Source organism: Nicotiana tabacum, chromosome 19, assembly GCF_000715075.1.
Source record: "Nicotiana tabacum cultivar K326 chromosome 19, ASM71507v2, whole genome shotgun sequence".
Lineage (NCBI taxonomy): Eukaryota > Viridiplantae > Streptophyta > Magnoliopsida > Solanales > Solanaceae > Nicotiana > Nicotiana tabacum.
Window position 1 is genome coordinate 235,187 of NC_134098.1, and position 72,089 is coordinate 307,275.

General features: G+C 38.7%; 1 long non-coding RNA gene and 3 other non-coding genes across 4 annotated transcripts; all 4 read right to left on the reverse strand.

Annotated features, from left to right (window-relative positions):
* Window positions 1-37,770: 37,770 nt before the first annotated feature.
* LOC107780854 (uncharacterized) lies at window positions 37,771-39,518 on the reverse strand. The gene is made up of 2 exons (XR_001646907.2): window positions 39,371-39,518; window positions 37,771-38,013 (listed from the first exon to the last, which is right to left on the reverse strand). It is a non-coding gene; the product is annotated as an uncharacterized LOC107780854 (long non-coding RNA).
* Window positions 38,643-38,777, reverse strand: LOC142174042 (small nucleolar RNA snoR136). Its single transcript, XR_012703400.1, has one exon. It is a non-coding gene; the product is annotated as a small nucleolar RNA snoR136 (small nucleolar RNA).
* LOC142174063 (small nucleolar RNA SNORD25) lies at window positions 38,859-38,950 on the reverse strand. The gene has a single exon (XR_012703414.1). It is a non-coding gene; the product is annotated as a small nucleolar RNA SNORD25 (small nucleolar RNA).
* LOC142174062 (small nucleolar RNA SNORD25) lies at window positions 39,042-39,133 on the reverse strand. The gene has a single exon (XR_012703413.1). It is a non-coding gene; the product is annotated as a small nucleolar RNA SNORD25 (small nucleolar RNA).
* Window positions 39,519-72,089: the final 32,571 nt, after the last annotated feature.

Below are 72,089 nucleotides of genomic sequence, written 5' to 3' on the forward strand. Positions count from 1 at the left end.
ACCTGATTCCCATATTTTCTAGTGTTATAGCCCACGCCTTCCGCATGGGCCCGGGCCACCGGACCCGAATCACCTAAATATTTTTTGGAACATCAACAACGATCCAAGGAACCATAGTCACCGCCTCCATATGGTCGTTCCTTATTTTTGGGCATTTTGCGGCCACAAAATTGGAATTCCGTCATATTCCCATATTTTTGTATGCTATAGCCCACGCCTTCCGCATGGGCCCCTACCCCCGGACCCGGATCCCGTAAAATTTTTACGGGCCATCAAAAATGACCTAAGGAACCATAGTCACTACCCCTCCTTGACCTTTACTCATGTTTTGGCATTTTACGGCCATAAAACTGGAATTCCACTCGCTTCCCATATTTTCGTGTGTTATAGCCCACGACTTCTGCATAGGCCTTCGGCCCAGGACCCGGATCACCTAATATTTTTCAGGACCATCAAAAATGACCAAATTAACCTTAGTCACTGCCCCGCCAAGACCATTCCTCGTTTCTGGGCGTTTTACAGCCATAACATTGGAATTCTACTTAATTCCCATATTTTCGCATGTTATAGCCCACGCCTTCCACATGGGCCCGGGCCCCCAGACCCGGATCACCTAAAATTATTTCGTCCTATAGAAAACGAACTAAGGAATCATAGTTACTGCCCCGCCATGACCTTTACTCATTTTTTGTTATTTTACGGCCATAAAACTGGAACTCCGCATGATTCCCATATTTTCGTGTGCTATAGGTCAAGCCTTTCGCATGGGCATGGCCCCCGGACCCGGATCCTGTAAAAATTTTACAGGCCATCAAAAACGACATAAGGATCCATAGTCACTACCCCGCCATGACTGTTCCTCGTTTTTTGATGTTTTATGGCCATAAAACTCGAATTTCACCTGATTCCCAGATTTTTGTGTGCTATAGACCACGCCTTCCGCATGGGACCGAGCCCTTGGACCCGGATCGCCTAAAATTTTTGCGGGCTATCAAAAATGACCTAAGCAATCATAGTCACCACCCGCCATGACCGTTTCTCGTGTTTTGGAATTTTACGGCCATAAAACTGGAATTCTACCTGATTCCCATATTTTCTTGTGCTATAGCCCACACCTTACACATGGACCAGGGCCCGCGGACCCGGATCGCCTAAAAAAAACGACCTAAGAACCATAGTCACCACCCCACCATGACCGTTCCTCATTTTTTGGCATTTTAAGACCATAAAACTGGAATTCTGCCCGATTCTCATATTTTCTAGTGCTATAGCCCATGCCTTCCGCATGGGCCCTGCCCTCCGGACCCGAATCACCTAAAAATATTTCAGACCATAAAAACGACTCACGAAACCATAGTCACCGCCTCCCTATGGCCGTTCCTTATTTTTGGGCATTTTACGGCCATAAAATTGGAATTCTATCCTATTCTCATACTTTCGTATGCTATAGCCCATGCTTTTTGCATGGGCATGGTCCCCCCGGACCCGGATCCCGTAAAATTTTTACAGGCCATCAAAAATGACCTAAGGAACCATAGTCACAGCCCTGCCATGACCTTTACTCATGTTTTGGCATTTTACGGCCATAAAACTAGAATTCCACTATATTCTCATATTTTCGTGTGCTATAGCCCACGTCGTTTGCATGGGCCTTCGGCTCTGGTCCCGGATTGCCTAATATTTTTTTGGGCCATCAAAAATAACCAAAGGAACCATAGTCACTACCCCGCCAAGACTATTCCTCATTTTTGGGCGTTTTACAGCCATAACATTTGAATTCTACTTGATTCCCATATTTTCGCATGTTATAGCCCACGCCTTCCGCATGGGCCTGAGCCCCCAGACCCGGATCACCTAAAATTATTTCTTCCTATAAAGAACGACCTAAGGAATCATAGTTACTGCCTCGCCATGACTTTACTCATTTTTTGGCATTTTATGACCATAAAACTGGAACTCCGCCTAATTCCCAGATTTTCGTGTGCTATAAGTCAAGCCTTTAAAATAGACATCGCCCCTCGGATCCGGATCCCGTAAAATTTTTACAGGCCATCATAAATGACATAAGGATCCATAGTCACTACCCCGCCATGATCATTCCTTATTTTTTGGCGTTTTACGGCCATAAAACTTGAATTTCACTTGATTCCCAGATTTTCGTGTGCTAAAGACCATGCCTTCCGCATGGGCCCGGGCCCCTGGACCCGGATCGCCTAAATATTTTGCGGGCTATCAAAAATGACCTAAGAAACCATAGTCACCGCCCGCCATGACCGTTCCTCATTTTTGGCATTTTCCGACCATAAAACTGGAATTCCACTCGATTGCCATATTTTCGTGTGCTATAGCCCACACTTTTCGCATGGGCCCGAGTCCCCGGATCCAGATCGACTAAAATTTTCCCAGGTCATAAAAAACGACCTAGGGAACCATTGTCACCACCCCTCCTTGACCGTTCCTCATTGTTTGGCGATTTACCATTATAAAACTGGAATTCCGCCCGATTCTCATATTTTTGTGGGCTTTATTCCACGCCTTCTGCATGGTCCCGGTCCCCCTGACCCGGATCACCTAAAGCTATTCCAGGCCATCAAAATGACCTAACGAACCGTAGTCACTACCCGCCATGACTATTCCTCATTTTCTAACATTTTACGACCATAAAATTGGAATTCCAGCTGATTCCCATATTTTTGTGTGCTATAGCCCACGCCTTCCGCATGGGCCCGTGCCCCCGCATCCGGATCCCCTAAATTTTTTTCAGGCCATCAAAAATGATCTAAGAAACCATAGTCACCGCCCGTCATTGTCGTTCCTAATTTTTGGCATTTTACGACCATACTTTTGTTCCTGTGTCGTTTTGGCACATTTATTGTGAATAAAAACGTTTTTTGCTCAAGTATTGCATAAGTTTTTTTGCGTTCTTTTGTTTGAACATTTATGCAAGTTTTAATATTTTTGTTCTTTCTTTCTTAAGTGTTTTTGCGCAAGTTTTACTATTTGTGTCTGATTATGCAAGGCTTTGGGTGTATTTTCCCCCGAAAGTATTTGGATTTCGGGCACAAGTTCTTCCAAAATCAACCCTTTATCGTGAGGGTTTTTATAAGAGAGAGCCCTCTTATGTTTACGGTGCTCTTAAAGAGGACATCTTTTGTTTATTACGGCACAAGAGTTTGAAGTACTTCTTTAACTTTCAAATGACAAAATCAATTCATCGTTCAGACAAGAAACAATATAGAAATAAAAGGACTTTAGTTTATTCCTTCCATTTTCAAAAAGTACATAAGTATTCGTCATGCGAAAAAGAAATTGCCATTTCTTGTTGCTAACTTCTACAACTTGTTTCTACGGGAATGGCTGCCTAGTCCCCGGTCCCGATGATACAACTATGTTTCTGATTTTCGTATTCTGGTGGACGTGGTAGTCATTGTTGCCGTATCCTTATATCATTCCCCCCCCCAGTGTTCGAATGCGAAGAATGCGAATTGGAACATTGGAAGTTTTGCACCTTCGAGGATTTCACTAATGACTTGCTAGATAGTATTCAGTTCGGTAACAAACTTCACTTCCCCTTAGGAATTTATGCTATCGAGCCAAAGACTATCTAACAATCCCCTAGTGGTTTGCAATTGTGAACGGTCGGATAACCTTTGCTTGATAACAAACTTAATTTCCCGGTGGGAATTTTGCTATCGAGCCAAAGATTATCTAATCGCTCTAGAGTGGTTCTCCGCTTGTGTGCCTTGCTACTAAAAGGTCTTATTGATGTTGTTGAAACCTTCTTTGTAGTATGCTTTCTGTTGCTGCCTTGTTAAAAACCTTAACAGAAAAACCCAATTTGGACAAAAAATGGATGAAGGGAAAAAGAGTGCAGCACATACTTTCAGTACAGGTGATGTTCATTAGCAATAATATCTCTTGAGTTTTGCCACATTCTAGTTGTTTGGCAACTTTTCTCCATCCTGATTCTCCAACTCGTATGAACCTTTTTCGGTGACAGCTGAAACCTAGTAGGGGCCTTCCCAAGTTGGACCTAGCTTCCTTGCGTTGAGTTCCCGGGTATTTTGAGTTACTTTCCTTAAAACCAAGTCTCCCACTTTAAGATAACAGAGGTTGGATCTTCGATTATAACATCTTTCCATTCTCTGCTTTTGGACTGCCATTCTTATATGCGCCAAGTTCCTGCGCCAAGTCCGATCGATTGTCATATTTTCGTGTGCTATAGCCCACGCCTTTCGCATGGGCTCGGGCCCCCGGAGCAGATCTCCTAAAAAGTTTTCAGGCCATCAAAAATGACCTAAGGAACCATATTCACCACCCCACCATGACTGTTCCTCATTTTTTGGCGATTTACGGCCGTAAAACTGGAACTCCTCCTGATTCTTAGATTTTCGTGTGCTATAGCCCACGCCTTCCGCATTGGCCCGGGCGCTCAGACCTGGATCGCCTAAAAACATTTCGGGCCATCAAAAACAACCAAAGGAAGCATAGTCACCACCCTGCCATGACTATTCCTCATGTTTTGGCATTTTACGGCAATAAAACTTGAATTCCGCCCGATTCCCATATTTTTGTGTGCTATAGTCACCGCCCTGCCATGACCGTTCCTCATTTGTGGCATTTTGCGGGAATAAAACTGGAATTCTACACAATTCTCATATTTTCATGTACTATATCTCACGCCTTCCACATGCGCACTGGCTACCAAACTCGGATTGCCTAAAATAATTTCAAGCCATCAAAAATGTCCTAAGGAACCATAGTCACCAGCCCTCCAAGACCGTTCCTCGTGTTTTAGCATTTTACGGCCATAAAACTGGAATTCAACCCGATTCTCCGATTTTCGTGTGATATTGCCCATGCCTTTCGCATGGGCATGGGCCCCCAGACTCGGATCGCCTAAAATTTTTCCGTACAATAAAACAATGACCTACGGAACCATAGTCACCGCCCCACCATGATCGTTCCTCGTTATTTTGTGTTTTACGGTCATAACACTGGAATTTCGCCCGATTTCCAGATTTTCGTATGTTATAGACCACAACTTCCGCATGGGCCTGATCCCTCGCACCCGGATCGTCTAAAACATTTCCGGGCCATAAAAGTGATCTGAGGAACCATAGTCACCGTCCCGCCATGACCGTTCCTCATTTTTGTCATTTTACGACCATAAAACTGGAATTCTGCCCGATTCCCGTATTTTCTTGTGCTATATCCCATGCCTTTCACATGGGCCCGGACCCTCGGACTTGGATAGCCTAAAAGTTTTTTGGGACATCAAAAATGACCGATGGAACCATAGTCACCGCCCGCCACGATCAATCCTCATTTTTTGGCGTTTTACGTCCATAAAACAGGAATTCCGTCTGATTTCCAGATTTTTGTGTGTTATATCCCATGCCTTCTGCATAAGCCCGAGCCTCCAGACCAGGATTGCCTAAACATTTTGCGGGCCATCACAAACGACCTAAGAAACCATAGTCAACAGCACGCCATGATCGTTGTTGATACCTAATTTTGCCCTCATATTTTTTCAAATTGTATATATACCTTCAAAATATTATTTTTGCATCATTACTTAATTTACAAGAGTTATACAAGTATTTTCTATAATGTTCCATTATATTTAGAGCATTAAATTGATTTCCTTGCATTTTTGTTACTTGATTACTTATTAATTATCCTTTCAAATTATTTTGGGATGACTTAATCATCTAAACTTATTGTTTGTATCCACATATAGGTTTCATAGAATTTTTACCTTATTTTATATTTTTATATTTGTATTTTAGGGCTATTCACAAAATTTTGCAATAATAGCCTATGTGTTATACATAATTATATTGTTTCACATTATTTGTTCCAAATAGCATTTTTTATATTTTTGTAATGTTAAGTTATAATTTTCAATAACTTTCTTGCACAAGTGATATTTTATTATCTATTAAATATATTTTATAAATTATTTTATTAACCATTTTCGTGTATTTAATTTATAGCCCAATTCTAGGCTAATTTAGGACCAAAGTTAATGGCCCAAAGTCCCCCACCAGATCCCCTCTAATCCTATAACCCGGTCGGGACCCCTTCTCCTAACCAGCCCCAACTCCCTTTGATCATGGCCGTTGATCTCAGATGATCAACGGCCCATAATAAAAACTCACTTCCCCTTATATCCCACAACCCAAACCCTAGACCCCATTTCCTATCTCTGCCTCCCTCAAACACTCCCAATTCTTCTTCCCCCTAAGAAACCCTAGCCGCCTCATCTCTAATCATTCTCCCATTCCGGCTAGACAATGGAATCTCCTTGTGATTCACCTTCCTTATTTGTGTTACCGCATTAGTATCTACACAATAATGGTGTTACTTAGTACTTGCCTAAACTTGGCAAGTACTAGCTCTCAGAATCGGGCACATTCAAGTCAATCTTGGAGATTTGGACAAAATATCGTCCATATACACGAAGAAAAGCTTGATTCTTCATACCAGTTGGCTAATTTGAGTTTTAAACCCTAACTAGGGTTTGGAGTTTGATTTCTTTCCTTTCCGGTTACTTTATTGACTTGCAAGAGAGATTTTACTTTTTTGTTCATGTTTACTTGATTTCTTTCCTTGTATATCTGCCTGATTTTACCACTATACAAACCCCTCCCCTAATTCCCTTTGAACAGGCCTTAGTCTCTGAAATTAACTACTGTTACTCTCTTATTCTCTCATTCTATATACTATTCTGAAATTTGAGACCTTGGTCAGTTGAAAGTCAAGGTCACCAAAATTCAATTATTGCTCCTTTCTCAGTGTGAGCACTGCCCGGGGTTCACTTGAAACCCTTGGGGAACTCTGACACACTGAGATTTTGGGGTTTTGCTGATCTTTTGCTATTGACAATTAAAGTACTGCTGGAAATTGTTCTTCTTACTTGTCCATTAATTTATAACTGGTAAGTGCCTTTGGGCCTTGCAGTTTCATTCTCTATTCGTTTGTGTTCATGCTATGTATATCTACGTCACTGAAACCTTTGTGAATCAACATGCTACTATGTCTTCTCTATTTGCTCTGAAGTTATTCTCGTGACTCTATGTTTCTTCTAGCATCTCAATTGGCATAAATTCTAGCCCTGACTCTGCTTTCTTAAGCATGTCTAGCCTAGTGTGTTTATGTGTGTCTGAATGCTTATATTTGTTGCTTATCCTGAGTTTATCTTCTTCCTGGTTCTGGATTCTTGTGATAAACCAATTCACAAGTAGCATGTATTCTAATTCCTGTTGAATCATTCATGCATAACTTCATGCTTTCCTAGAGTTAATTCTTGATCATGGTGTTAGCCAAACATGCTTCCATGTTACTTAATGTGTGCTCCCTAACTTGTTCAATTTTGTGCTACTTAATATGGCTTAAGACTTCTAGGATAAGGTTTAATATCTAGCATCTTCTCCTATATGTGGTTCAGACCTAGTGCCTACATATCCTGTTAATATGGAGTCGATATATTTTCATTTATTATGAGTTCTGGTATTGTTTTGAACCTTTGTACTACGATTGATACTCAATATGTTAAGTCTCATGTTCAACTAAGTGACATGATTGCCAATTGTTCTTAACAATGCCCACTAGCCTGTTGCTATGTTGTTGGTGACTACATTCTCATTTGGCTCTCATGTTATAAACCTTCATGTGAAAACTGCCTCTCACTTGTTCCCGTCTATGAATTTGCTAGATTCTCATGTTAATTGTCTGAAGTCTTATAGGCTAATATTAGACTATGCTTTGCTTTGAAATTCTATTTGAAGTAGTTTGCTAACTTATGATGTTCAATCCTGATACTTTAAAACCTAGCATGATCCCATTTTATGTATGCCTTCTGTAATTTGCAAAGTTTTATGTGATCCTGCTTATATGTCTTGGTTAGAACTATTATTACTTACAACTTTCAGAATTAAGTGTGAAAAGGTGTTTAATAAATTCCCTGAGTAGTTGTCACCTGCATGGTTAAGTCTGGCATCAGTGAGTAAGTCATGCATCTTGGGCCTGGTATTGGACTATAAATGTTGTTGGACCTGGGTGCCGAATTCAGGCATCCTCTATTATTCTGCTAAGCCTGGGATTTGGGCCTGCTGGTCGAGTGAAGAGTGAGGTTGTTGAAGGCCCAGCCAGTGCTGGGTTACTTTGTTTGGGCCTGTTTCTTGACCTGCAGTTATTCTTTATGTAATGTTTGTAATTGTATTCATTATCTAGTTCTGTAATAATTTGTAAACTAAACAATTGGGGAATTAGTGAATTGGGGAATCGGGGTACTCTAATACTTGCATGAACGGGTAGAAAACATACTTATAGGGTCTATGTGGTCTACTTGCTATTTTGTTCAACATGTCCCATATGCTATTTAGTTTCATGTGTCGTACATCAAAAGAAATCATACCTATAAGGATCGCACACACTTCACTTAATTTGTCTAGAACTGGTACTTTATTCAAAGCATGTTAGTTTAAGTAATTGCTTGCACTTATTTCCGTATCTACTACTGAATGTTTTAGATAGCATGCTTGTAGTAATCACACATTTTGCTTAATAGACAGCATACCTATAGGACACAATAATTCACGCCTTTGGTATACTCATCTAGAAACCATGACTATAGGGTCAACTAATTAATCAGTTGTTTCTATTATTTTCCTTTATACTGCCTCATCTAGATGATATGCCTATAAGGATAAAGTGTTACAAAACCAAGTCTAATTGTCAATTATTAAAAATCATGCTTATAGGATACTATCACTCGCCTAGATACATAGTTCTATTAAATAATCCTATAGTCACGATTCTGCAACTACTTCACTATAGATAATGTCTAAAGAATGCTACTACTCACCTAGAAAGCATGACTACATGATTATTTAATAGAACTATGTATCAAATAATAGCTACTGCGTCAAAATCGGTTGCTTAGGAATCCCGCCTGTAGGGCTAAGTGTTAACTGCTGAATTGCTTAAACTATGCCTATAGGTCTTGAATATTTTAACATGCCTTAACTCCAAGTATGCCTGTCTATAGCTATCTATTCAAATAATCTTAACATAGCTAGCCTAAGCTATAACTGTCTGCCTAATTGACGGCGTGCATTCGTGTCTATATGAGGAGGTAAACTTGGGCCTTTGGTGTTGATTATATGTAGTCCTATTTTTGTTTTAGTGCATGCCTAGTTTTCTCATTTTGAGAATCCTAAGGAAGGTCTAGAACTACCAAAGTAGTAGGTCCAAAGCCTCTTGGACCATAGGCATGGGACGGGTAAAGCACGCATAGGGTATGATTTAGAATTGAACTAGAGCGCTCTAGGTAAACAACTTTAACATAGTAATTGGGTAGCAGGAGATGATAGTCTGTGCCTGCTGAATAATATGAGCAACCCCTACCTTAAGGGGGTTGTGGTATTATTTATGTTTCACGTGGTGATCCTTTAGGCTAAAAAACTTAGGACCCCCCCCCCCCCTTTTTTCTTTATGTACTTATTATTTACACTTAGTCATTTAACTTAGGCCAATGAAGTTGTATCCCAGTAGTCATTAAGATTTGTACCAATCTTCACATATTTTAATAAGACTCTTCGACTTCTAAATTTTCCTTTATTTATTTGATCACCTATCTTAACGATATAATCCACACAGTCAAAAGTTTGGCTGTGACCCACAGTTGTGGACCTCAAAGAGTGCCTAACACCTTCTCTTTGAGGTAATTTAAGCCTTACCCGATCTTTGGTGACATGGCTAGTCAAATAGAGTCATTTGCAAATAGGTGCCCTAACGCACCTCAAAATTGTTAGGTGGCGACCCTTCTCTTTTAATACCTCCTTTAAAAGAGTCGTCACATGTCAAAATCTGCTTTCGCGAGAAACCGGGGCGCAACAGTATGGCGACTCTGCTGGGGATACTAAGGCTTTTACCATAATGAACTTGACTTATGTGGATTACTTTATTTTTCTTTATTTGTTTTAAAACTACTATTACATGCACATCACTTCCCTTATTCACCTTTATTTGTTTAAATTTGCTATGACATCCTTTCCCTTATTCTCTTTTGTTTGTTGTGACCGCTCTCCATCTTTTTTCATCTTGTCTAAGACTGCTATTCATGACTGTTCCATCGCTACTTCCTTACCTGCTTCATTACGTTCTCGCACATTTTTCATGAACTAAACTGACTTCTTTCTTTTGTCTTTCTTCTCTGTTCTTTTCATGTTTACTTTTTATATTTTATTTACTGCTTTTACGTATTTTATCATGCAAATACTTAGCAACGTGTTATTATTTCAGCATAAAGCATGCTCCACATCATACTCCACTCATTCCAATTATCAACATAGCGGCACATGATGAGTGTCCATGCTTTCCTAAAAATTACCCTTTTAAATTGGAAAGGCTTGATTGCGGTAGACTGATCGATCAGCGATGCAATTGACGGTCCCGTGCCTTTCCCTCTCAAGTTGTCCACTTGGGAGTACAAGTCTAGACCCTTCTAGAAAACCCTACTCAAATTTAAAATGTACATGCATCATGCTAAACCTAGTATGGGCTGAAGCGTTATTAACGTAACAACCTGCTAAGATGAACCTCGTCCAAAGTCCAACGGGATTTCCACAATCCCAATGGACACTATCATATTATGTACATTACTTGGAGAAAATGTGCGAACGTGTTGATCATTATTGTGTAAGTAGTCAAATCTGGAGTGGGAAAGGGCTAACTTTTGTTGTTTGTAGAAAATGAAGCACAAAATCCCCAGGTTAGGTATGGTCCAAAACATCCTACCTTTGTAACTTGACAGGTGGAAAGACCTTGCACCTTGTGACAAAAATCATGTGAGGAGAGTTCTTGGTGACCTGCCATCCTTGCTAAACATTCGACAAAATGGAGAATTGATTAACGCCGCTACCATATTCTGGGATGAGAAAAGAGTTGTTTTCCGATTTGGAAATATACAAATGACTCCTCTCTTAAAAGAAATAGGAGGCTTTTCCAAGTTTCCATGGGATAGTCCGGGATTACTGGTACCAGAGAATCGCACTCCCCGCGGTTTTCTAAAAATGTTGGGTTTTACGAAGAATGACGAACTGCTTTATCTAAAGAAATCATACATCCCTTTTTAATTTCTTTATGAGCGTTATGGGCATAGCAAGTCGTATAGTCTTCTCCATGATGAACTCGCCATTACTTCCTTGGGTTGGGTACACCGCCGGTTTTATGTGTTCGTTGTCTGCTTCTTGGGGTTGTTGATATTTCCAATTAAAGGAGGAAGGATTCATACTCGCTTAGCCATGGTCGTCAGGATCTTGATGGATGGCATCAAGGGAAAAACATATACCATTATCCCTATGATTTTAGCTGAGATGTACCGCGCTCTAGATCGGTGCAAGCAGGGATTTGGACATTTTGAGGGTTGTAATCTATTGCTACAAGTCTGGCTGCTAGAACACTTTCAGAGAGGAGAATACCATCAAGAGCTTTTGCGAAGGCCATTAAATGACTATATAGCTAACCATCACCCAAAGAAAATGACTTTTATCCTAGACAGGTTTGCACAGCCTGGAAATACTATAAGTTGGGTACGTTTCTTCAGCAATATGACAGACGAGCAGGTACATTGGATGTTTGAATGGTTTCCTAGTAGTGAGTTCATCATCAGGTCAAGGGGGACTACTCATTTGGTACTAATCGAGTTGCAAGGAATTTATCCTTACGCTCCTATAAGGGTAATGAGACAAGCTGGGAGGAAACAAGTCATACCTCAAGTTTCCAACATGGTCCAGTACAAAGCAGAATTTAAGGGAGATGTCATTCCATTCAAGTTCGAGGCGCAACATATATGGAACCAAAAGATCATTGTGGAAGGAGAAACTATCGAGCCAGACAGGTATCACGTTGGTCATATGTACTACTATCTATCATTGTTGGAAGACAACGTAGCAGGGGATGTCAAGCCAGGAGTCAATATAAAGGACAGGATCATAGATGAAGTGGCTGAGGCACAAGTTAAGTACAAAAGGCTACGCAAAAGGGTGTTCGAGTCTGAAGCTAAACATCTGGAGCAGCACAAAATAAACATGGAGGCGATAAGGGAAGGGAAGGAGATTGCCACTAAGTCAATAGAAAGATTGGAATACTTGGAACAAGGACTGATGGAGCTAGAGGGGAAGATTAGAAAGAGACTCTCGGATTGTCAAGGCATGAACGACGATGAAGGAGGGAACCTGGAAAAAGCTTACTTACTATTGGATATACGCGATTTGGGAAACCTGATTGATGGGATCAAAAGAGCCAAGCATGGAGAAGGTCCTTCAGGGACCCAGTAGACAAGGAGATAATATTCTTTACTGCTTTCTAGCTTAGATTAGATTTCGATGTAATAAGGCTTGATTTCATTAGTAACTTAATTATTATTGTCGATTTAGTGAAAGTTTATTTTGGCCTATTTTCGCATTAATGAAATGAAGCAAAGTTGGCATCAATTTTCTCTAAGTCTATGTGTCGCTTAGCCCTACCTCAGGCACAATGAGGTCCCCAAAATTAGGATGGGAATTATTGCATGACTTTGTGAAACATGTTTAAATACTGCAAATACTCTTTTATTTTTTACCTTACTAACTTGGTTACCTTTGCTTTTTCTTTTCTTTTTGATTATTCCCATTCCTAAGGGTTGGTTCGTGCTTACTGGCATCATCAGCATACCATACTAGATCCAGAGGTCCTCCACCTCCTCCTCCACCTAGCGACCCAAAAAGGAAAAAAAAAAGGGAAAAGGAAAGATAGATGATTTGAGCATCAGGAAAGACAATGCTACTATGGCAGAAAATGTGAAAACTTCAGATGGCAGAAGTACTCCAGGGCAGAACGAACTGGTCTCGCATTTAGAGTAGAAAATCCTAGAACTACAGAGCGAGCTCGAGCAGGTCCAAAATCTTGCAAACCTCTCCCTCACTCTCAATGTTCCCGGTATCAACCAACAAATCCCAACTACCTAGAACCAAACGCCACCACAAAACCCACAAAACCAAAATCCGCCACCAAATCCTCCTACACCACACTAATATCACAATCCCGCACTTCCCTGGAACCTTAACCCACCATCAGTACTAACCCCTCAACAACACCACTATCATCCAACTTAATATCCACAAACCATTACTTATCACACCCCATAACATGCACCACAATCCGCTCCTGATCCCCAAAACTCGACAAATGACCACCCATATACCCAAGTTCCGGGAACTCATCAAAGTAACCCGATATATGTTGAAATATTACCCCATACCCAAACTCTATACACACGTGAATCAACTGAGAAAGACCTGCTCATTTAAAACATGGTGGAGGAACTCAAGAAGCTCACAGGTAGAGTCCAGAGTGTTGAAGGTGGCAAAGGCATTGAAGGTCTAAACTATGAGGACCTATGTATTCAGCCGGATGTGGAACTGCCGGAGGGTTACAAACCTCCTAAGTTCGAAATGTTCGATGGTACCAGTGATCCAAAGGTGCATCTCAGAATATACTGTGATAAGCTTGTAGGAGTGGGCAACAATAAACAAATTCGCATGAAACTTTTCATGTGAATCCTTATAGGAGACGTTTTGTCTTGGTATATCTATAAAATCCCAAAGAAGTGGCTTAGTTGGGTGAGTATGGCATCAAATTTCATGGATAGATTCAGGTTCAACACGGAATACGCGCCAAATGTTTTCTACATTCAAAACCTCAAGAAGAAACCGACAGAAAACTTCCACGAGTATGCTACTCGTTTGAGATCAGAGGTGGCAAAGGTAAGACCAGCACTTGAAGAAGAACAAATGAACAAGTTCTTTGTTAGAGCTCAAGATCCACAATATTACGAAAGGTTAATGGTCATTGAAAATTACAAGTTCTCCGACATCATCAAGCTAGGAGAAAGAATAGAATAAGGAATCAAGAATGGGATGGTAACCAATTTTGAGGCACTGCAGGCCACGAATAAAGCATTGCAATTAGGAGGCATTTCAAAGAAGAAAGAAGTGGGTGTCGTGATGGTAGCCCAGGTCCCTAAGTCTCCCCTTACATACCAAACACCTCCACCCACATATCAACCCTCACCCCCAAAATACCAATACCCTACCACCTACCATACCTACAACACTCAACCTACATATTACCATTCACCTCCACCCGCCCGCCAAACTACCCGAAGCCACGTCCAAATTTTGACCGGAGAACTCCTAGACAATATACCCCAATTGCTGAACCCATAGACCAACTGTATGAGAGACTGAAGGCCGCTGGTTATGTTACCCATATTCCTGCTGTTGTTGTGGAAAATCCCTCCCAGTGGATCAACCCCAACAAAATATATGCTTATCATTCAGGCATGAAAGGTCATATCGTTGAGGAATGTCGCACGTTGAAAGACACGATTCAGACGCTGATCGACACTAAGGTTATACAGGCAAAGGAAGCTGCACCAAATGTTCGCAACAACCCTCACCCATATCACAGAGGTGAGGGAGTGAATGTGATAGAAACTGATGAGGAATGGGATCAGGAAGGGTCCATTGGACTCATTCGAAAGGGAGACGCTCCTAAAACATCTCCAGTCACCCTCACGAATGTTGTAGTACGAACCCAGGCGCCATTTGAAGTTGAGGTAGATACACCCTTCAATGTGATGGTAGCTCCCACACCATCTTACAAGTCTGATACCATTCCATGGGATTATGTTGCGGAAGCAAGGAGAAAGGTAAAAGCCAAAATGGAAGAAACAAGTGTTGCGCAAGGAATAACTAGAACATGCAACGTTTACACACCTGAGAATTTGGGAGGAATGAGCAAGGAAGCTGCACCTAAGCCGCCCGTTGCTAAGATTGGCACCAACGATCTTCGGAGAAAGGTACAAGCGAGGGAGTACTCTGTTGTTGACCACTTGAACAAAACTTCCGCTTTGATATCCATCTTATCATTGCTGCAAAACTCAGACGCGCATAGGAATTCTTTGATGAAGGTGTTAAGTGAAGCTTATGTACCCGCCGGCATCACTATTGTAGAAATGGATAACATGATCGGACAGGTATTGGAGAGCCACAAAATCACTTTTTATGAAGATGAATTACCACCAGAAGGATTGAGTCAAAACAGGGCGTTGCACATCACGGTGAAATTTGAAGATAAGTTCATCGCCAGGGTCTTGATAGATGGAGGTTCAAGTCTCAACATATGTCCATTGACCCCTCTAAAGACACTAGGTAAAGTCCTACACGAGATACGAATCTGAAGCACGAATATGAAGGCATTCGATGGATCTCAGAGAGCCATCATTGGAGAAATCAACCTCAATTTACAGATGGATCCGACTTGGTTTGATGTCGAGTCCCAAGTGCTAGATATATCTGCTACTTACAATCTATTGTTGGGACGGCCATGGATACATGCAGCCGGGGCAGTGGCTTCAACTCTGCACTAGGCCGTGAAGTTTGAGTGGAATCATTAGTAGGTGATCATCCATGGAGATAGAAGCAACCCCATCTACACTAACCAGATCGTTCTGATCATCGAAAATAGAAGGAAGCTGGATGGAGAAACATACCATTGCATTGAACGGGATAACGCAATTGAAAAGGACCAATGGTGGAGCAATAATATAGAAAGCATATTGTTGTGGATGGGTATGAACCAGGCAAGGGTCTCGGCAAAAAGCTTCAGGGGATCACCAAACACGTGCAACCACAGTACCATGGCACGACTTTTGGACTCGGATATGAATACACATGACAAGAATATCTGGATTAGACACCACCATGGCATGCTCTTTATTATCCACTGGAACAACCCGTACCACCTCTACACCAGACATTCCATCAGACTAACATGATGTGGGAATCTGAGGAAGATAAGGTTTTGGCTGGCATGAGGAAGATATTTCTAGATGAAGAAGATATGGACTGCAGTATAATTCATGAGGAGGAGGAGGAGGAGGAAGACCTTACCATTCAGATCGTGGAAGGAGTTGTTCTCAAGAACTGGACCGCTGCACTATCCCGGGCTCGCCGAGTTCCTAGGTAGCCTGACATATTAGCATGAATTATTTTCAAATAGCTTTGAGCATTTAAGACATTTTCCAGGATTTTGTTTTGAAATAATTACTCGAGCCATCGAGTCGTACTTTTTGACATTTTTAAAGTTTTATTAATGCATTATTGCTTTTCATATTTATTATTATCTTTCTACATTCTTTTCAGCATAATTGTTACATATCCTGCTGAACCCACGACTGTGACATGTAATGAGACAATGCAACATAAGGACGGTGATTCAGAGGATCTGGAAGATGATATAATACCTGAGGAAATTGTCAAAGAAGTAGAGAACTTTGAAAACAAACCGAAGTCTAATTTGGAGGAAACTGAGGCCGATAACTTAAGGGATTCAGAAACGGTTAAGGAAACGCGCATAAGCATTCATCTATCACTATCAGAGAAGGAAGAGTATATCAGTTTCCTAAAGGAATATAAAGACATTTTTGCATGGTCCTACGATGATATGACTGGTTTAAGCACATCCATAGTAGCTCACAAACTACCCACCAATCCTATGTGTCCACCAGTAAAGCAGAAGCTTAGAAAGTTCAAGCCGGATATCAGTTTGAAGATAAAAGAGAAGGTCACCAAGCAAATCAAAGCCAAGGTTCTCCGAGTGGCCGAATACCCGACTTGGTTGGCCAACATTATGCCAGTTCCAAAGAAAGATGGGAATGTTAGAGTATATGTCGATTACCGGGACCTGAACAGAGCAAGTCCTAAGGATGATTTCCCGCTGCCCAACATACACATATTAATTGACAATTGTTCCAAGCATGAGCTACAATTTTTTATGGATTGCTTCGCAGGATACCATCAGATCTGGATGGATGAAAAGGATGCCGAAAAAACAGCCTTTATCACACGATGGGGAATATACTGTTACTAAATTCTGTCGTTTGGTTTGAAGAATGCTGGGGACACCAACATGAGGGCCATGACAACTATCTTCCATGGCATGATACACAAGGAAATAGAGGTGTACGTGGATGACGTTATCATCAAATCTAAAAGAAGTCCGGATCACATAGCAGACCTAAAGAAATTCTTCGATCGGCTTCAAAAATAAAATTTGAAGTTAATCCTGCAAAATGTTCCTTCGGAGTCTCTGCTGGAAATTTGTTAGGATTCATCGTCAGTCGCGGAGGTATTGAGTTAGACCCATCAAAAGTCAAAGCTATCCAAGACTTGCCGCCTCCAAAGAATAAGAAAGATGTGATGAATTTTCTAGGGCGCCTCAATTACATCAGCCACTTCATAGCACAATCAACCGTGATATATGAGCCAATCTTCAGAATGCTAAGGAAAGATGCTGCAACTAGTTAGACTAAAGAATGCCAAAAGGCCTTTGATAAAATCAAGGAGTATTTATCTAAATCGCATGTTCTAGACCCACCAGAACCAGGAAGACCTCTACTGCTTTATTTTTCCGTGTTAGATTGGGCCTTTGGTTGCGTTCTGGGACAACATGATGAAACTGGAAGGAAGGAGCATACGATATATTATCTGAGCAAGAAATTCACACCTTATGAAGTCTGGTACTCTTTGTTGGAATGCACCTGCTGTGCTTTGACATGGTTAGCTCAGAAGTTGAGACATTATTTTTGTGCATACACCACATATCTCATATAAAAGATGGATCTGATAAAATACATCTTTCAGAAACTCATGCGTACGGGTAAGTTAGCAAAGTGGCAAATATTGCTGAGTGAGTTCGACATTGTCTACGTAACTCAGAAGGCAGTCAAAGGGCAAGCATTGGCAGGTCATTTGGGAAAAAAACCCGTAGACGGAGAATACGAACCATTGAAAACATATTTTCCCGACGATGAGGTATCATTCGTAGGAGAAGATATAACCGAGACGTACGATGGTTGGAGGATGTTCTTCGATACAGCAACAAACTTCAAAGGAGTAGGTATTAGAGCTGTCTTAGTATCAGAAACCGGTCAACAATATGTGGTATCTGAAACAATCATGTTTCCATGCACCAACAATATGGCGTATTATGAGGCCTGCATCCTGGGACTCAGATTGGCCATTGACATGAACGTTCAGGAACTGCTGGTAATCGAAGATTCAGATCTTTTGGTGCAACAGGTTCTAGGGGAATAGGCTACGAAGAACACCAAAATATTTCCATATTTGCACTGTGTACAAGAGCTGATCAAGAGGTTCACAAATATAGAATTCAAACATGTTCCAAGGATTAAGAATGAGTTTGCAGATGCACTAGCCACTTTGTCTTCAATGATACTGTCACGCCCCAAAACCGAGGAGCGCGACCGGCGCTCAGCCGAGTGAACCCGGCCGAGCAAGCCTATGAGATTCTTTCTACCCAATTCACCCATGATCAAGAAAAAATATGATTTCATAAATTATACAGCGGGAAGTTCATACATATGATGCCAAATCATTTGATTATCCATTGCGCCTTTAAGTCTCAAAATACATAATTCTTATAGTTCGAATGGAACAAGTGATCAAACACAACATAACTGGTTTAACATTCCCAACACCCATATACAACCCACATAATGTCTACGGAGCCTCTAAAGATACAAAAGAGAGTAAAGATGGTGTCGTCAACAAGGCCCCGGCTATACCTCAAAAGTGACCACAATATAAACAAAAGGTACAATACATGACCCCGAAATGAAATGGGGCTCACCGAGTCCGCTGGGAAGATGATGATGTACCACTAACTGTGATCAATATTGTCTGCTATGTAACCACCTGCATCCATTTAAAGATGCAGTGCCCCCGGCAAAAGGGACATTAGTACCGTCGAATAGTACTAGTATGTAAAGCTAAAACACCATCTCAATAGAATGGACACTAATACAAGGGGAAAACAGTCATGAGTTAGATAAGAGCTTCAAACAATACTAAAACATCAAGTAAGGATCACATAAGTTCTCAAGTCAATTTCCATCTTATTAGGTTGGGTAATCTTTGGTGCCATATGCCACAATCCATAATACCACCGTGTTCTTACACGGAGTCCGATCTCGACCCGATCGGCTAGGTCATCTCATTTGAGACATCAACTATATCCACAATTTCAATTATCATTTCCAGCACAGTGCCACAACCCACAATACCACCGTGTTCTTACGTCTAGGTCATCTCATTTGAGACATCAACCATAATCACAATTTCAATTATCTCACAACATAATTCTTTCATATTCTTTCGATTCATAGGCACTGGTGATCACGATTCCAAAATCATTCTTGGCACTTGGCCGTATTTCATAATTCCAGTACCCATTTTCCACATTCAAATATCATTATCATAATCATTATCAACAACAATAAGGCTTCCCGTTCAAGACATTAAGTTCACATAACACAACAATTTGGGAATCTTAGGCACATAGAGGCTTTTCATACAATTTGGCATAACAACCTTTACTTCACTTTTGACATGAAGTCTTAACATTTCTAACGCATATTCCACATTTTGAACATATTCTTAAATTACAAGATGACATGATGAATCATTTAGAATAAATATTGAACATATATCCTTCGACACAACCACATTAGGAAAAGCCAATTCAATAATGATCAAGGTCTTACTTCAATTACATGAACACCATGGGATTCGATTCTAGGAAGAAGGGGGTTTAGCCATACATACCTCAATTGAGCTTCCTTAATCTCTAAAATATTCCAGAATTCTTAGCAACTTCGATCTATTTTAGAAATATAACAAATTGAATCAAAATTAGGAAGATGATTATGGTTCTAGCTCATTTAAGCATTTTATCAAACACTGGGTGTGCATTAAGGTTTCAAGGTCCTTCTATAGAGGATTTCATCAACCCACAGCCCATCCTTAACCATTTTTGGCTCAACAATGTTCCTATACCTGTTGATAACACATGCAAGCAAGATAACAACTACAATACCCATGAACTTTCTTGATAATTGCCCATCTTTTAGTTAGAATTCAAAATTAAGGGTTAGGGTGTAGAATTTTACCTCAAGGATGAAGATCTAGTGTATTTTCCTTGTTAATCTTCAAAGATTTGTGTAAGAATTGAAGGATGATTTGGTTAAGATCACTTTCTAACTCTAGGTCTCCTTCTCTCACTCTAAAGCGTCAGCTTTCTGCTAAAAAATGACCCATTACGTGTATTTAATGAAGTTGGGTCGGGTTATAGTGATAAAAGAATGGATACTCTGAAGTTCCGGACCGGGCTACAGACCTGGCCTCGCCAGGCTAAAGCCTGGTCTTAGTGTGCTATAGGTATGGCCTCCCCAGGCTAAAGCCTGGTCTTAGCGTGCTACAGGCCTGGCCTCGCCAGGTCGAAAAGTTTCAACTACCCAATGCACTGTTCAACCCAAAAACTCTGAAAATACAATATATTAGCCTACGTTGACACCACAAAACCTTAAATTACTTAGTGAAATTTTCTGGGGCCTTACATTCTCCCCCGCTTAGGATCATTTGTCCTCGAATGAGAAGTAAAGTGCACCCCAAACGCTTAACAAAACTTATCTCTTTTCTTACACACCTCAAACTCCCAAATTTTGACTAACTCCCAAACTTTTCAGATATTTCAGCAGAGTTTCCTTTGTAATTCGGCCTATCCACCTGCTAGAGAATCATCAAAAACCAATCCTAACAACATATACATAATCCAATGAAGCAACATAATATGAAACAACACCAACCGTGGCCTTATAAGCAATACATTACCGGAAAGGAACACCCTCAGCATAAATTGTATAGGTAACACACAAATCATTAAGAACAATCTCATAGAAACGATTACATAGTTCAAACAAATGAGGGTACTTCTTCTTCATTTCTTCTTCGGCCTCCCAAGTGGCCTCTTCAACCTGTCGGTTTCGCCATAACACTTTCACAGAGGCAATATCTTTATTACTTAGTTTTTGTACTTGCCTATCAAGAATAGAAACTAGAATTTCTTCATAAGTCAATTCCTCATTAATCTCAATAGTTTCAACCGGAACGATGAGTGTGGAATCTCTAACTACTTTCTTCAACATAGACACATAGAACATCGGGTGTACTAATGACATCTCAGATGGTAGCTCGAGCTTGTACACCACCTCACCGATCCTCTGAATGATTTTGTACGGTCCGACATACCTCGGACTAAATTTCCCTTTCTTACCAAATCGCATTACGTCCTTCATGGGGGAAACTTTCAAGAATACCCAATCATCTTCTTTGAACTCCAAATCCCTACGACAAACATCCGAATAGGATTTCTGACGACTCTGAGCAGTCTTCAACCGCTCCTTAATGATTTTAACGTTTTCCATAGCCTGATGCACGAGGTCTGGCCCTATCAACTCTGCTTCCCCAATTTTAACCACCCAATGGGAGATCTACATCTCTTATCATATAAAGCCTCGAACGGTGCCATCTGAATACTAGCATGATAGCTATTGTTGTATGCAAATTCTATGAGTGGTAAATGATCAACACAGCTACCTTTGAAGTCTAGAACACAAGCGTGCAACATATCCTTAAGCGTTTGAATAGTCCGCTCTGCCTTCCCATCAATCTGCGGGTGAAAGGATGTACTAAGATTCACCTGAGTACCCAAACCTTGCTGAAATTTCTTCCAAATATTAGCAGTGAATTGTGCTCCCCGAGCAGAAATGATGGAAACTGGGGTGCCATGCAACCTGACTATTTCTTTGATATACAAGTGAGCATACTGCTCCGCTGTGTCGGTAGACTTAACCGGCAAAAAGTGTGATGACTTTCGTGAGCCGATCCATAATCACCCAAATTGAGTCAAACTTGCGTGGAGTGCGTGATAATCCTACCACAAAATCCATATTAATCATTTTCCACTTCCACATTGGAATTTCTATGTTCTGTGCCAACCCACTGGGCCATTGGTGTTCGGCCTTCACTTGCTGATAATTTGGATACTTCGCCACAAACTCCGCTACATTCCTCTTCATATCGTTCCACCAATAGACTTCCTTAAGATCATGATACATTTTCGTAGAACCTGGGTGCACGGAATACCTACAAGTGTGAGTTTCAGTCATAATTCTTTCCCGGAGATCATTCACATTTGGAACACATAGTCTCCCTTGGTACCTTAGTGTGCCATCATCCATGCCAAGAGAAAAGACCATGGTCTTATGTTTATGAATCCCCTCTTTTAGTTATGCCAACAATGGATCGTTGTATTGCTTCTCCTTGACTTCCCCAACAAGTGATGATTCAACCCTATTTTGTACAATCACTTCTCCTTCACTAAGGTCCTTAATACGAACTCCCAAACTAGCCAATCGATGAACTTCCTTGGCCAATGGCCTTTGATATGCCTCCAAGTGTGCTAACCTACCCATAGATTTTCGGCTAAGAGCATCCGCCATAACATTGGCTTTCCTCGGATGGTATAAAACATCAATGTCGTAATCCTTGAGTAATTCAAGCCATATTCTCTGCCTCAGATTTAGCTCCTTTTGTTTGAAAATATATTGAAGACTCTTGTGGTCCGTGAATACATCGACATGGACCCCATACAAATAATGATGCCAAATCTTTAATGCAAAAACCACCGCCGCAAGTTCTAAGTCAAGTGTTGGATAATTCTTTTCATGATTCTTGAGTTACCTATAGGCACAAATGATCATATTTTCACATTGCATTGTTAGTGGAACATCTATATCATATTTCTCTTTCATATGACCTCCTAGGAATTGTGTTCTACAAAAATTTCCTTGATACGGTTACAATCTTATTAGTACTTGCAACTTCTTTTTCCAAATTTCTCAACAAAAGACATTACTAGGTCAGTTTTCTTATGGGACCATCTGTTTCAAATGTATAACACCTACTAGCTTACGCACACACCCTGATAACATCAACCTGCATGGTATAGCCTCAATATGTGAAGTGACATCGTGCTCATATCTTTCTTAGCCATCCTCTTTACTCATTATAAGTCTTACAGGATTTTAAGAAACCACTCTACTTCCCTTGTGAACATTCTCACGATTCCTCTTTACTGCTAAACACTTCCCAAAACACATATCGACACCCTTCATGTATATACAATCAAAAAAGAAATTATTGGCCCGAACAGGGTCTTTTCTGAAACTTGAGATCCTCCTAAATTCTTCAACGACGACTTCTTGTTTTCCTTAAAAGTGTAGGATTTATTCCACCTGATTCCATCCTCGATGAGTAGCTTACCTTATTCCCAGTATAATAGTCACCAATAGTGTTTCTTGGTATTGCAGCCTAAGAGCTATCATGTTAAACATGTTTGGTTCGTAACAAGTGTACATCCTCTCTCTATCTGTTTCAAACATTTCCCTTTTAGTCTAGACAATATGTTGGTACTATATTTCCTTTGTGAGTGGATCATTCACTCCCATCCTATTTTGCCCTTAATTTATAGTTGACAACCTTATTATGCCACACACTTGTCTGCCTCCCATGAACTCGTAGTATCATTGTGCCTGGTTTGTTAATTTTATCACACCACCACTTCATCACCAGTAGTCTTACTTTCCAATGTAATATGTAGACATGAACTCCCTCTAAATATTTTAGTTGATATTCAGTGTCACTCAAGTCGGCTACATTAAAGTTGATCCTTTATATCTTCTATTAACCCTTGTGCTCTAGGCGAGTCCACCATTCTGATATGAACTATTTTGCGATAACCATGACCATCTCAATTTATAGATTTTTTTCTAGTTCTTCTCGCCTCATTCTTCCTAGTTAGTGAATATCTATGCACTCTTCCATACGCTACGTGGTCTTTTCCCTTAGTTGGGAATTCATCCTGCTCGCCTCTCGACACTTAAAGGGATATCCGTGGGAAAATGTGTTCATCCGTGTATCACTTAACACTTCCTTGCTTGTAAGATTCTTAATAGACTCTCCATCAAGTCCATATGCACTCTTGGGTTATCATCACATCACATTTATCTCTCTCACTCATTCCGTATTTCTTAAAGCCTTGAAACTTTAGCTAAATCGCAAATCCGTGATTAACTCATTCTAAGAACTCGCAAGCCTTTCCCATTTGATCTGTAGTACTTCCTTGGGTTCCATTGTCCCTGACTTTCTAACAAATATAAAACCCTTTTGCAAACCTTACTCTTAGTTTCTAGTATCGTTGACCCTGTCATGTATATTACCACGTACAAAGAATTTGCATTTCTTAACCTTCCACGTTATTTTTGTACTAGTGGTTTATCATTTGCATTTTCTTTCAGAGAATCACATTATCCCTTACCACTTTTGTAGACTACACATGTCTTCAACAAAATATCCAAACATCATAGCTACATGGCCTTACTCTCGTTTTATTGCACTTAAGTAGCTTCACCATGGTCCTTCCCTCCCCACTTGGGGTGAATGTTTCACATTTCGACACAAGTCTTGAATTTAGCAATTTGAGGGACACATGTTTCACATCTCTAGTCCTATTGTATATGATTGACTATTAGGGAAATTTAAGTCCCCATGGTATTAACCTCATAAGTTCTCTACTATTATTCAGCCACATAGGCTAGGGATCCAAATCCCTCGTGTCAATATCCTTTTTGGAGTGTAACACCACTTCGCACATTCCTGGGATTTTCATAACATTCATAGTGCTAGGGTCTCCTCATTGCGGGTTCACTTAACTCTCTTTTCATAACTTCTTGTCTCTCGTGAGAGACCTACACATTTATCATTACTCTTCAGGCCATGCCTTTAATATATCACGTCCCTATGTAACACATTTACATCTTTGAATCATACACATGGTTCCCACACTATCCATATGTACTAGTTAAGCTTATGTCTCATTTATCAGGTAAATGCCTCTTTGGAGGTGGGTAATCACTTCTAGCACTCTTCCCATATAAAGTATGCTCATGGTACTATATACTTGTCTCATATGGCCATACCATTCATTCAACATGATACATGTGCCATCTGTTTAATATTCATGCCTTTACCCATTCGTCATGTCACATGACAACATTACTTGGAATAAACTAAAAGAGTATTTAAACTTACCTTGAACCTCAACGCACGAGTTGGTGGAAGAACAATTTCACAATCAGTTTCATCGCACGATTCAGAATATCAAAGAAGGGTATTATTCCTAAATGTCCAAGTAGCCTCCAACTTATAGATGTGGTCGACAATACACCAATAAGAAGGACACTACTAGACACGGCTCCGAGATATCCTAGGACACTTTAAAACCTTAGGCTCTGATACCAAGTTTGTCACGCCCCAAAACTGAGGAGCGCGACCGGCGCTCAGCCGAGTGAACCTGGCCGAGCAAGCCTATGAGATTCTTTCTACCCAATTCACCCATGTTCTAGAAAAAATATGATTTCATAAATTATACAACGGGAAGTTCATACATACGATGCCAAATCGTTTGATTAGCCATTGCGCCTTTAAGTCTCAAAATACATAATTCTTATAGTTCGAATGGAACAAGTAATCAAACACAACATAACTGGTTTAACATTCCCAACACCCATATACAACCCACATAGTGTCTACGGAGCCTCTCATTGATCATATCCCAATAGGAATTCGTAAGCAACCAGCTTATTGTGCTCATGTTGAAGAAGCGATTGATGGAAATCCGTGGTTTCATGATATCAAGGAGTATTTGGAAAAGGGGGAATACCCAGAGAGTGCTACCCATACTCAAAAATGCACGCTTCGTAGATTATCCAACCACTTCTTTCAAAGTGGAGGAATTATGTATAGAAGGACTCCTGATTTGGGATTACTGCAATGTGTCGATGCCAAGGAGGCATCTAGATTGCTCGAGTAAATACACTCCGGAACCTGCGGATCCCACATGAATGGTTTCGTTTTGGCCAAGAAGATACTAAGAGCAAGGTATTTCTGGATGACTATGGAAACAGACTGCATCAAATATGTTCAAAAGTGTCACCAATACCAGATACAAGCTGACATGATACGAGTACCACCCAATAATCTTAATGCAACAAGTTCGCCTTGGCCCTTCTCCGCTTGGGGCATGGACGTCATTGGACCAATCGAACATGTTGCTTCAAATGGACATAGGTTCACTGTAGTGGCTATAGACTACTTCACAAAATGGGTTGAAGTCGCATCTTATAAAGATGTAACTAAGAAGGTTGTAGCGAATTTTGTTCGGGACCGAATCGTTTGTCGATTTGGAGTACCAGAAGCGATCATTACTGACAATGCAGCCAATCTCAATAGAGACTTAATGAAAGCCACGTGTGAAATACTCAATATCAAGCATCAAAACTCTGCAGTATACAGGCATAAATGAACGGAGCCATAAAAGCCGCCAACAAGAACATCAGGAAGATATTAAGGAAAATGGTAGACAATTACAAACAATGGCACAAGAAGCTACTGTTTGCTTTGCTCAGGTATCGCACCACAGTTCGTACATCAATTGGTGAAACTCCCTATCTACTAGTTTATGGTACTGAAGTTGTTACTCTTGCCGAAGTGGAAATCCCTTCTTTACGAATCATACAAGAAGCTGAGCTCAGCGATGCAGAATGGGTACAAAGCCGGTATGAACAACTAGCTCTCATTGATGGAAAAATAATGAATGCGGTATTTCACGGTTAACTCTACTAGAATAGAATGGCAAGAGCTTTCAACAAAAAGGTCAGGTCGAGGCAATTCACGTCGGGGAAATTGGTACTAAAGTGAATCTTCCCACATCAGGATGAAGCAAAGGGGAAATTCTCACCCAACTGGAAAGGGCCTTACATGGTTCACCGGGTATTGACAGGAGGAGCATTTATACTTGCAGAAATGGATGGAGAGATTTGGCCAAAACCCATCAATTCGGACGCAGTCAAGAGATACTATGTTAAAGATTATGTTTGCACTTTCTATTTGATGTAACTGAACTACGCTTGACCTGATTCTCATTTAAGAGGTGATACATAGGTAGCCATGTGGGTTCGGTCACATCATAATAAAATCTTTGTTTCCCCTATGGTCAGAAATTAGGGTAAGGTCGCAAGTTTGCCCGATCTTGTCATGTTCGAAATTGCCAAATAACGTATTGCCAGAAGCATGCATTTAAACTGGGGTAGAATTTTGAGGACGATCCTCAAAATGCTGAATCAAGGAGGTTGCGATGTCTCAAAATGCGTCACAGTCATCAGTTCATCAAAATTATTTGATCTCGTGCATTATCACATATTTCAAACAACTACATTTTTACAAATAATTTGTCAATTGCATGCATGTTTTTCGAATAAATTTGTTTCTATGGTAGCCAGACATTACCCACGGTGACTTAAGGAGGGCCTCAAGGCAAGAATAAAGGCGAAGCAAGGAATCGAGAACATGAACCAACATTTCCCCCGCAGAACTAGTGATTTTTCTTTAGATGCAGGCACAATGAACATAATAGGAACATCCGCAAATACAAACTCACAACAAGATCACTATCTTCATAATAATAAAAGTCGCCAAATGCAAACACATCAAGCTAAGAAATGCTTTATCCTCTCACGTTTAGTCATTGCTTTTCTTGCATAGGGCTAAGCACTGCCCTCATCATTGTATAAGGATAAGCATTACATTTCTTTGCATGAGACTAAATATTGTCTCTAATCCTTGCATAGGGAGACATTGCCCTCACCTTGCATGAGGCTAAGCACTGCCTCCATTATTGCATAAAGCTACGCACTGCCTTTCTTTGCATGAGACTAAGCATTGTCTCCATTCCTTGCATGAAGCTAAGGATTGCCTCCATTATTGCATACGACTAAACACGGACTTCCTTTGCATGAGAATAAACATTGTCTCTACTCCTTGCATAGGGATAAACATTGCCCTCACCGAGGCTAAACACTGCCTTCATTATTGCATAAGACTAAACACTACCTTCCTTGCATAAGACTAAATATTGTCTCCATTACATTGCATAGGACTAAGCATTGCCCTCATCATTGCATAAGGCTAAACGTTGCCTTTCTCTACATGAGACTAAACATTGTCTCAATTACATTGAATGAGGCTAAACATTGCCTCCATTATTTCATAAGGCTAAATGCTGCCTTTCTTTGCATGAGACTAAACATTGTCTCCATAACATTGCATGAGGCTAAGCAATGCCTCCATTATTGCATAAGGCTAAATGTTGCCTTCTTTTGCATGAGACTAAGCATTATCTCCATTAAATTGCATAAGGCTAAGCACTACCTCCATAATTGCATAAGACTAAACGTTGTCTTCCTTTGCATGAGACTAAGTGTCACGACCCAATATTTAACTGTCGTGATGGCGCCTATCATGGAACTAGGCAAGCCACAACTCAACATCTCAACACAGAAAAATCTTTGAACATAAAGACGGAAGCAATTTAATAATTTAGGAAATCCTTTTTGAAAACAGAAATATCCAAAATACGATACAATCCATCCCAAAATCGGGGTGTCACAGTAAAGTGAAGCAGATCCGAACAGTGTAAAGAATATAACTATGCTATCTCTACATGCCAATGCACATGTTGTATGTGATGCACCATGTTGTCAGCCTCATGTGCTCACACTCTCGAATGCTCAACCATTTGGTACTGTATATGGCCCATACGGCCCAGGGAAGATCCATCCCGGAACATATACATCACTGACTATAAGTCACCCAGTACCGAGGAAGGCCAATCCAGCCCTGTGGAGAAGATCCATCTCCAGGTATCAAGTACTTCGGACAAGATCCATGTCCAAGGAAGATCCATCACTCAATAATATCAACTTCGCTCACTGGGGGTGTACAGACTCCAGAGGGGCTCCTAAAGCCTAAGCGCTATCATAAAATCAGTATAACCGATGCGGTGTGTAGCCCGGTCCCACAACTGTCACTCATAATCAGGCTCTCGGCCTCACTCAGTCATCAATCCCTCTAGTCTCACTCACGGGCTCACAATATCATGAAAACTAGCTCGAAACAATGATATGATGTATTAATAAATAACAACTGAGACGGAGATATGACATGAAATGCATGAACATGACGGAGTACATAATATCAATGAAATCAGTGAGATGACAGCAAGAAACGACCAATAGGGTCCCAACAGTATCGGCATAAAGCCTAAACATGATATCTAGCATGATTGACAGCTCAATTACTTTATCACAAGATGAAAACACAGATATCAACAAAATATAGTCACTATACATTGCCATGGAATCAACCAGGCCACAATTCTCACGGTGCACGCTCGTATGCCCATCACTTTGCATGTGCGTCACCTCAATACCAATCGTATAGCACATAGTTCGGGGTTTCGAACCCTCATAAACAAGTTTGAAAGCGTTACTTACCTCAAACCAAGCAAATCCTACTCCGAAATGCCTTTGCCCCTCGAATCGGTCTCCAAACGCCCCGAATCTAGCCACAAGCAGTACGGTATAATTAATATAGGCTAAAGGAATCAATTTCACAAGAAAAACACGAAATTATAAGCCAAAATCTGAAATAGGCTCGACCCGGCCCCCGGTCCCACGCCTTGAAATTCGACAAAAGTCACAAAACCCGAAAGCCCATTCACTCACAATTCTAACCATACCAAATTTATCAAAATCCGACACCATTTGGTCATCCAAATCCCCAAAATCCACTCTCCAATTCTCAAGCCCTAAACCCACAAATTTCACTTCAAAATCTCACTAATTAGGTGGGGAAATCAGTGGGGAAACAGATTTTATGATCCAAAATGAGTACAAGAAGCTTACCTCAATAATCACCTCGAAAATCTTCTCCAAAATTGCCTAAGTCCAAGTCCAAATGTTGAAATAAGACTAAAATCGCGAACCCTTGCTTTTAAACCTTCTGCCAAGACTTTTCGCATCTGCGGACCTATTGTCGCACCTGCGACACCGCATCTACGGTGAAAATGCCGCTTATGCGGAAGTCACTTACACATCCAGGGCCCGCACCTACGCTCCAGGTTTCACACTTGCGAACGCGCATCTGCGGCACTGGCCTCGCTTCTGCGGAGTCACTCTATCCTAGCTGCCCCTCACCTGCGTCCACTTGTCCGTATATGCGCTACCGCAGGTGCGAGAAATATTTTGCACCCGCGACCCCTGTCCTTTATGGCCTTGCCCGCATCTGCGATTCATGCCACGCTTTTGCGTGCTCGCACCTGCGATGCCCACTCCGCAGGTGCGGTTACACCAGTAGCAGCAGCTACTTCATCAACTCAAAAATCAAGTCTGTTAACCACCCGAAATCTACCTGAGGCCCTCGGGACCTAAACCAAACATGCCAACAAGTCATATAACCCAATACGAACTTAGTCGAACCTTCAAATCACTCAAAACAACACCAAAAGACCGATTACACCCGGATTCAAGCCTATAGAACTTCTAAATTTTCGAATTCTACAAACGATGCCGAATCATATCAAACCACTCCCTATTGACCTCAAATTTTGCACACAAGTCATGTTCAACATTACGGACCTACTCCAACTTCCGGAATCGGAATCCAACCCCGATATCAAAAAGTCAACCCCCCGGTCAAACTTCCGAAAATTTGACTTTCGCCATATCAAGCCTAAATCAGCTACAGACCTCAAATTCACAGTACGGACACGCTCCTAAGTCCAAAATCATCGAACGGAGCTAACGGAACTCCATTCCGGAGTCGTCTTCACACCATTCCGACTATGATCAAAATCCTAAGACTTAAGCTTTCATTTTAAGGACTAAGTGTCCCAAAACACTTCGAAACCAAAACAAGACCTCTCGTCAAGTCACATAAGCAAAAATAGATATCGGGAATGCAGTAAATAGGGGATTAGGGCTAATACGCTCAAAACGACCGGTCGTGTTGTTACACTAAGCATTGTCTCCATTACATTGCATGAGGCTAAGCACTGCCTCCATAATTTCATAATGCTAAACGATGCCTTCCATTGCATGAGACTAAGCACTGTCTCTATTACATTGCATGAGGCTAAGCATTGCCTCCATTATTGCATAAGGCTAAATGTTGCCTTCCATTGCATGAGACTAAGCATTGTCTCCATTACATTGCATGAGGCTAAGCACTGCCTCCATTATTGCATAAGACTAATCGATGCCTTCCTTTGCATGAGACTAAGCACTATCTCTATTACATTTCATGAGGCTAAGCACTGCCTCCATTATTGCATAAGGCTAAGCATTGCCTTCCCCTGCACAGGGCTAAGCACTGCCCCCATTACATTGCATGAGACTGCATTGTCTACATCATTTTCATAAGGCCAAGCATTGCCTTGTCTCGTTCTCGCATACGACTAAGCATCGCTTGTTCTCTGTCAAACAATCAATATCAATGCATTTGCACATTTCATGGGCTGAAACATCGCCACATTGTCCGAAGGTGTCATAGTCCGAAGGCACCATCCTCATGGCCTAAAGACACCATTCCATGGCCGGAGGATCTCTCGAAACTGCATATCATTATTCAAAGGCGTCAAAGTACAAAGGCACCATCCTCATAGCCCGAGGACACTATTCCATGGCCTGTGAATCCCTTACCATACACTTCATGGCCCAGGACGACATGGTCTAAGGATATCATCCTCATCTAAGACAATCTTCATGGTCCGAAGGGAATTTGCATCACGTTTAAATTTTCGCTATAACCTATATATATTCGTGTGCATCGTGTTTTAAGTTTTGCAGGTAACTTGGGAGGTAACTGTTCTACAAACAGGAGCAATTTTCGCTCCGGTTTCCATTCACAACGTTCACATCCTTGAATATCCCAAACGTAACCGACGAACAGTAATTAATTACCTTTTGTCCCATAACCGTTCAACCACTTGCTTTATATATCCGTAACGTTGAAAATCGCATTCGTAGCTCCACCTGAAATCATTCGTTACTCGTGACAATATCGCATCCAGAAGATCCTTTTTGAAACATACGTCCACTCTTATAACAACTCCATTAGTTTTGTTCTCCGTTGGATCAAAAACTACACACGGCCTGATTCCTGTAACACCAGGGATATGTAGGCAACTCAAGAACCAGGGTTCGGCCCCCATTTTTCAAAAGTACGTCATTCCTCACTCACTTCAGACAAAATTGGTCATCATTTTCTTTACTTGATAACTCTTTCATCCTTCCTGGGTAAAGAGGGGCAGCTGTTGATGCCCAATTTTGCCCTCATATTTTTTTAAATAGTATATATATCCTCAAAATATCATTTTTGCATTATTACTTAATTTACACGAGTTATACAAGTATTTTCTATAATGTTCCATAATTTGTTGAGCTTTAAATTAATTTCCTTGCATTTTAATTACTTGATTATTTATTAATTATCCTTTCAAATTATTTCGGGATGACTTAATCATCTAAACTTATTGTTTGTATCCACATATAGGTTTCATAGTATTTTTACCTTATTTTATATAGTTATATTTGTATTTTAATGTTATTTACATAATTTTACAATAATAGCCTATGTGTTATACATAATTACATTTTTTCACATTATTTGTGCCAAATAGCATTTTTTATATTTTGTAATGTTAAGTTATTATTTTCAATCACTTTATTGCACAAGTGATATTTTCTTATCTATTAAATATTTTTTATAAATTATTTTATTAACCATTTTCGTGTATTTAATTTATAGCCCAATTCAAGTCTAATTTAGGACCAAAGTTAATGGCCCAAACATCCCAAACCTTAGCCCAATCCACCCTGGCCCAAACCAGATCCCCTCTAATCCTATAACCCGGTCGGGACTCGTTCTCCTAACCCGCCCCATCTCCATTTGATCATAGTCGTTGATCTCAGATGATCAACAGCCTATAATAAAAAAAAACCAACTTCCCATTATATCCCATAACCCAAACCCTAGACCTCATTTCCTATCTTTCCCACCATCAAACACTCCCAATCCTTATTCCCCCTAAGAAACCCTAGCTGCCTCATCTCTAATCATTCTTTCACTCCGGCTAGATAATGGAATCTCCTTGTGATTCACCTTCCTTATTTGTGTTACCCCATCAGTATCTACGCAACAATGGTGTTACTTAGTACTTGCCTAAACTTGGCAAGTACTATCCCTCAGAATCGGGCCCGTTCAGCTCAATCTTGGAGATTTGGACAAAATCTCGTCCATATACACAAAGAAAAGCTTAATTCTTCATACCAGTTAGCCGATTTTGCGTTTTAAACTCTAACTAGGGTTTAGAGTTTGATTTCATTCCTTTCCGGTTACTTTACTGACTTGCATGCGAGATTTTACTTGTTTGATCATGTTTACTTGATTCTTTCCTTGTTTATTTGCCTGGTTTTACCACTATATAAACCCCTCCCCTAATTCCCTTTGAACAGACCTTAGTCACTAAAATTAACTATTGTTACTCTATTATTCTCTCATTCTATATACTATTCTGAAATTTGAGACCTTGGCCGGCTGAAAGCCAAGGCCACCATAATTCAATTGTTGCTCATTTATCAGTGTGAGCACTGCCTGGGGTTCGCTTGAAACCCTTGGGAACTCTGACGCACTGGGATTTTGGGTGTTGTTCTTTTCTTTTGCTATTGACGATTAAAGTACTGCTGGAAATTGTTCTTCTCACTTACTTGTCCGTTAATTTATAACTGGTAAGTGTCTTTGGCCCTTGCAGTTTCATTCTCTATTCGTTTGTGTTCATGCTATGTATATCTATGTCACTAAAACCTTTGTGAATCAACATGCTACTATGTTATCTCTGTTTGCAGCTCTATTTTCTCTTAAGTTATTCTCGTGTCTCTATGTTTCTTCTAGCATCTCAACTGGCCTAAATTCTAGCCCTGACTCCGGCTTTCTTAAGCATGTCTAGCCTAGTGTGTTTGTGTGTGTATGAATGCTTATATATGTTGCTTATCCTGAGTTTATCTTCTACATTGTTCTGGATTCTTGGGATAAACCAATTCACAAGCAGAATGTGTTCTAATTCCTATCGAATGTTGATGTATAACTTCATGCTTTCCTAGAGTTAATTCTTGATCATGGTGTTAGCCAAACATGATTTCCTGTTACTTAATGTGTGCTCCCTAACCTTTTCAATTTTTTGCTCTTTCATATGGCTTAAGACTTCTAGGATGGGGTTTAAAATCTAGCCTTTTCTCCGATATATGGTTCAGACCTAGTGCCTGCATATCCTGTTAATCTGGAATCGATATATTTTCACTTATTATGAGTTCTGGTATTGTTTTGAACCTTTATACTATGATTGATACTCAATATGTTAAGTCTCATGTTCAATTAAGTGACATGATTGCCAATAGTTCTTAATTAAACCTACTAGCATGTTGCTATGTTGTTGGTGACCACATTCTCATTAGGCTCTCATGTTAAAAAGCTTCATGTGAAAATTGCCTCTCACTTGTTCCCGTCTATGAATTTGCTAGATTCTCATATTAATTGTCTGAAGTCTTTTAGGCTAATTCTAGACTATGTTTTGTTTTGAAATTCTATTTAAAGTAGTTTGCTAGCTTATGATGTTCAATCATGTCAGTTTAAAACCTAGCATGAGTCCATTTTATGTATGCTTCTGTAATTTCCAAAGTTTCATGTGATCGTGCTTATATGTCTTGGTTAGAATTGATGTTACTTACATATTTCAGAATTAAGTGTGAAAAGGTGTTTAATTAATTCCCTGAGTAGTTGTCACTTGCATGGTTAAGTCTGGCATTAGTGGGTAAGTCATGCATCTTGGGCCTGGTATTGGACCGTACATGTTGTTGGACCTGGGCGCCGAATTCAGGCACCCTCTATTGTTCTGCTAAGCCTGGGATTTGGGCCTGCTGGTCGTGTGAAGAGTGAGGTACTTGAAGGCTCAGCCAGTGTTGGGTTACTTTGTCTGCGCATGTTTCTAGGCCTGTAGTTATTCTTTATGTAATGTTTGTAATTGTATTCATTATCCTGTTCTGTAATAATTTGTAAACAAAACAATTGCGGAATTAGTGAATTGGGAAATCTGGGTACTCTAATACTTGCATGAACGGGTAGAAAACATGCCTATATGGTCTACGTGGTCTACTTACTATTTTTTTCAACATGTCCTATATGCTATTTAGTTTAATGTGTCGTACATTCATGAAAATCATGCCTTCCGCATGGTCGGGCCCATGGTGGGGTGGTGACTATGGTTCCTCACGTCATTTTTGATGGCCTAAAAAAATTATAGGCTTTCTTCTGATTTCCAGATTTTCGTGTGCGCCCATGCCTTCCGCATGGGCCCGACCCCCCCGGACCTGGATCGCCAAAAATATTTCCGGTCCATCACATACAGAACCATAGTCACCGCCCCGCCATAACCTTTCCTCGAAATTTGGCGTTTTACGGCCATAAAATTGAAATTCTGCCCCGGTATTCATATTTTCGTGTGTTATAGCCACGCCTTCCGCATGAGCACGCGCCCCCGGACTCGGATCGTCTAAAAGACCTGCTATGACTGTTCCTCTTTTTTGGTGTTTTACGGCCATCAAACTAGAATTCCTCTCAATTCCTTTATTTTTGTGTGTTATAGCCAACGGCTTCCGCATGGGCCTGTCCCACGAACCCGAATAGCCGAAAATTTTTTGCTTTGAAATTCTATTTAAAGTAGTTTGCTAGCTTATGATGTTCAATCATGTCAGTTTAAAACCTAGCATGAGTCCATTTTATGTATGCTTCTGTAATTTCCAATGTTTCATGTGATCGTGCTTATATATCTTGGTTAGAATTGATGTTACTTACATATTTCAGAATTAAGTGTGAAAAGGTGTTTAATTAATTCCCTGAGTAGTTGTCACTTGCATGGTTAAGTCTGGCATTAGTGGGTAAGTCATGCATCTTGGGCCTGGTATTGGACCGTACATGTTGTTGGACCTGGGCGCCGAATTCAGGCACCCTCTATTGTTCTGCTAAGCCTGGGATTTGGGCCTGCTGGTCGTGTGAAGAGTGAGGTACTTGAAGGCTCAGCCAGTGTTGGGTTACTTTGTCTGCGCATGTTTCTAGGCCTGTAGTTATTCTTTATGTAATGTTTGTAATTGTATTCATTATCCTATTCTGTAATAATTTGTAAACAAAACAATTGCGGAATTAGTGAATTGGGAAATCTGGGTACTCTAATACTTGCATGAACGGGTAGAAAACATGCCTATATGGTCTACGTGGTCTACTTACTATTTTTTTCAGCATGTCCTATATGCTATTTAGTTTAATGTTTCGTACATTCATGGAAATCATGCCTTCCGCATGGTCGGGCCCATGGTGGGGTGGTGAGTATGGTTCCTCACATCATTTTTGATGGCCTAAAAAAATTATAGGCTTTCTTCTGATTTCCAGATTTTCGTGTGCGCCCATGCCTTCCGCATGGGCCCGACCCCCCCGGACCTGGATCGACAAAAATATTTCTGATCCATCACATACAGAACCATAGTCACCGCCCCGCCATAACCTTTCCTCGAAATTTGGCATTTTACGGCAATAAAATTAAAATTCTGCCCCGGTATTCATATTTTCATGTGTTATAGCCACACCTTCCGCCTGAGCACGCGCCCCCGAACCCGGATCGTCTAAAAGACCTGCTATGACTGTTCCTTTTTTTTGGTGTTTTACAGCCATCAAACTAGAATTCCTCTCAATTCTTTTATTTTTATGTGTTATAGCCAACGACTTCCGCATGGGCCTGGTCCCACGAACCCGAATAGCCGAAAATTTTTGGGGGCCATCAAAAACGTCATTAGGAACCTTAATCAACATCCTCATATGACTGTTACTCATTTTGTAAGGTTTTATAGCCATAAAACGAGAATTTCATTGATTCTCATATTTTCATGTGGTATAGTCGCGCAATCTGCTTGTGTCAAGACCCCAGACCTGGAACGCATAAAAATTTTTCGTGCCATCAAAAACGACCTAAGATACTATTGTCACCGCCACGACATGAGCGTTCCTCATTTGTTGACATTTTACGACCATAAAACTTGCATTCCGCATAATTCTCAGATTACCGTTTGCTATAGCCCACGCCTTCCGCATGGGCCTGGGCCCCCGAACCCGAATGGACTAAAAATTTTCCGAGCGATCAAAAATAAGCTAAGGAACCGTAACCACCACCCCACCCAAGATCACCCCTTGTATTTGGGCATCTTACGATCTTAAAACTAGAAATCTGTCTGATTTCTATATTTTCAATCCCCGAACAATTTCGATTACCTAAAGAACCTTTGTCACCGCCCCACCATTACCGCTACTCATTTTTGAACATTTTACGGCAATGAAATTAAAATTCCACCTGTTTTTCGTACAGTATCATGTGCTATAACCTACACCTTCTACATGAGCCCGTGCCTTAGGGACCCGAATCGTTTGTGTATCCTCCCGTTTCCTCATTTTTGGCATTTTACGACCATAAATTTTGAATTCTGCCTAATTCTTATGTTTTTGTATGCTACAACCTATCCCTTCCATATGGGTCTAGCCACCAGACCCGGATTATCACGCCCAAAAACGGAGTAGCACGACCTGCGATAATACAATACCCAAACTCATCCACAAAAGCCATTATGTGGCAAAGCTGACTATTGCTCATTAGTGCATTTCTATAGGCTTAGAAAATTTTAAACAGTTCATCTCTAATTTATTTACGCTCTAAATCTATCTTATCGATTCTAACACCAAGCGATTGAAAGACAATGCAACGTTATTAATTAGTGACATAAAATCTACAGTTTAACTGAAAATGACCACAATCTAATCTCACATCTAATTCTAAGAGATGAACATACTAATATAGCTCCCACAACGTCCAACTCAGTTAAGAAAGGCATCATAAGAATTCGGGACAGAGACTAACTGGACAACGTACAATACAAAGATACATTAGCATCTCCCTTCCACAGAGCAAAATTAATCAGACATTACCTACCTGCAGGGGCAGAGTATCACAGCAAAATTAGTCATTAACAAATTATTACATGTATGTAAGGAAGGGCGGAACCAAAAATCCCTTAGCCAGAATTATGTTAAGCTGACTATATATTATTTTGATACATGTGATCCTAAAAGCTTAAAAGGCAAAAGCCTTAAGTGCAATAATACTGTGTGGCCCAAAATACTTTTCAATAAGTTAAAGCATGTAAAATTAAAAACTGTATTATTCCAGAATGAAGTAATAATAAAAAACTTCTATAAATAAATTAAAATAATAACATGTAGATGCGCCGGTATTCTCCAAACACAAATAGAAATGAGTATACGAACAGAGATATTAATACAGAGCATCACGATCACTTTTGCTTCAAGGGAACGAGTCGGTCAAAAATAATTGAATTTTGCCAACCAGATAGCGAAGCATCGGAGCCAAAAAAATACTACAACACAATATTCCGTAATATAATAGGCACAAAACACAATTAAGAGCTTCAATATTCAGTAGGATAATAGATCACAAATTTTACTTCATTGTTTTACCATATTTATGTTGGCTACAATCTAATTAATGCTTTGAAATTAACAGGAAAATAGACCATCCTACTTCTGAGAAATGAACATAAACAATGTAGTACCCCAACGTCCAAATACACCATAAAAGGAGCAAAGGATAGCGAGAGGAACATTCTTTTTAGCTTCACTTGTCAAAGTGCCACACGGCAATGTGTGACCCAATAAATAAATAGATATGCAAAGCATATTTCAAATAAAAGTCACAAACTTTTGAATAAAATTGAACAAATAAAGCACAGTTTAGATTAAAAAATTGGAATTGAGTGGAAAAACTCAGTCCCTTAGATGTTCATAAATTGCGATCATTTTCGCAAATCATTACAGGTCTGTGTCTGTATAAATAGCTCATCATCGTTGTTCCACACATTCTCATTCATTAAAAAACTTCAAAAGATAATTAATCTTAAACGGCAGTATATTCAAAATATATGGAGTAATTAGAACAAGGTGAACAAACTCAGTCCCTTAGATGTTCATAAATTGCGATCATTTTCGCAAATCATTACAGGTCTGTGTCTGTATAATGGCTCATCACTGTTGTTCACCCCTATCATATAATTTTGTTTAAAAAAATGTAGCTGCCCCAGTGTAATCCAAACACAAATGAAAAAAGGGGTTAATGAAGGAGAATATAAAAAGGAGCAACACACACACTATAGCTTCTAGGGAACGAGTTGGTCAAAAATAGATAATCTTTTGCCAACCAGATAAAGAAGCTTTCAAATCATAACTAAAACAAATCAAAAATACAAGAGTATCACCATGGTTAAGGAGAGTACCATTGGTAGGCGGTGGCGGAGGAGTAACTGCAGGGGAAGAAACACTAGGCTACGGCTTAGGAGAAATCAGAGTGAGAATCTATTAGACTTGCAGCTTCGTGGTCGTATTTATATACGATGGGGTCAGTGAAGGGTTAGGGTTTTGGGGAGAAATATTGTGGGCTTTTGACATGGGCAAGAAGACTTGATCCATCTATATTAAGCCCATTTATTACTTTAATACGAGTACACTAATTGTTTTGGGCAAGTTACACATTTAGCTGATTGTCCAAACATAATATATATTTACTAATCAAATATTATTAAAAAATATGTATAATATATATATATATATATATATATATATATATATATATATATATATATATTACAATTATTATGGACCAGTTTTGGCTCACTTTTAAAGTGAAATTATTATCAGATGCATAGAAATGCCTTGATTGTGTCCAGTTGGTGAAATGAATTCTTGTTACAATACTTTTCGACCTATCGTTAGAGATATCAAAACTTTCTAGCATTGGGATGGCCATGACTTTCTCATAGAGTTTCAGTCGGTCTATTATTTCATAGTCTCAAATCCATCAAAGAAGAAATATTTCTCAATCCCGCTAGAAGTAAATTACTCCTATCATGGAATAGTTTAGATAATTCTCCCTCAAATGGATTTTCTAAGATGATCAAGCGAATCTAATTTCGATGACTTTCCAATTTCATCTGGTAATTTTCCAGAAAGCATATTTGTAAAAAGAACAATAGTTATCTGAGCTCAAATTTGAAATCGCATTGGGAACTACTCTGTCCATATTGTTTCCACCAAGCCTAAGTTATTCCAAATATTTGTATTAATATAACCAATTTGGGATGGTGGGAGTTGAGATTGCTGAATGCAAGATCAATATTTTGAAGTTTTGTTACGTTTTCAGGCTTACCTGGCATCGCACCTTCAATACCACTAAGAAAAAGTGTCAAGATATTCAAGATTATTGGGATCAAATAACCATCTGGGTAAAAGACAGTTGAAAGAGTTGTCACCTACCTTGAAGGTCGTGAGAGAATTTAAGTTAATAGAACCTTGAGAAAATGGGCCAATCAAATTACTAACACTCAAATCAAGAGAAACAAGAATGGGGAGATTTGAAATCGCCTATTTTAATATCTATGGCAAGTTATACATTTAAATAATTGACTTGAAATAATTATATTCATTAGTCAAATATATTTAAAAAAATATAAATATGTATATTATATGTCTATCAATTGGAACCGAGGGAATAAGTAACTTATTTGGCGAAGCTGACTATTCCTCATTAGTGCATTTCTGAGGGCCCACAAAATTTTAAACAGTTCGAAGGCTCGAATTTATGACGATTCCATGAACACTTGCATTGGGTAGTCTTTTGCGTGTTCATCTCTCAACATTTTTATCTCACTGTAGATTCTAACACCATGCGGTTGAATGACAATGCAACGTTATTAATTGGTGACATAAAATCTACAGTTTAACTGAAAATGAGTGACAAAATATTAACTGAAAATGACCACAATCTAATTCTAAGAGATGAACATACTAAAAAAACTCCCCAACGTCCACCTCAGTTAAGAAAAGCATCATAAGAATTCGGGAATTAAAGAATACAAAGAAATAAACTTTAGAGTAACTCGAGTACCCTAAACTATACATTATTTTCAAGATACATTAGCATCTCTTCCTTCTACATAACAAAATTAGTCAGAAATTACCTACCTGCAGGGACAAAGACTATCACAGCAAAATTAGTCAGTAACAAATTATTACATGTATGTAAGAAAGGGCGGAACCAAAAATTCCTTAGCCAGAATTATGTGAAGCTGACTATATATTAACTTATTTGGCGAAGCTGTCTATATAATATTCATTTCAATTCAAATGACATAATTTGAGTTGGCACAAAATTTAAGGAAATAAAAAAGAAACTTTTGATACATGTGATCTTAAAAACTTAAAAGGCAAAAGTTTTAAGGGCCATAATATTTTGTGGCCTAAAAAAACTTTTCATTAAGTTAAAGCAGGTAAAATTAAAAACTTAATGTTACATTATTTCCAAATATAAAACTGTATCATTCCGGAATGAAGTAATAAAAAAATGTATCATCTATATTGAAACAACATTCACACAACTCAAAAGTATAGCTCAATAGTTAAGAGAGCTCAAAATCACTAGTTCAACTACCACTAGCCATAGTCTTTTAATTTTTAAACACTATATATAATAAAAACTTCTATAAATAAATTTAAAATAATAACATGTAGATGCGCCGGTATTCTCCAACCACAAATTGAAAAGAGTATACGAACAGAGATGTTAATACAGAGCATCACGATCACTTTTGCTTCAAGGGAACGAGTCGTTCAAAAACAATTGAATTTTGCCAACCAGATAGCGAAGCATCAGAGCCAAAAAAAAAAATACAACTACAACCCAATATATTAAGCCCATTTATTACTTTATTACGAGTACACTAATTATTTTAGGCAAGTTATACATTTAGCTGATTGTCCAAATATACTTATATTTACTAATTAAATATTATTAAAAATTATGTATTATATATATATATATATATATATATATATATATATATATATATATATATATATATATATTACTATTATTATAGACCAGTTTTGGCTCACTTTTAAAGTGAAATTATTATCAGATGCATAAAAATACCTTAATTGTGTCCAGTTGGTGAAATGAATTCTTATTACAACACTTTTCGACCTATCATTAGAGATATCAAAGCTTTCTAGCATTGGGATGGCCATGACTTTCTAAGAGAGTTTCAGTCAGTCTATTATTTCCTAGTCTCAAATCCACCAAAGAAAAAATATTTTTCAATCCCGCTAGAAGAAAATTACTCCTATCGTAAAATAGTTTAGATAATTCTCCCTCAAATGATTTTCTAAGATGATCAAGCGAATCTAATTTCGATGACTTTTCAATTACATCTGGTAATTTTTTCAGAAAGCATATTTGTAATAGGGGTAGGCATCGGTCGGTTCGGTCCGATTTTGTAGAAGTTCGATTTGGTTTATTCGGTTTTCGGTTTGTGATTTTAATAACCAAAACCGAATCATAATAACTTCGGTTCGGTTCGGTTCGGTTCGGTTTATTCATGTTCGGTTCGGTTTAATCGGTTCGGTTTTTTGGTTTCAAGCCATGACAAAAATAGTAGGAAACAACGAAAATAGATTACTTGTTGAGATAATAGCCAAAAAGGGTAACCAAAAACTCCAAGTCCAACAACAGATCTCTACAAATTTTCTTGATTTTGCTTTCTTTTCATGGCTACTGATTCTGTTCCACAACAATTTTACTTAGATGACAAATGAAAACTGTCCAAAAAATAAAACTTAGCTCGTAGTTGTCGCTCTTCTTCCTCTATTTACAACAAAGGATGTGCTTTTTACAAGAAAATGTGCTTCTTTGGTAAAATAACAAAGAGCCAGGTTTTATATTATGAGGCGTTGTGTTACTTGGTGCAATAGTAAGTTGATTCGTTTTCCAAGATTATACCAAGTGACAACAAAAAAATAAATAAACAAAAACGAAGTTGCTCCAATAGTATTTCGATTTTGGGCTTAGTGCAGCAATAATTCGTTTTTAGGCTTAGGCTAAAAAAAATTCGATTTTTCGGTTTAACCAAAAATCGAACCATTAAAACCGATCACCGAATCGAACACCGAATATTTTAAAACTATAAACCGCAAATCGATCGAATAAACCGAAATTTTCGGTTCTGTCGATTTTTTCGATTTGGTCGATATTATGCCCACCCCTAATTTGTAAAAAGAACAATAGTTATCTGAGCTCAAATTTGAAATCACATTAGGAACTACTCTGTCCATATTGTTTCCACCAAGCCTAAGTTATTCCAAATATTTGCATTGATATAACCAATTTGGGATGGTAAAGTTGAGATTGTTGAATGCAAGATCAATATTTTTAAGTTTTGTTACGTTTTCAGCCTTACCTGGCATCGCACCTTCAATACCACTAAGAAGAAGTGTCAAGTTATTCAAGATTATTGGGATCAAATAACCATATGGGTAAAAGATAGTTGAAAGAGTTGTCACCTACCTTGAAGGTCGTGAGAGAGGTTAAGTTAATAGAACCTTGAGAAAATGGGCCAATCAAATTACTAACACTCAAATCAAGAGAAACAAGAAACTTGCATGGATTTAGGTATATAGGGTTTGACACAACATGTGTTGCAAGCCATCTCATCCCTGTGGACACTTCTCACTCTAACCCATTTTTAAACCACAAAACTTCCTAATTAATATTGGTGGCGAAATCAAGAATTTCTCCAAAAGTGTTCAAACTTGAAAGAAGTAAAAACAATTACCAACAAAAAGTGTTCAATATATATTATTTACCTCTAAAACTTAATATTTTAATTATATATACATTATAATTTTTTCACGAAGGGTAGTCAATTGACCATCCTTAAGTAAATGTAGCTTCGCCCCTAATTAATACCCGATGTGGGAGTATCATTAGTTCGGTAATTTTATTGGCCATTTTTTTTTGGATCAAATTTATGGAGATTTTTACATGGTTGCTCCTTTTTTAAAAACTATTCTCAAAACTGGCATATTTTTTTACTTCTTTAGCACTTTCACGCTGGTAACTCATTAACTAAGGGATCCCTGTACATCAATACACTTTTATTACATTTCCTTTTCCCTCTCTCTTCCATAATTTTTTTCTCCTCCTCCATAAATAACACTTACACAAATATATCAAAGATTCTGAAAAAAGAATATCTAAAAAATAATCCCCTCTTTAACGAGGTTGCACAATGGGAATTTTAGTATTTTTTTTCTTTAAGTTTTAAAATTTTTGTTGTAGAATTTTATTTTTACTCATAATATACCTTTATTACATTTCAAGGATATTATATTGTGATAATTTATAATATAAATATTCCATCAATATGTCATGTATATTATATGTATTTTATACCACACACTCATATATACACACACACACATCATAATATGTAAATAAACAAAATATACCATAAACATTCTTTATAGATGTGTATTATATTATTCTTTATATATACCACTATTATATAATTTATCACATATACCATTTAAATAGAAAATATATAAGCACCACCAATCAAAGTTGTAACATCTTAAAATAATATGTTATTTTCCAAATTTAAACTCCAAAGAAGGAAACGTAAAAAAGAATTTTGCATATACAAAAAGAAAATAAGAAAGAAAGACATTAGAAAATGGAAGACAAAAAAAATTTGGAAGGATTGTATCAGTTATGGAAAATAAAAAATTTGAGCGAAAATATAGGAACAGTTTCCTATGGGGTTGATTCTTGTCCAGCAGAATTTTAGGATCATTTATTTGAAAGTTATTAGGATATATTAATATTTAGGTGCCGTGGATGATAATAACTTATGTTGCTATAATTTTGCAAAATTTCTTTAAATATTGCCTAGTTATGTTTTTTACTCCAAATTTATGTACTTAAATCCATTATTATTGTTTTCATTTTCTCTTATATTGGATTAAAATAACGACTTCACTCATCGACAGCACTAACATTGTTTCTAGAACTGTTTTATTGGACGGGGTTTGCACCAAAACATCTTTAAATGTTCTTGACGCTTCCTATTTTTCTAATGAACATTCATTATTGGGCTCAATCAAAACTATCCATACCTTTGGGCTCCCAATTCAGCCTAGCCCATTTAGATTTTCCATAAGCTGGAGCCCAATTATGATAAATTAACTTAAGCATGCATCTACTCAAAAAATTCCGGCAAATGCATATATTGTGTACAATTAGTATAAAATATATGTATATTAGCTAGAAAATATAAATATTTTTAACCGAATGGCCAAATGTGTAACTTTTTCCCTAGTTAGTCTCTCCTTTTCAATGTGCTCAAGTATGGTGTCAACGAGGAAAAAACATGCATTTTAGGCCCATTGCAAAGGAAGTTAGCTTTGAGCAACTATAGAGTTACCATAAGTAGTCATATCCAACCTTATTGTTCCTTTATTTTTTTACCTATATCGCTACATACATGAAACATCACATATTGAACATCAAGTACCATTTCCCAAGAGCATAAATTTAAGAGAATAAAGGTAACAAACCTTGGACTAAAGTTATCAAACCATGAAAAATTGAGGGAAAAATTATTGATGACAATCCTAGTGAGTTATTCAAACTCAAAGTTCTTTTTTTTTTTTTCTTTTTTTTTTTCCTATACTACGATTTACGACAAACTATTATGGAATTGACGCGTAGTTACAGTTGTGGTGTAATATTGTGTTGTACAACTTCCTAACAATTAAGTCAATAGAGAATACATCTTGATTGTAAATATTAGTTGTAATCTCTCAATTTTGTAGCTACAAACTTGGGGGGGAGGAGGTGTGTGTGGGGGTGGTGGGGGGAGAGGAAGTGAAGAAGGCTTGAATCCTTTTTATGGGATAGAAAACTATTGGAAAAATCACATGGTATAGCTAACTTATACATTGTATTTATCATTTGTAGCTTAACTTTCAGAAAATTATTATTTGTAACTATATTTAAATTTTATAGCAAATTCACTTGTATTTCTGCATTCTGATGGAAGAATTTTCAGCAAATCCTTATATTTCTATATTTCGCCTTGATTTTGCACCATATATGTATTTTTTTTCCAGGTACGAGATGTTTTTTTTTTTGCACCATATATGTTTGACTGTATTCTTGTGGTTATGTAACCATGTATATACCCATATATTTTTGTTGTTTGTATCCTTATTAGGGTTGTTCAAATGAAATCGGAAAACCGATCCGAACCGATATACCGAGTCAAACCGACTTAATAAACCGATAATCACTCGGTTTGGTTTAGTTTTGATTTAAATTTTAAAAAACCGATAATATTTGGTTTGGTTTGGTATTAAACCCCCAAAAAACCGGACCAAACTGAATCAAACCGACAATACATACATATTTAAAATGTATATGTGTGTGCGCGCACATGTCTTTTATTTTATAATATTAATTGAATCTTCTCTATCTTTTTTATAATTTTGGCTCATCCCAAGTCCAATACTAATACAAATAAGTAGAGCAGAAAACCCTAGCCCATTTAAGTTTAAGATAAAATAAAATTCTGTCTTTTGGAGGTAAAAAAAAAAAAAGAAGAAGCCAAAACCCTAGTTAAAAAGCAAATTGCCAAAATCATATCAACGAAAGCCAAAGCTAGTTTCATTTTTTAGCAAATGAACAATACTATTTCAAGTTCTTCTTAGTTCTTGCCGTCAATAATGGCAACCCCAGTAAGAAGTAAGAACTACTACTCCAATTTTAACTTTTCAATATATTTTTCAATGTGTTTGTCACAAAGAAAAAAACAAAGAAATTGGGTATTTTAATTTTTAATTGATTGTGGTTACTATCCTCTCAAGTAGCTTTTTACTTGCTTTGTATCCCTTTTTTGATTCTTTTACTTTAGAAATCAATTTTGTCCTTGGTAGTTTTCTATTATGAAATGTTAGTTTCTAAATTTTGTTTTCTGTTGCAGACTTGCAAAAGATAATGCTTCCTTTTTTTACATCAATATATAAAGTTTCTGCCCTCTTGATTGATCTAAACAAAAAAGCTCTATGTTTAAAAATATTGCCTAATTGACGAGTTATTTGTAGATGACACCAATTTAGTCACATGCTCCTTACGTTTTGCTTTACTGTATCTTGTTTTTATTTTTATATTTTCTTAATCTACTTATATCAATTTCTTTGCATTATAAACTATATCTTTAAAAATAAAAAAAAATCCGCAAAAATCGAACCAAACAAATAAAACTGATAAATTAAAACCGATAAAATTTATATTGTATTGGTTTGGTTTGGTTTGAATATTAAAAAACCCGCCTTAGTTGGTTTGGTTTAGTTTTAAGCAAAAACCGAGCCAAACCGAACCACGAACACCCCTAATCCTTATATACAATTTTTTTTTTTTAAAACTTATTTCACCATGTTGTATTTATTTCGCAAACGAATATAAATGATATAAGTTGTATTAGTTATGCGAATGAATACAGTTGACACAAATTGTATTTGTTGCGAGAACGAATACAACAATACAGAACGTCTGTCAAAGGAAGATTTGCTCTGAATGGTAAATATTGAAACAATAGCTTTAAAATATAATTAGCTATGAAATTGTAGCGTTTTTAATATTTCTTCAAAAATATTCATAGGATCACACTTTCCATAGGGCAAAATGTCTTGTACCATCCAATCAGACATCGAAAAATGTCACACAAGAAAGTGTATATCACTTGGCAGCCCATATTGTTATAATTATAAAAATAGGCATTTTTCTTATAGTTTTTTTTACTTGATTTGGCAGCTTCTAATAATTCCATTTTCAACTCCTATTTTTAGTTCGCTAGATAACCCACTCTCTTTAGAAGAGCTCACAAATTACACCTTTTATTGTGGGTTTCTTCATTAAATGGTCTTAATTTGTTAGATCTTCTTCCAATTCACATTTGCTAGAATGGAGATTGTGTCACCCACTAAATAAAGAATATTTTTTTAATTAGGAATTTTCCTTACTGCATTCCATTAGTTTCATATGTTTATCTACTTATCGTAAATTAGCCTTCACTTTTCTAAGGTGAGATTCACATTAAGGTTTGCAAAATGGACACTACAGTTTGTCGACCAATTACTAATATAGTTGACTTAAAGACAATTAAATATCATTACTAATTTATGCCCCCCAAAAAAGGGAAAGATAGTTCTCATATATTCAATCTCCTCTATTAACACCATATTTCTCATAAGTTTTAATTGAAATGCAAAAGAAGCAAATACCTGGAAACACAAGGACATAATATGCAATTTGGACAAAAGATTAATTAAAATGCCGTCCTTGAGATCATAATGTCTTAACCTATTAACTAATATAAACTAAATGAGTTTCTTAATACTCTGTACAAAATCTATCAAATTACCACCCTTTTGTACGTCCTTCCTCAACTAGAAGCCCAACTATTCCCGGAACAGATCCAACGGAGACAGTGTGGGGCTTCTAATTTAGAGGATTAGAGCACGTGACTACGAACCGTGATATTGGGGTTCGAATCCCTCCTAGCCCACAACCGGCCCGAAAGGGGAGTCACTGGGTCTCGGGGACTCATTTTGCCTGAAAATAGGGTCGGGTCTTTAACAATTTCCAAATATTCTAGTTTAGAAAAGCCAAGAAAAGTGAGCGTCTAGCGTGAATCGAAATTTGAGTATGTCTGAAAGTGAGTGAATCTCGGGAAATGCTTCTGTTTACCCTCAAAATCGGATAACAATTGAATTTGTGAGTGGTTATAAGGACGTGTGGATTAACTTGATACAAAGCGATAAATTAGATTGCAATTGAAATAAATGACGATAAAATAACTGCAAACCGTAGGAATTGGATTTCGGCTTAAGAAAGTAGGCCACCCTTGAGTTGAATGCGCTTTTATTGACAGAAAATATCAAAGAGTAAGAGCTTGGAGAATATATTGCTTATCAGTATATGTTACAATGTCTTTCATGGATTGTCAAGTCCGCTTTATATATTGAGGGAGACCTAACCTTCAGGATATTATTTAATTGTACTATAAAAAACATAAGTCCTTGATTTTGAAGACTGTTGGTTCTTTTTTTGACTAATTCTGTGATTTCTGCCATAATGATTGGTTAATGGCAAGAATCACGAACCCTTTGTTGGATGAGTTGGTAGAGCTTACTTCGAGACCGTTAGAAACAAGACCGGTTACGCCTTCGGTAGACTCGAGGGCAAATCTGATAATCTCGATGGCTAGTTTTGATGATACTTTGGGTCCGATCTTGAATATTATAGACCGTGTTGGATGTCAGATCAAACCTCAGACTTCAATTTTAGCCTATTACAGATGTACCGACCTTGACTCTCTGTTTCTCAAGCTCGATCGAACACCGAGCTCGGTTTTACCCGTACACAGATAATTCCCTCGTTTTTCGGAGAGTAGTCGACGAAAACTGATATGAGGCTCAGATTCTCACTTCGATATATCATGACGTAAGAGACAAAATACAACGTCAAATCACATTACTTTTCGGAGAGTAAATGATGAGAAACGATAGGGACTCCCGATTCTCACTCCGATAAATCATGACGACGGATTCATGACGTAAGTGATAAGAACAATTGAAAATGTCATATCGGCCCAGTCTTCAAGGCATTAAATGGGTGTCAGTTGATGGTCGGTCACTACAGGAAGCGAACCGCCGTTTGAGAAAACTATAAATACCCCATTCATTCATTCATTATAACTTTTACATTCAAAGATTTGCTCTTGTGTTTTGAGAAAACTTCATCATTCTCATCTACTGGTTTTCTGAAAGCTTAAGTTCAAACCTCTTCCCTTATGGTTTTCTGAGAATTCTTGTAAGTTATCTGATAATTATACCTTCTCTTCTAGTTCTTTTGAAAGTTTACATAAGTTATTTCGCTAAGCATGCCTCTTCTTTTACCAGCACTTTCTTCTACATTATTTATAAAAAATGGCAAAGACTTCAAAATCTGTTCCTAAAAAAGAAGCCCCTTCTTCCTCGAAATTATCTGAAAATGTTTCGCCTGCTGCTACTGAGGAACCAACACCGGAACCCCCTCTAAATTCGTTTATCTCTTCGGGGTGCCCAACCAGGGCTGACTTCAAGATCGAGAAAACCCCCTTCGTACCGGGTCGGTGCGAGCCGGTCTCGAGGTACATATGTACTATTACTACCAGCATCCTCGATAAGGTCAAATAAGACTGCAACTGGGGAGATAAACTCGTAGTGGTCCCTACCCCCGAGGAATCGATCACCACCTACGTGGAGGGTTTGTTAAGTGTTTACACTTATCCTTTCACGCTGGGTCCTTTAGACCCAGTTATCATAACCTTTTGCAAAAGGTAGGAAGTGACGCTCGGGCAGATCCATCCTTCGTTTTGGAGGATTGTTATTCTGCTTCGTTTCTTTGTGAGCAAGCTCGAGGGGTGTCTGTTTACCCTCGACCACCTCATGCGCCTGTATAGCCCTCGACTTTACCGAGGGGGATTAATCAAGCTCGCACGTTGAGCTACTAAGGCCTTATTCTCGAGCATCGACGAAGATCGGGACATGGGCTGGTTGGGACGATTTGTTCGAGTGAGGACCTCAGACTTAATCCCGGCTGTGGACATGCCATTTTTCGAGAAATGGAATATGAAACGTAAGTGTAACTTCGCCTTGAAAATTTCTTTTTTTTTTCTTTTTGTTTCCCTTCCTTCTCATCGATGTTATGTGATGATGCAGTTGTTGCCCAGATGCCAGATGCCGTCCCTTGACTCAAGAAGTGGGTCGAGGGTATTGCGACACAAAGACCTTATTTCGAGTGCTTATGGCGTGAGCTCTCGAAGGGCCGATGGGAGGCCCGTAACCATGGTGAGAACTTTTCTCTAAGTTATATTTGATTTTACTTTCATATCATCGATCTCTGAATCGTTTTACTTTCTTTTTGCAGGTTTACCAAAAGATGTCGAAATGAGGCCTCCATCAGTCGACGACGACATTGTTACACCTCATATTTTTGTACGTGAAAGTCCGCCATAAGTAAATTGATGAAAGCTTAGAAATGAGATGTTACATTCCGCATTTTTGTATGTTAAATTTTCGTTATAAGTTAATCGACGTAAACTCGGGAATGAAATTATTTTTGAGGTTATAAGCATTTATGCTATTTCAAATAAGGGATAAGTAAATTCGTGAAGGTGAGAGAGTAAACGAATCAAAGAAAATGAGTTTCGTTGAAGGTTGTTAATTTGGAATAAAATACGGTCCGTGCTATAATACCCGATATTTATGGACTAGTGTCATACAAAGTACCACATGACCATGATAGTAAGGTACATAAAGTGTTTTAAAAGTGAGTAGTATTTTAAGTAATTTAAGATAATTCTTAATTATGTGGATAATTGGATAATTAAAATACTACTCACCTTTTAACACACTTTATGTACCCTACTATCGCGGTCATGTGGTACCTTGTATGGTACTAGTCCATAAATACCGGGTATTGTCGCTCGGACCGTACTTTATCCCAAATCGACAACCTTCAACGAAACTCATTTTCTTTGATTCGTTTACCCTTTAACCTTTACGACACTTACTTATTGCCTGTTATAAATAGCATAATACTTATAATCTCGAAAATAGTCTTGTCCACATCCTAAAGTACTACTATTAAAATATTAAAATATTAATAAATCATGGTATCATATAAAGTCAATACATACACTATTATTTTATTAAAATATCTATGTAAAAATACATATATTTTCTCAACTTCTATTTTTTCTAATCTCATATAAAGAGTACAAATTTTCGTACGCTTAATTCTTAAAATGGTAAGAAGATAACCTTCTTTTCTTGTGAGAAAATAATTTCTATCTTTACAATAAAGAAAATCTCATAAACTTTCTTATATTCTATGTATAACTTAAAGCATATTCGAAAGTAGTAATATTATTAACTATATAAAATCATATTTTTCAAACCTTCTTTTACAAAAATGTTCCATTCAAAATACCATATCAAATGTATATAACGGTATCAAGGTTGTTAAACTTACGAGGTCTTACAATAACATAATCACAAATCTTTTATAACCTCGTGAATGGTCTTAATCCCTTCAAGCTCATATGGATTACTACGACTCATCCTAGTATTAAAGTACGGGATGTAACACTCCTACCGTTGAGTTAGTTCCGGTAGTGAGTGTTAACTCTTAAAGATTTACAAAATGTTTGCTAGGGTCTCCTATGTAAACTAATCTAAAATCCAAACTATATCTGAAGTCTCGACTATTCACAACCATTTGTACTTGAGTATCTCGTATCTTCTTCACCTTTTTCTTAATTACCTTTCAATATCTCATCGTATCTTCTGTCGCTTTCATAACCTCTCTTCCACATAGGTAGAAATTACATCTACGCCTTAAAGCTCTATTGCGATAGCACCTCTGGTGCATACAAAATTCGATGGAAGCTTTATACTGAATTCTTATGACTTAGCTCTATGGCACGATCTGTAAACAAAAGAAGGGTAACATTTCCTAAAATCCCTATAGCCTCTCAATTATAAATGTGGCGCGCAACACACCCATAACTGAGACTCTACTAGGCACGACTTTGTAGACTCCCTACGACACGACTTGCTCTGATACCACTTTGTCACGCCCCAAACCTGGGGAGGCGTGGCTGGCACCCGGTGCAGTGCTGGCCCGAGCGAACCACTCTGTAACTCATGATCGTTTGACTAAAACTAGAACATACATAGGTAGAGTTAGCTGAACTCATTCATTTTGTAACTATCATGGGCTCACATGGCCATAACTCATAATGTACAACTATAAGTGGAAAAACACTGTATCGATGAACCATCTTTCTTAAAACATGATTACATATGGGCCGTCAAGGCCTCTGACATACTGTACAAAATGAACCTCTGTCTACAAAGCCTCTAAGAATATTTGACATCAAATGGGACAGGGTACCGTCCTACCCATAAGTCTGTAGCAAAACTCTGACACGATGACTCATAGACTCGGCTGCACTTCGAATGAGGTGGAGTCTTACTGATCCTTCGTTGAATGCTAACCTCGTCTACTATGAGGGCTCGTCAAACTGATTATCTATACCTGCAAGGCATGAAGTCTACGTCCCCAACAAAAGGACGTCAATACAAATAATGTACCGAGTATGTATGGCAGAACTGAAACATAATAATAAGTCAATATTGATTAAAGACATATAAGAATCAACCTGAATCTCTGAAGTGCTACAGTATATACATACTTAATATGCTTATATATAATGCTTCTCTTTGAGACTATTATTCATCTCGTATGATGTATGACTGCCCAACTCATTAGTAGTAACTGCCCGACCGGCCGTACCGCGGTGGTAAATACATGACTGCCCGACCGACCGTAACTCGGTGGTAAATGTGTATCTGCCCATCCGGCCGTAGCTCGGTGGTAAATGATGATGCATATAATATCATTATGAATATTAACATCTTTATCAAATACCTCAATAGGGAACTAGATACATATTTAGACATACTTGAATATTATTTTACAGGAATGAATAACGTAGACCTTCTTAGTTACTAAGAGTAGAACTATTTATGAAATAACATTACGTTTACGTATCGTTACTTGGATCATGCCATACGAAAAGAAGGGATAGCCTTAACATACCCGAGTCAATTCTCTTGACAATCCCTCTATCACACGTTAATTGCGACAAAACATGTGATGATAAGATCGGAGTAGGGAATAATCCGTATGATATTCTTGAGAAAGATTGCACCGTACTCCCTTATAATTGTAAAATCTCACGTTTTGAACTGTTGAAGATGCTATGAAATCAGATGCTATGAAATCAGATGCTATGAAATCTCACATTAAATTCTTGAAGATCCATATTTTGGCATTTGACATATGCTTAAAGTAGAGATGCCCTCACGTTGCATATGATCTCTCTTTCGTTAGAGATGTCTTTTGTTAAAGTTGATGTGGGCCCCACCTTATGTGGTGGCTTAACCACATATCCTTAATCTTGCCACATAATTCCTATGACTTAAGAGTCATATATTTAGGGTGGCTTGCTGTCACGTGGGGGGGGGGGGGAGGGGAGGGGTTTAATCTTATCCCATTCTTTAATTATCTAAATTTTAATTAATCTCCCACTAAAATTATTAATTACCCAATTATCCACATAGTTAAAAATTATCTCAAATTAATTAAAATACTACTCACTTTTTAATACACTTTATGTACCCTACTATCGCTGTCATGTGGTACCTTGTATGACACTAGTCCATAAATACCAGGTATTGTCGTTCAGACCGTATTTTATCCCAAACCGACAACCTTCAACGAAACTCATTTTCTTTAATTCGTTTACCCTTTAACCTTTACGACACTTGCTTATCGCCTGTTATAAATAACATAATACTTATAATCTCGAAAATAGTCTTGTCCTCATCCTAAAGTACTACTATTAAAATATTAAAATATTAATAAATTATGGTATCATATAAAGTCAATACATACACTATTATTTTATTAAAACATCCATGTAAAAATACATATATTTTCTCAACTTCTAATTTTTTTAATCTCATATAAAAAGTACAAATTTTCGTACGCTTAATTCTTAAAATGGTAAGAAGATAACCTTCTTTTCTTGTGAGAAAATAATTTCTATCTTTACAATAAAGAAAACCTCATAAACTTTCTTATATTTTATGTATAATTTAAAGCATATTCGAAAGTAGTAATATTATTAACTATATAAAATCATATTTTTCAAACCTTCTTTTACAAAAATATTCCATTCAAAATACCATATCAAATGTATATAATGGTATCAAGGTTATTAAACTTACGGGGTCTTACAATAACATAATCACAAATCTTTTATAACCTCGTGAATGGTCTTAACCCCTTCAAGTTCATATGGATTACTACGACTCATCCTAGTATTAAATTACGGGATGTAGCAATCTACTCTTAGAGGCTTGTAGATATATGTCATGTACGTGAAAGATTGTAGGGTCTCGTCGGCCTATGTTCAGTGTACGAGTGATCATTTTGGTCTTATAGGCCCGTATGTCATATGTATAAGTTTGTATTACATGTTGGGTCGTCCAATGTTGAGTGTTTCCTCATGTGTTATTCTACTTATCTCACGACCGCCTTTCAGGCTCATTTACCTATAATAGTAAGATACGAAAAGATACGTTACGTTGGTACTCGATTGAGTAAGGTACCAGGTGCCCGTCGCGGTCCATCGGTTTGGGTCGTGACAGACATATACGCCGATCCCCCTTCTCCTAAGCAGGATAATGAGAAGAAAAGAGGAAAAGCTCTAAGTTCCTCGAGCCCTGAAAAGAAGAGACCGAGGAAGCGACTGGCGCGCAAACCTAAGAATGCTAGCGCCCAAAAACTCTCATCATACTCACTCTATCGGTTGAGGGATGAGTCCGAAGAAGGAGAAGATTCTGAATTGGTGACCCGCGTGAGAAGCGGCTCCAAACGGCCTTAAGCCATGGAGGCCGTAGAAGAAGCAGTGTCTGAAGTCTCCAAACCAGGGAGGGTCGAGATCGTTTCGCCTCGAGCTAGGGAGGTCGAAAAAGAAACTGTGATCGGTACTTCTCGGTCAGAAGGTAATGTGCCTAAGGAGGTGCTTGGGGTGATCGATCTCTCTGGATCTCCTTCGTTTACCTATTCTATGATAAATGAGGCTCAGACATTGAAAGGTAACCTCGGCAAAGGGGCCCAAGGAGCAGCCGATTCTTTCCACAATTTCTTCGATGGCCTGGATTCTACTACTTCGGAGGATGTCACTGGGTTCTTACCGGTACCAAAGAAGTTACCGTCCCTGTGAGCTGGCGGGTCTTCTTCAAGCCCAAAATTAGTGTATCAGTTCCCAGCTCCGAGTGTTGATCCTACTTGGAGACGAGCAATTTATATGTCCATTCCGGAGGACGCCCGATTTCTCTCTGCCTCGGTGGGGATTGCGAGTTACCTTCGGTGCTTGGTGACCGAAGATGATCAAGCTAGAATGAATGAGGTGGTAGTGCCCTACCTGTTCAACGAAGCTCAACATGTGCTGAATCGGGTAATTTCGAATGTCCCTCCATTATGTACTTAGATTTAATCATGAACGATCGTAACATTTTCCTTTGTGCCTGCAGACCACGATATTTCATCACAAGGCCTTTCTCCGATATCGGGAGGAGTTCAAGCGTCACGAGGCCGTGACTCGAGAGCTTGCTGAGAAGAAGGATGCTTACAAACTTCTTAGTGAGAGGCTCCGGGCTGAGTTAGAAGCATCTTAGAAGGAGCATACCGATTTGGTCGAGCAGGTAAGATGAATATTCAAAGACATTGGCTAACGACTCGAACCCACAGGATCAAAAGAGACTTGACCAGATCGAGCAGATCCAGGTGGAGGTGGACACGGTGAAGGCTGAGGCCGAAGAATGGAAGAAAAATATGGACTGCCTGGCCTAAAAAAAAAGACTGCCTGGGCGCAGTTGGCCTTGGCTGAGGTTCAACTTTGGTCTATAAGGGAGAAATACTCGGTGCAGGCCAATACAATCTAGGGACTCCAATCTTAGTTGAACTCGGTTGTTTCTGGTCAAGAGAACCTGGCCATGGAGCTTAAGGCGGCCAAGTTAAAGGTCGCTGTGGCCAAGACCGAGACCAATGATAAAATGGCCCAGTTCAAGGCCGATGTTGAGGCCATTCAAGAGCAAGCGAGAAACATAGTGAAACATGCGAGGTGGAAATCCCGAAGGGAGGCCCTCGAGGGAGTCCATGCTCAGAATTTTGACATATTGGCTGAAATCGAGAATGCCAAGATATGCGAAGCCAAGGCCTGGAAGCTAGCTTATCCCGAGGAGGATTCCGAGGGGTCTGAAGAGTCCGGTGGGTCTGATGGTGGCGAAGACCCCGTAGGCGATGATGTAACCCCCGATGAAGATTAGGCAATTTAGGATCTTTTTGCTTTTTGTACTATCTTTTTGTTGAGGCCGTTCGGCCTTTGTAAAAAATACATATCGGGGATATTCAACTCTTGTAAATAAATTTTGATATATATATATATATAAGGCTTTTATTTTTCATCACTTTTGGATTTTTCCTTTGCCTTTTTATTTGTCTTCGCAAAGGTCAAAATGTCTTGGCATGGAATAATTAGGTTATGTTCGAAGGTTCGAACAAACCTTGCCTTTAACATTACTTTGTGTCAAGGCATTGTAGGGATTCGGTGTTACCGAAAACGTTTCCCCAAAATAATTTAGGTTTATAGCTCGTCGAGGGTAGCCTTTAGAACCGGTTATAAGAATTTTTTGAAGACCTTGTTTTTGTTACGAGTCTCGGACGTATCTGAGCCGTGTTAATATGGTCATAGCCTTTTTAGTTCAGGCAATGCCAAATAAGCTTCATGCCCTCGAGTTTTATTAACTCGGAATGGCCTTAGCCTTTTAATTTGGGCAATGTCAAATAAGCTTCATGCCCTCGAGTTTTATTAACTCGGAATGACCTTAGCCTTTTAATTCGGGCAATGCCAAATAAGTTTCATGCCCTTTAGTATATTTAACTCGGAATGACCTTAGCCTTTTAATTCTGGCAATGCCAAATAAGCTTCATGCCCTCGAGTTTTATTAACTCGGAATGGCCTTAGCCTTTTAATTCGGGCAATGCCAAATAAGCTTCATGCCCTCAAGTGTTTTTAACTCGGAATGGCCTTAGCCTTTTAATTCGGGCAATGCCAAATAAGCTTCATGCCTTCGAGTGTTTTTAACTCGGAACGGCCTTAGCCTTTTAATTCGGGTAATGCCAAATAAGCTAATGCCCTCGAGTTTTATTAACTCGGAATGGCCTTAGCCTTTTAATTCAGGCAATGCCAAATAAGCTTCATGCCCTCGAGTGAAGTGAATGTTCGAACTCAGATTAAGGTGGCCCCTGGGATCGATATCTTTAGGGGGTCGGGTGTAGGAAATTCCTTGAGAAATGCAAGAAACACTTTTTTTAAGGAAAAGATGTTTATGTGCAAAGAAGAGTTTTTATTTATTTATTCTTCTGCATAATAGTTGTTCATGTATACATGTTTTGTGCCAGGGCTCGAGCGGTTCGAGCGGGCATGGTTCATTTGACCGTTTGGCTCTTACAATAAATCCTATTGATCGAGACCCTTCAATCACGGAGTCTTTTCCCTCGTTAAATTCGATATCCGAGGATATTGCCCCCAGTGTTCGGGGTTAACCAAAGAGAGGCCTCGAATGGTGTTGTGATCATTGTCACCGGTTCGTAGTCGGCCTTCGATTCTAAGTTAGCACGATTTACATATTGCCTCGTTAAAAACCTTGCCAGAAAACCCATTTGGAACAAAGCCGATTTAAGAGAAAAAGAGTGCAACGCGTGCTTTTAGACCTAGGATCTCGCATCATCCCTTGTTGGTCACCATCAAGTGTTAGTTTGAAATGTAAAAATATCGCTTTGAGTGAGTTATATTCCAATTGTTCGGCAATAGTTCGTCGCTCATTATTTCGAGCTTGTAGGAACCTTTTCCGGTGATCTCGATAATTTGGTACGGTCCTTCCCAGTTTGGCCCCAATTTCCCTTCGTTCGGGTTTCAGGTGTTCAGTGTAACTTTTCTTAGTACTAAGTTCCCGATATTAAAATATTGAAGGTTAGCCCTTCGATTATAATATCTCTCGATCCGCTGTTTTTGGGCGGCCAACCGGACAAGGGCGGCTTCACGCCTTTCATCTAATAGTTCCAGGCTCGTGCTCATAGCCTCGTCGTTCGATTCCTTTATTGCATGTCAGAATCTGATGCTCGGTTCTTTGACCTCGACTACTATCAATGGCTTTGGTGTCATAAACCAAAGAAAATGGTGCAGATCCGGTACTGGACTTCACGGTTGTACAGTACGCCCATAGGACCTCAGGTAGCATTTCCTTCCATTTTCCTTTGGTGGCGTCGATCAAGCTCTTTCTGAGGTTTTGGATTATGGTTTTATTGGTGAATTCTGCTTGTCCGTTCCCGCTAGGGTGGTAAGGAGTGGATAAGATCCTTTTGATCTTATGGTCTTCAAGAAATTTGCTTACTTTGCTGCCAATAAATTGTTTTCCGTTGTTGCACACAATCTCGGCCGATATTCCGAATCGACATATAATATGGTCCCAGATAAAATCAATGACTTCTTTTTCTCTGACTTTTTCATATGCATGTGCTTCCACCCATTTAGAAAAAAGTCAGTCATAATTAAAATAAATTGAGCCTTATCGGGTGCCCGTAAAAGGGGGCCAACGATGTACATCCCTCATTTCATGAACGACCATGATGACAAGACCGAATGTAGTATCTCTCCTGCTCGACGAATCATCAGAGCATGCCTTTGGCATCCATAGAATTTTTGAACGAACTCCTTCGCGTTTTTGTCCATATCGATCCAGTAGTAACAGACTCTGATTAATTTTTGAACTAGCGATTCGGCGCCCGAATGATTTCTACAGGTACCATCGTGGATTTCCCTCAAAACATATTCGGTGTCTCTTGGTCCCAAACATATCGCGATCGGGCCATTGAACATTCTTCTGACTAAGGTTCCTTCCTCGGACAAACTAAATCGGGCTACCTTCGTTCGTAGTGCCCTCGATTCTTTTGGGTTCGTGGGTAGTTTTCCGGTCTTGAGATATTCCACGTACTTATTCCTCCAGTACCAAGTTAGGCTCGTTGAGTTGATCTCGGCGTGGCCTTGTTCCACCACCGATCTTATAACTTGTACAATTTCTCCCCGAGTTGATCTCGTTGTCTTCGACCGACGATCCCAAGTTAGCGAGGGCATCAACTTTGCTATTTTGATCCCGAGGTACATATTGCAAAGTCCATTCTTTGAACCAGTGTAATATCACCTATAACTTGTCCAAGTATCTCTGCATTCGTTCTTCCCTGACCTCGAATGTCCTATTAACTTGGTTTACCACAAGGAGTGAGTCGCACTTGACTTCGATCACCTCTGCCCCAAGCTTTTGGCTAATTCAAGGCCTGTAGTCATGGCGTCTTATTCGGCCTCATTATTAGTCAATTTCACAGTCTTAATATATTGCCTAATTATTTTACCTGTTGGTGGCTTTAGCACGATGCCAAGACCCGACCCTTTTGCGTTTGAGGCGTCGTCCGTAAAGAGGGTCCAAATTCCCGAGAAAGTCCCTGAGTTAATCAATAACTCTCTTTCGACCTCGGGTAATAAGGCCAGCGTAAAGTCGGCCACGAAGTCAACCAAATTTTGGGACTTAATGGCGGTCCGGGGCCGGTACTCAATATCGTAGCCACTTACTTCCACGGCCCATTTGGCCAATCGGCCCGAGAGTTCGGGCTTATGCATCACGTTCCTTAACGGGTAAGTTGTTACGACACATATGGGGTGACATTGAAAGTATGGTTTTAGTTTTCTAGAGGCGCTTAGCAAAGCGAGCCCCAGTTTTTCTAGGTAATGGTATCTAGTTTCGACCTCACCTAAGGTCCTACTAACATAATAAATCGGAAATTACATACCTCGTTCCTCCCGAACTAGGACTCCACTTACTGCTATCTCCGAGACCGCCAAGTACAAATACAGTTGTTCGTCTGTCTTTGGTGTGTGAAGCAGCGGTGGGCTTGATAAGTATATTTTGAGCTCCTCCAGAGCTTGTTGACATTCAGGAGTCCATGAGAAGTTATTGTTTTTTTCAACAGTGCGAAGAATCGGTGGCTCTTGTCGGACGACCTTGAAATAAATCGCCCCAGAGCGGCTATACTCCCGGTTAGCCTTTGCACGACCTTTACGTTGTCTATGACCGTGATATCTTCTATGGCTTTGATCTTGTCGGGGTTGATCTCGATTCCTTGATTGGATACCGTGAACCCGAGAAATTTACCCGATCCAACTTCGAACGCACATTTTTCCGTGTTCAGTTTCATATTGTACTTCTTTAATATGCTCAAAGTTTCCTACAAATGTTTTAAATGGTCCTATGCTCGCAGGGACTTAACCAACATATCATCAACGTAAACTTCCATTGATTTTCCTATTTGTTCTTCTAACATCTTATTTACTAAGTGTTGGTATGTGGCACCAACATTTTTTAATCCAAACGACATTAAATTATAATAGTATGTGCCATATTTAGTTATGAAGGAGGTTTTTTCCTGATCGCATGGGTCCATCCGTATTTGGTTGTACCCGAAATAGGCATCGAGAATACGGAGGATATCGTGGCCGGCCGTGGTATCGATCATACAGTCGATGTTGGGCAAAGGAAAAGAGTCTTTGGGGAATGCTTTTTTAAAATCTTGTAATCTACACACATTTTTAGGTTATTCCCTTTTTTAGGGACTACCACTACGTTTGCTAACCAATCTAGGTATTTAAACTCCCGAATGGACCCTATTTTAAGGAGTTTAGATACCTTGTCCTTGATAAAAGCATGTTTGACCTCGGACTGAGGCCTTCTCTTCTGCTTGACCGGATTGATTTTCGGGTCCAGGCTTAGTTTGTGAGTGGTTATCTCCGGTTCGATCCCTGTCATATCAAGATGGGACCAAGCAAAATAATCTATGTTAGTTACAAAAAATTGAATAAGTTTTTTCCTGAGCTCGGGAGTTAACCCCGTGCCCAGGTATACCTTCCGATCGAGAAGATGCTCGACCAATATAACCTGTTCCAGCTCTTCGACTGTCGATTTGGTTACGACGGAGTCATCGGGGATTCTAAAAGATCGGGGAACCCCGTAATCATCGTGTTCATAAGTCCCCTGCTTATCCGATTGGGTCGTGGCCGGTGTCGGTAACTGTTATTTGGCCTCTTGGTTTCTGTCCGAATTTGGTTCCTTCGATGTTGCAAGTATTGATATTGGAATCACTTCTTCGAAAACAAACATCTCTTTTGTGGCTGGTTGTTCCCCGTAGATTTTCTTAATCCCTTCTGGAGTTGGGAATTTTAACACTTGGTAAAGCGTAGAGGGCACTGCCCTCATGTCGTGGATCCATGGCCTTCCGAGAAGGGCGTTGTACCTCATGTCTCCTTTGATCACATAAAACTTGGTCTATCGTATGGTTCCGGTGATATTGACCGGTAACGTTATCTCCCCCTTAGTGGTTTCAAAAGCCATGTTGAACCCGTTTAGAATTCGGACTGCATGCACGATTTTGTCACGTAGACCGAGCTGTTCCACGACCCTCAACCGAATGATGTTGGCCAAGCTACTTGGATCAATCAACACACGTTTAATTTGAGTTTTATTTACGAGTACAGATATTACCAATGCATCATTGTGAGGCTGTATGATCCCTTCCGCATCCTCGTCGCTGAAAGATAAATTTCCTTCTGGTACATAGTCTCGAGTTCGTTTCTCCCTAGTGATGGATACTTTGGTGCATTTTAACATCGGCCCTTGTGGGATATCGACTCTATTGATGATCATATTTATGACGTGTTGAGGTTCAGTATCTTCTTGTTCTGTCTGTTTATTATAATCCCTATTCCTAAAGTGGTTCTTGGATCAGTCGCTCAAGAATTCTCGAAGGCGCCCATTGTTGAATAAACGGGCTATTTCCTCTCTCAGCTATCGACAATCTTCCGTTCTATGACCGTGAGTGCCATAATATTTGCACATCTGGTTAGGGTCCCTTTGAGCTGGATCAAATTGTAGAGGTCGAGGCCATTTGGTATCATTGATGCGCCCGATAGCCGATACGATGGCGGCAACATCGACATTAAAGTTGTATTCCTATAGCCTCGACGCTTCTTTAGGCCCAATGGACCTGTCGAAGCTGTTTTTGGTCATGAGCCCCCAGTTACTTTGACCTTGATCATTTCTCCTTTTGTTTATTACGGGGTTACGCCCGGACCCACTGCTCCTCCGATCTCTATTATATGGTATATACCGATCCCTGTTTGATCTTGGTTCACGATCGATGTCTCTCTTGACTCTGTCGAGGGTTCTGACAGGATATGCAGACTCTGAGGGGTCCCCGAGTTGGTCATCTTCGACTCTGATTTTTGATTAATACCGGTTATGTACATCTGCCCAGGTAACGACAGGGTATTCTATCAGATTCTGCTTCAGTTAGTGTGAAGCCACCGAGCTTCGAATATTGAGCCCCTGAGTGAAAGCTTGAACAACCCAATCATCAGCGACTGGAGGAAGATCCACTCATTCCATTTAGAAACGGGACACGAATTCTCTGAGCATCTCGTTATCCTTCTGTTTAACTTTGAAAAGGTCTGATTTCCTGGTTTCGACCTTGATGGCACCAACATGTGCTTTCATGAAGGAGTCTGCAAGCATAGCAAATGAATTAATAGAATTAGGAGGTTGTCATGCCCCAACCTCGGGGAGCACGACCGGTGCTCAACCGAGTGAACCCGGTCAAGCAAGCCTATTAAACCTTTCCTACCCAACTCATTCATAATCCAAAAAGGGATCGCATCACCATTTGTAAAACAGGGGGGAGATCAGTTATATAAATATATAAACGTTGCTGGTTCATTTTTCCTTATATACATTATGCCATAGTTGAGTTCCCAAATTACAACTCGATCCAACGACCACCCCAACATACATACATGACCCACATAAACGTCTACAGAGCCTCTAAGAGTACAAAAGAGCAAAATAACAATGCCGACAACAAGGCCCCGACTATACCTCAAAATATGAAAACTTATACAAAAGAAGGACTATATGACCCCTGGGAGAAATGGGGCTCACCAAGACTGCTGTGAGAAGAAAAAGAGAGCACCACTATCTGCGATCGGCACTATCTACGATGGAACCACCTACATCCATTCAAAGATGTAGCGCCCCCTGCAAAAGGGACGTTAGTACTGTCGAATAGTACTAGTATGTAAGGCAAACACCAATCTTAGTAGAATGAGCAGTGAAACAAAGAGAAGGCAGTCATAATAATTAATAAGTACTTCATAGAAATACAAAGAAACACCAAGTAAGGATCACATAGTTTCCAATTCAATCTTTCCATTTTTTTAGATTAATAATCTTTAGTGCCAAAGCCACAACTCACAATGCTACCGTATTTTTACACGGAGTCCGGTCTCGGCCCGACTGGCTAAGCCATCTCAAGTGAGACATATCCATATCCACAATGTAAATCAATAATTCCAACACAATTTCCACCATGTGTACATCATGGCGTCCGATCTCGGCCCGATTGGCTAAGCCATCTCACTTGAGACATAACCTCTTTCACTTGTTCACTCAATTCACATTTCTTCCCTATCTTTCGTTACATGGCACAAACAGCCTCATTTACTAATTAGTTCCTAGCACTTGGGAACATTTTACAATTCAAGTCTTTCCCTTTTTATTCGTTCAAATATCATCATCATTCATGCCGATAAGTACCATCACATAAGGCATTTCACACATAAGGGAAGAAGCTTGAAAAATCATAATTACATTCTCAAATAGCATGATGACATGGTAACCATCTAAAATAATTAGGGAACATGAATCTTTCAATCCAACACACTAAGGAAAACAATTCTAGTATGATCAAGTTAGAACTTACACCCATTATTCGGACACCAGGAGTTCGATTCTAGGAAGTAGAGAGTTAGCCATACATACCTCAATTTCGCTTCTTTAGACTCTACAATTATCCTGAACCCTTAGCAACCTCAATCTATTTTAGCAATATACAAATTAAACCCAAAATTAGGAAAACGTTCATGGTTCTAACTCACTTTTTCCCCACACTCTTTATCACACATGCATGCAAGATAAATCACCCTCATACCCATGAAGTATCACCCTAGTACCCTATTATAGCTATGTTTGAAATTAAGAGCTGGGGTGATGAAGCCTTACCTTTTTGGATGAAGAATTTGGTGCTCTACTTGAATATTTCCAAGCTTTGAGTGATGGTTGAAGATTAATTGATGAAAATTAGGCCCTCCCTCTAGAACCCTCTCTCTCTCACTCTCGAAATATCAGAAATGAGCTTTAAAATAGACTAAATGAGTGTTTTAACGGAATGGAGATCGGGTTTTAAATTAAGAAAAATGGTGCCCCGACACAGGTCTGCGGTCGCATATGCGACCACATAATGGTTACGCGGTCCATAAAGTGACCGCAGAAATGGCCCTCAGGGGCCTAAACTTTCGGCTCAGGTATGCGACCAGTATGCAGTCCGCATACTTGTTCTGTGGTCGCATAATGCACCGCAAAACTCCCTCTGCAGAAACTCAAGGGTAATTATATGACCGATATGCGGTTCGCATATCGATTATGCGGTTCGCATATTAATTATGCGGTCGCATAATCGACTGCAAAACTGACCTCAAATTGGCCAAACTTACTGCTTCACTCTGCGACCATTATGCAGTCCGCAGAGTGATTATGCGGCCGCATAGTGGGCCGCAAAAATGCGTTCTTCTGCGAAATATTTTTCTCTCAGTCCGTAGGGTACTGTTCAATCCAAAAAGTCTGAACCGCGACTCGCAAGCTCGCCGCGAAGAATTTCTACTATAGTAACGCAGAAATCTATCTTGGCACCACGAAACCCCGAGTATTTTGGTTAAAATTTTTACGGGTCCTTACAGAGGTAAGTTGTGATACCATATCATAGCTCATTTTGACATGGTCTCCCCAATTTTTTTCAGTAGAACCGACTCGATCTCGTCGTCTTCCAAGTCGTTCCCTTTGATGACACACGTGTAAGAGGTTACATGCTCGTTTGGATCGGTCGTTCCATTATACCTAGGTATTTTAGGAATACAGAATTTCTTGGGGATTGGCTTTGGATCCGCGCTCGGAGGAAAAGATTTTTGCACGAACTTTCTGGAATCTAGTCCTTTCAATATCGGAGGTGCTCCTGGGATTTGATCTACCCTAAAATTGTAGGTTTTCACCTTTTTGTTGTTCGCTTCGATTTTCTTTTTCCCTGATTCTATCCGCTTTGTCAGCTCATCGAGCATTTTTAGAATCTCGGGGTTAGTACACGATTCTTGTTCATTTGACCTTACTACAACTGGTTCATTTCTGCGAGTGACTTCACAGGGCAGATCGGGTTCAACCCTGCTCGGCGTCTGGCTTTGGCTCTGCAACTGAGCTATTGTCACATGTTAAGCTTGCAGCATTTCGAAGATCTTCTGTAGGTTGATCCCGCCTTCTTCATTATTTTGTGTGTTTCGAGCTGCCGATTGGGACCCACCATGAATACTATTTTCGGGGTCGGTAGGCAAGTTGGCGTCGATAGCTACATGTGAATTAACATCAATTGGATCTGCGATCGAAATTCCTATGGGACCAGCAAGTGGCCCGACATTACCGGGCGCTATGTTGTTATTCTCACCCTGATGACCAGACTCATTGTCGATATGCATGGGTGTTAATTGAGAGTTTGACATTTTTAGCCTGAAATCAAAGACACTTCAAAGAGCAAGCGTAAAGTAGTGTGTGTTATGAAGATTTGCATCAAATAATCACTATTATCCTTAGCCCCACGGTGGGCGCTAAACTGTTTACCCTCAAAATGGGATAACAATTAAATTTGTGAGTGGTTATAAGGACGTGTGGATTAACTTGATACAAAACGATAAATTAGATTGCAATTGAAATAAATAATGATAAAATAACTGCAAACCGCAAGAATTGGATGATTTCGGCTTAAGAAAGCAGGCCACCCTTGAGTTAAATGCGCTTTTATTGACAGAAAAATATCAAAGAGTAAGAGCTTGGAGAATATATTGCTTATGAGTATATGTTACAATATCTTTCATTAATTGTCAAGTCCCCTTTATATATTGAGGGAGACCTATTTAATTATACTATAAAAAATATAAGTCCTTGATTTTGAAGACTGTTGGTTCCCTTTTTGACTAATTCCGTGATTTCTGCCATGATGATTGGTTAATGGCAAGAATCATGGACCCTTGTCGGATGAGTTGGCAGAGCTTACTTCGAGACCGTTAGAAACAGGACCGGTTACGTCTTCGATAGACTCAAGGGCAAATCTGATAATCTCGATGGCTAGTTTTGATGATACTTTGGGTCCGATCTTGAATATTATATTCCGCCTTCGGCTGACCATGTTGGATGTCAGATCGAATCTCGGACTTTGATTTTTATCCTATTACAGATGTATCAACCTTAACTCTCCATTTCTCAAGCTCGATCGAACACCGAGCTCGATTTTACCCGTACACAGCTTCCATTTTCATTGTTGTTAAAGAGACTTCTAAGAGAAGTAGTATGTGCTCTCAAGCATGGTATAGTAGCAAAAGGTTGCATGCCCATGAATCCATTTTATGGAATATATAGATGATATTATTTTTTTTTACCAATTCAATAAATCAATAATGCTTCTTAATTGTAAAATTTAATCATAATTCTCGACTTTATAGCTATAATTTAGGAGTAATTTGTTGAGAAAAGAAAGTGAAGAACTCTTGAATATATTTTATGGAATATATAGAAGATATATTAATGGCATACCTCTCCCATCAGACCAAATATATTTCACCACATCCAATGAGACATCGAAAGATGTCACACAATGGCAGCCACATTATATTGTTTTATAGTTATAGAAAGTAAGGCACTTATATTCTTATGGTTTATTAAGTTTTTGTTATTTTGGCAGCTTACTTTTAATAATTCCATTTACAAATCACTTAATTGTCTTTGATAGTTCCTCTCCCCATCCCCTTTTGTTTAAATGAAGATTTTGTCGCCCACTAAAGAAAGATTGATTTTCTGTACTTTATTCCACTATTATTATTATTATTATTATTATTAAAATATATTTATCAAATTACTTCATTCCATTATTGTTATTATTACAAAATGGGATCGTGATACTGTCTTAACTTATTCCCTCGTACAAATTGTCTTTCTTAATAGATCATAAGCAAATACCCCCACTTAAAATAATTAATTAAATAGGTCCTTAGTCTTGTCTAATAAGATTTTGGGAACTTAATTAAAGTGCTCATCATCAAAATAAAGAATAATTAATTAAATAGATCCGCACGGGAAGCTGCTAAACCTTAGTATTTATTAAAATCAATGTGAAATAGAGGTGCAAATAAAAGTATAGGAAAGGGTAAAAGAAGTAGAGGAAGTGGAAGGAAATGATTCTCAAATTCTCATAAAGTCGCACTAAAAAGAATTTACACATAGTTATAAAACAAACTTTGGTTTATTGAATACTATATATTAAAGATTGATAAGAGTACGATTTTTATCATATTTTCCTCTATCTTTTTCTCGTGTAGGGATGTCTTTATCAATTAGATACATCCGTCGTGCAAAATGATATTTGAAGGAATGTAAAAGTGACTTTATAGTTTTGTTTTAATTTAAAATAGACAAAAAAGTTCTTGGGCCACCCTGCCCCGATGACAGTGCCCGGGGGGGGGGAGGGGGAGGGGGGGGAGGGTTGAGGAACCAAAAAAGGTATAGATGAAGTACCAAGTGAAGAAGGAGAATGCCAAGCTAAATGTTTGTGTACATAAATGGAGCAGCATCTAGTACAATTCAAGATGAAAATGTTCAAGAAATTTTTTTCCCCTCAAGAAATAGATTTAGAATTAAGGTAAAGATTGATAAATATTAAAAATAAGAGATTCTTTCGTAATATTTGTGAAAATATCGACTAATTCGCAAGCACGGATGAATTATATTTTGGCGAAATTAACACATATAAAAATGAGCACGATTTCGCAATAAATAAATAAATAATCCACTTATTTCTCGAGAAGACATGTGAAACATGTACAATATAATATCATTTGATTGAATACAGTTGGTCATACGCCTTATTGTCTGAAACCCCTCGGTCCATGAACGAATTAAATGATAGGATCTGGGGTAAATTCACAACAATGTGACTTTTTTTAATAATAACAGTATAATTTAACTGGTTGTAGTTTCTTATTATTTAATTTTTAGGTTATCATATTATGCTTGTTATAAAAAAATACTTAGCTACTATTACTATAGGTACTAAAAGTATATTATTACTGCTATTTTGTTTTTTGGCAATTAGAATTTGAGTAATACTGAGGAAATAATCCTTTTCATTAATTACAAATTAAATGTAAGAGGTAAATAATACCAATAGCTACCAAAAGATTTTTCAGAAAGCATAATAAGTATAAATGAAAAAGAGGATATACTATTTTGCCGCCTCGAATCATTGTTGTAGGACTTTAAAAGTTTTAATGGGTTTGTAGCTTCACAGTGAAGTTAATTACTTATGTTTCTAAAAATATTTATTCTTCAAAAGCATAAGATATAATATATACTACTAATACTTTTTTATGTTTAAATTATTTTCATTTATGTACCTTCCGAAGTGTGTCACTTTACTGCGTCCTTCTTTCCCCTTTTCCACGTGAACCCACTTAATTAAATGATGCTTAGGTTGAAAATAATTTGTAAATATAGTACAACATATAATATATACTAATTAAAGATAATAATATTATATTACGAGATAATTAATTCCCAAATGCTTTCGGCTAGCTAACTATGTATAATCAAATCAAAACACTCAAAAATGTCAACTCAAATCAAATATTAAGGTTACCTTTAGCAAGGTCAAAGGCCAATATGTGCATGCGTGGTGTGAATTTTTAGTGGTAATTATGAATTTGTTACTGTTGCTTTTCTTAAAACATACTATTGGCCATTAAGTTGATGTTTTATTGGGTTTAAGTGCGATCTTGGATAAATTAGGATTGACGTTGAATATCGTTAATTATACTCAGAGCCTTGGTTAATTAGTAAGTCAATCTAATTAATCATGTTAAGTGGTGAAATGCCTAATCTTCAAAATGATAAGAGGCTTTATTAAGTGTGGCAGCCGGCAGGTTTCTTTTCTTAGCTAGCTAATATTTACTACTTATATCTCTTAGTAGAAACATTAGTCAAATTAACTATGTTTTTGGTCAAAGGTAACATGCAATTACTATTTGAAAAAGCACAAATATAATTTATTACCTTTCTGAGCAAGACCACCTCCTTCGTGTTACGATCTTGTACACATGCTTCTATTAGTAGAAACATTAGTCAAATTAACTATGTTTTTGGTCAAAGGTAACATGCAATTACTATTTGAAAAAGCACAAATATAATTTATTACCTTTCTGAGCAAGACCACCTCCTTCGTTACGATCTTGTACACATGTTTCTAGACCTACCCAATTTGCTATGCACATGTCGCGTTACTCAAAGGATGTCCTAAAGTTCCTCCATCGAATTATAGTACCGAATCATCCCAGATCTCGATCAGCCAAACGTGAATATCTCCCGAAGCCACATGATAAAGAGACCCAATCTCAAGTGAAATAAATACCGCTATTTTGATTTTATCCAACAAAATCATCACACAGAAAATCAACAAAGCCCAAATAATTACTAAGGGCAGACGTCCTAGTATATTTTAAATTTTTTCATATTTATAATATACTTTTTGGCTAGCGAATGCCATTATAATAAATCGATCGGCTAATTTTGTATTTTAATTTTTGCCCGTTTAACTATACTGATAGTAATCAAAACTCTTTGTACTATTAATGTATATAAATATATATGAGTCAGATCCTTTTGTTTATCTATCTGTTGTCAACTTAATATTTGTGTGTCATGCACTATATTTGCGTGACGTCAATCGAACTTTCAACTTCACATGTTTTGTTCCTCCAATTCATATCCATCCTTCTTAGCTTGTTACAAAATCAATAAATTATTAGAGTCGTGGCTTATTTTTCAACTACACCATTATAATTAGTACGGTATTGTTAGCTATTTGTCCTATTTTTTTTTTACTATATTTGATTTTAGTATCTCCAGAAAAAAAGAACGTCATATTTATCATGATTGAGTTTTTCTTTTCTTAGAAGAAAATTACAAATCTCTCATATTGCTAGTCTATTTTCTTGGAGGAAAATGTTTGAATTTCTATAAATTGGGGATCATTATGTTTCATTTAGCAACATCCATAATGCAGTCATATGGGATTGAGAGTCTTGTTTAGGGGGAAAATTTCGGGAGAGTGTTAGCCTACAACTTGTGTTTGCCTATTTGTGAGGTTGTTCTTTCGATATTTTGTACTCTTTTTTCTATAGTGGATTGCTTATCTCCGCCTGTGGACGTAGGTCAATTGACCGAACCACGTTAAATATTTGTGTCTCTTTTGGTATATTTCTCGTTTGTGATCTGATTTATTGTCACTCAAGGTTTGTTTTACTAACTTCAGCATGCGACCTGATTATTTCGATCCTAACAAGCGGTATCAAAGCGAGATTTAAGACAGGTTCATTTTGACGGGTTTAATTCTAGCCGCAAACTATTTGACGGTAATCATGATTTTTATACAAGAAATTTGATTAGAGTGCTACTCACACCGATTGCCCCTTCCCTTTATCTTTGTTGAGCCGATATTCTACCGAAATCAGCTTCTGTGCCTTTTAAAAATAGGGATAAGGTCTTCGTATACAATACTCTCCCTAGACCCCACTTGTGGGAATATACTAGGTTTGTTATTTTTGTTGTTATTGTTGTTATTGTTGTTATTGTTGTTGTGCTACTCACGTTGAGACAAACTTTGCTGTGGAGATTTGGAGATGCGACTTGTTGAAGATTATGAGAAGAATGTGGATCAAGTTTATTTTGTCAGGAAATTTAGGCCAAGAGAGAGAATTGTTAGGTTTGTTCTGATTTTCTTACTATATTTAGTTTTCTTATTTGTTGAAGGAAAGAGCATCATATTTACCATAATTGAGTTTTCCTTCTTGTAGAAGAAAATTATAAATCTCTCATATGTGGCTCCCTTTTCTTGTAGGAAAATGTTTGAACTTTTATAAATTGAGGATCCTTCTTTCTCATTTAGTAGGATCCACAATGTAGCCATAAGAGGTTCGATAGTCTTATTTAAGTGGAGAACTTTTCGGGACAAGTGTTAGTGTGTCACTTGTATGTGTCTCTTTGTGAGGTTGTTCTCTCAATATTTTGTATTCTCTTTTATATAGTGGATTGCTAATCTCCGTCTGTGAACATATGTCA